Raw genomic sequence first — 72,089 nt, forward strand, 5'->3', positions numbered from 1 at the left:
CAAACGATACGGGTGAGGTAGCAGTGGCAACGGTCTGGGAGGCTCTGAAGGCAGTTGTCAGGGGGGAGCTCATCTCAATTCGATCCCATAGGGAAAAGAGAGAAAGAGCGGAGAGGGAGAGACTGGTGGAGGAGATACTCCGAGTGGACAGGCGATACGTGGAGGCCCCCGAGGCGGGGTGTGGTAAACCACTGTGTTCTGATATTAGGGGTTGTACGGTAGAACCTGCACTACAGGTTCACCTGTGGCCCCTGCATGCTAGCTCCGCCCAGGGGGCGGGTTATAAATATGTGTGGCCTCCAGCTCGCAGCCATTTCGCCAGCTGCTGTGGGAGGCCACACATCTGATACTAATAAAGCCTCAGTTTGGATTCAACTTCGTCTCTAGTCAAATTGATCGTGCCTCAGTTTATTAGTATCAGATTCAGAAGATGGACCTTCAGATTAAACCAGATCGCCTGCAGCTGGATCCACACGCAAGCGACGCCAGAAAGGACTTCCAGCACTGGCGAGCTTGTTTTGAAGCGTATATCAACGCGGCGCCGACCCCTGTTCCAGAGGCTCAGAAGATCCAAATACTGTACTCCAGACTCAGCTCCAAAGTCTTCCCGCTGATCCAGGATGCGCCCAATTACGCTGATGCCATGACTCGACTCAAAGAAAATTATGAACAGAAGACGAACACACTCTTCGCCAGACATGCGCTCGCAATGCGTGCTCAACTACCTGATGAGTCAATCGAGGACTTCTGGAGGGCCCTGATCCCACTAGTTTGGGACTGTGACTGTCAGGACATTACAGCTAAGGAGCACTCAGGTCTCATGCGGGACGCTTTTGTAACAGGGATTGGTTCTGATGTTATCAGGCAGCGGCTCCTAGAAGGGGCCACGCACGACCTCGCAGAGACTAAAACACTAGCGCTCTCCATGACGGTCGCCCTGCGCAATGTCCAGTCCTACGCCCCCAATCGCGTGGCCCACTCCTCCTACGCTTCATGGGCCCCACATGCAGCCGCCCCAGCGGGGGCACTACCCACCCAATACACCTGCACTACTCGCCAGCCAGTGATCTCCGGGGGGCCCCAATGCTATTTTTGCGGCCAGCAAAAACACCCCCGCCAACGCTGCCCGTCCCGCGTTGCACTTTGTAAGGTCTGCGGGAAGAAGGGCCACTTCGCTGCGGTGTGCCAGGCCCACTCAGCGGCCGTGGTCGCCCCCACCCCACCCGGTCACCGACAATGGGCGCCTCCGCAGGCCATGTGCGACCAATGGGCGCCGCCATCTTCTCCGCCGTACAACAGTGCGTTTCATGGGCGCCGCCATCTTGCTCCACCCCCCACAATGTGTGTTCCATGGGCGCCGCCATTTTGTAATCCCCAGGATCTCCGGGCGCCGCCATCTTGTCCACCCCGCGGCACATGGATACCACTGGCTTTCCAGGACCTCAACTCAACGGCCGTCTCACTACCCGACGATCAACCATGGCTCGCATCCATGGCAATCAACCAGTCCCGACCACATAATCTGACCAAAGCATCCACCAGTGTGAAAGTCAACGGCCATGTGACCTCCTGCCTACTGGACTCCGGGAGCACCGAGAGCTTTGTACACCCAAATACGGTAAGGCGCTGCTCCCTTAAGGTACACCCTACCAATCAAAGTATCTCCCTGGCCTCCGGATCCCATCGCGTAGCGATCCGGGGGTACTGCACGGTCACGCTCACAGTCCAAGGCATAGAGTTCCACGGCTTTCGCCTCTATGTCCTACCTAACCTCTGCGCTGCACTTATCCTCGGCCTGGACTTCCAGAGCCTGACCCTTAAATTCGGCGGACCCTCACCACCCTTCGCTGTGTGCGGCCCCGCGACCCTAAAGGTCGATCCTCCTTCCCTCTTTGCCAATCTAACTCCAGATTGCAAACCCGTCGCCACCAGGAGCAGACGGTACAGCACCCAGGATAAGGCCTTCATCAGGTCCGAGGTCCAGCGGTTGCTTCGGGAGGGCGTCATCGAGGCCAGCAACAGCCCCTGGAGAGCTCAAGTGGTAGTGGTTAAATCTGGGGAGAAAAACCAAATGGTCATGGACTACACCCAGACCATCAACAGGTCGACGCGTACCCCCTCCCACGCATATCTGACATGGTTAACCAGATTGCACAGTACCGGGTCTTCTCAACGGTGGACCTGAAATCCGCTTACCACCAGCTCCCCATCCGTAAACCGGACCGGCCATACACCGCCTTCGAGGCAGACGGCCGGCTATACCACTTCCTTAGGGTCCCCTTCGGCGTCACCAATAGGGTTTCGGTCTTCCAAAGGGAGATGGACCGAATGGTCTACTGGTACGGCTTGCGGGCCACGTTTCCGTACCTAGACAATGTGACCATCTGCGGCCATGATCAGCAGGACCACGATGCCAACCTCGCTAAATTTCTCCGAAGTGTGTGTTCCGCACAAACCGCTTAGCCATCCTCGGCTATGTGGTCCAGAACGGAGTTCTGGGGCCTGATCCCGACCGCATGTACCCCCTCATGGAGCTCCCCCTCCCCCACTGCCCCAAGGCCCTCAAACGCTGCCTGGGGTTCTTGTCATATTACGCGCAGTGGGTCCCAAACTATGAGGACAAGGCCCGCCCACTCATACAGTCCACCCATTTCCCCCTGACGGCCGAGGCCCAACAGGCTATCGCCCGGATCAGAGCTGATATTGCCAAAGCTGGAATGCACGCTGTAGACGAAACACTTCCTTTCCAAGTAGAAAACGACACATCGGACGTCGCCCTTACCGCCACCCTCAACCAGGCAGGCAGGCCCGTGGCATTCTTTTCCCGCACCCTCCATGCCTCCGAAATTCGGCACTCATCCGTCGAAAAGGAGGCCCAGGCTATCGTTGAGGCTGTGCGACATTGGAGGCATTACCTGGCCGGCAGGAGATTCACTCTCCTCACTGACCAACGGTCGGTAGCCTTCAAGTTCAACAACACACAGCGGGGCAAGATCAAAAATGATAAAATCTTGCGGTGGAGAATCGAGCTCTCCACCTATAATTACGAGATTAAGTATCGCCCTGGCAAACTCAACGAGCCCCCAGACGCCCTATCCCGAGGTACAAGTGCCAGCGCACAAGTAGACCGACTCCGGACTCTGCACGACAGCCTTTGTCACCCAGGGGTCACTCGGTTATACCATTTCATTAAGGCACAAAATTTGCCCTACTCCAACGAGGAAGTACGGACAATCACCAGGGACTGCCAGGTCTGTGTGGAGTGCAAACCGCACTTCTACCGGCTGGGCTGCACGCATCTGGTGAAGGCCTCTCGCCCCTTTGAACGCCTCAGCGTGGATTTCAAAGGCCCCCTTCCCTCCTCCGATCGACACACATATTTCCTCAGTGTGATCGATGAATACTCCCGGTTTCCCTTCGCCATCCCATGCCCCGACATGACGTCTGCCACCATCATTAAAGCCCTTAATTCTATCTTCATTCTGTTCGGCTTCCCTGCCTACATCCACAGTGACAGGGGCTCCTCATTCATGAGTGATGAGCTACACCAGTTCCTGCTCAGCAGGGGTATCGCCCCCAGCAGAACAACAAACTACAACCCCCGGGGAAATGGACAGGTAGAAAGGGAGAATGGGACGGTATGGAGGGCCGTCCAGCTGGCCCTGCGGTCCAGAAACCTCCCGGCCTCCCGCTGGCAAGAGGTCCTCACTGATGCACTACATTCCATTCGCTCATTACTCTGCACTGCTACTAACAGTACACCACATGAACATCTTTTTGCCTTCATCAGGAAGTCCACATCCGGGGTATCGCTCCCAACTTGGCTCGCAGCTCCAGGAACCGTGCTTCTCCGTTAACATGTGCGGCTCCACAAGGCGAATCCGTTGGTGGAAAGGGTGCACCTGCTCCACGCAAACCCACAGTACGCCTAAATGGCGTTCCCCGACGGCTGCCAGGATATCGTCTCCCTCGGGGACCTGGCACCAGCAGGTTCCACCCCCACACCACCCCCCAGCGCCACCCTCCCCTCCCCCGCCACCTCCATCATCCCCCCTAGGAACGTCCATCCTCTCACTGCCCACCACCGTTGATGAAGAGGATTTCGGCATGCTCCCGGAGTCAACTTCGACCATGACAGCGCCAACATCGCCGTCACCACTTCGTCGATCTCAAAGAACCATCAAGGCACCGGACCGGCTGAACCTCTGACCGGCCCACCGGATGCCAAGAGACATTTTTTTACTGCTCTGTAAATATTAAAAATTGCTAATTGTATATAGTTATCCACCAACCCCGCCGGACTCAATTTTAACAGGGGGTGAATGTGGTAAACCACTGTGTTCTGATATTAGGGGTTGTACGGTAGAAGCTGCACTACAGGTTCACCTGTGGCCCCTGAATGCTAGCTCCACTCACAGCCAGTTCGCCAGCTGCTGTGGGAGGCCACACATCTGATACTAATAAAGCCTCAGTTTGGATTCAACTTCGTCTCCAGTCAAATTGATCGTGCCTCACGGGGCTACTGAGGGAGCGGCAGAGTCTGCAGGTGGAGTTTGAACTGCTGACCACAGGGAAAACGGTAGCACAGCTGAGGAAGGCAAGGGGGGCAGCCTATGAGTACGGGGAGAAACGAGTAGAATGCTGGCACACCAACTGTGAAAGAGGGAGGTGGCCAGGGAAATCGGGGGAGAAAAGAATATGGAGAGTAACATGGTTTTGGACCCAGTTGGGGGGGAACGGAGTCTTTAAGGAGTTCTATAGTAAACTATACGAGTCGGAGGCCCCGACAGGAGCGGAAGTGATGAGGCAACTTTTGGACCAGTTGAGGTTTCCAAAGGTAGAAGAGGACCTGGTGGAGGGGCTGGAGGCCCCGATTGAATTGGAGGAGATTGTCAAGGATATAGAGGGCATGCAATCGGGTAAAGCCCCGGGGCCAGACGGTTCCCAGGTAGAATTGTATAAGGAATTTTCGGAAATATTGAGCCCATTCCTGATGAGGACCTTCAATGAGGCGAGGGAGAAAGGAACCCTCCCCCCAACAATGTCACAGGCCTTGATCTCACTCATTCTTAAACGAGGGACGGACCCGGAACAATGCCGGTCGTACAGGCCGATTTTGCTTTTAAACATGAATGCCAAATTGCTAGCTAAAATTCTGGCCACAAGAATTGAGGATTGCGTCCCAGGGGTGATAGAGGAAGACCAGACTGGGTTTGTTAAAGGCAGACAACTCAATACCAATGTCCGGTTTTGAACATTATTATGATGCCCTCAGAGGGAGTGGAGGCGGAGGTGGTAACAGCGATGGACGCAGAGAAAGCCTTTGACCGGGTGGAGTGGGAGTACCTGTGGGAAACGCTGGGGAGGTTCGGATTTGGTGAGGGCTTTATTGGCTGGGTGAAATTGCTGTACCAGGCGCCTGTAGCAAGTATATGTACAAACCGGCTGAGGTCGGGGTACTTCGAGCTTCACCGGGGAACGAGGCAGGGGTGTCCCCTCTCCACATACTATTTGCCATAGCTATAGAACCGCTAGCTATGGCGCTGAGAGCCTCGAGGAACTGGCGGGGACTGGTTCGGGGGGGGGGGGGGGGGGGGGGCGGGGGGGGGGGGGGGACACATCGGGTCTCACTATACGCGGATGATTTGCTCCGGTACATTTCGGACCCTATGGAGGGGATGGGGGAGGTTCTGCGGATCCTGAGGGATTTTGGTAGTTTTTCAGGGTACCAACTGAACATGGGAAAGAGCGAGTTGTTTGTGATCCAGGCCAAGGGGCAGGAGGAGAGACCGAAAGAGCTGCCGCTCAGGATGGTAGAGAAAGATTTTCGTTATCTGGGTATACAGGTGGCCAGGAAGTGGGATGCCCTGCACAGGCTCAACCTGACCCGGTTGATGGAGCAAATGGAAGGGGACTTTAAAAGGTGAGACATGCTCCCGCTGTCGCTGGCAGGGAGGTGCAGACCGTGAAAATGACTGTCCTTCCCAGATTTTTGTTTGTCTTTCAGTGCCTCCCCATCTTCATCCTTAAGGCCTTTTTTAAGCTGGTGAGTAGGATCATTTTGGGCTTTGTGTGGGCGAATAAGACCCCACGAGTAAGGAGATCGCTGTTGGAGCGCAGTCCGGGGGGGGGGGGGGTTGGCACCGCCAAACTTTTGCAACTACTACTGGGCGGCCAATATAGCTATGATTAGGTAGTGGGCGATGGGGGGGAGCAGCTGGAGGCGGCGTCATGTAAAGGTACTCTTCTGGGAGCTTTGATAACGGCTCCTTTGCCGTTCTCACCGACCCGGTACTCCACAAGTCCGTTGGTGGTGGCGACACTGCGGATCTGGGGACAGTGGAGGAGGTACAAGAAGGTGGAGGGAGCGTCGGTCTGGACCCCGATATGTAACAACCACAGGTTTGTCCCGGGTAGGATGGATGGTGGGTTCCAGAGCTGGCAGAGGGCAGGCATCAGAAGGATGGGAAATCTGTTCATAGACGGAAGCTGTCCCACTTTGAAGGCGCTAGAGGACAAATTTAATCTGCCGCCAGGAAACGCCTTTAAATATCTGCAAGTACGAGCCTTCCTGAAAAAACAGGTAGTAGCCTTTCCGACGCTGCCGCCACTGAGGGTACAGGGCAGGGTGGTCTCCGGCACCTGGGTGGGTGAGGGGAAGGTGTCGGATATCTACCAGGAACTACAGGAGGCGGAGGAAACCCCGGTGGAGGAGCTCCAGGGCAAGTGGGAGGAGGAGCTAGGTGAGGATGGAAGCGGGTCTGTGGGCAGAGGTCCTGGGCAGGGTTAATTCCTCCTCATCATGTGCCAGGCTCAGTCTAATTCAATTTAAGGTGGTCAACCGGGCACACATGACGGCAGCGAGACTGAGCAAGTTTTTTGGGGTAGAAGACAGTTGTATGGGGTGCAAGGGCAGCCCTGCAAACCATGTCCTCATGTTTTGGACATGCCCGGAGCTTAGAGAGTTCTGGCAAGGGTTCGCAAGGGCAATGTACAAGGTGCTTAAGACACGGGTGTGTCAGAAGACCCGAGAGTTCAAGGGGCGAAAGAGGCCGACGTCTTGGCCTTTGCCTCCCTGGTAGCCCGGAGACGGATTTTATTAATGTGGAGGGACTCGAAGCCCCCGAATGTAGAGACTTGGGTTAACGACATGGCTGGGTTTCTCAGCCTCGAGAAAATAAAGTTTGCCTTAAGAGGGTCTACACTAGGGTGCTCTCGGAGGTGGCAGCCGTTCGTCGACTTTCTCGGGGAAAATTAAAATGTCAGCAGCAGCAATCTGTAGGGGGGGGTGTGAGTGCTTCATTGGGATGGTGTGGGAAGACTGAGCCGCGTGGGGTAATGTCTATTTAATTGTTATTGTATATTCTCTTTTTGCACTATGTTAATGTTCACCTTAGTTTGTTTTGTTATTATTGTTACTACTGTTTTATTATGAAAAATTCTGCAAAACCTTAATAAAAATACTTTTTTTTTTAAAAATGCTCTTTCCAGGAATTACTCAACTCTGAAAGAACAAAATTTTGCATTCTGCTCGTTATTTTGCACAAATTAATATTATCCAAAAGTTTCACATCTCACCACCACCCCAGAAAAATCATGCCTATTAAAATCCTGGTGACAGCACTCTGAATTAATGATGCTGTGTGTGGTGACAAAGCAAGAAATGAAAGGAAGTATCCTGATGGTTCAGTGGGTAAAGTAATGTAAGTGTAGAAAGATCTGTGGGACTAGCACTACACAAGAGTTGACAACAATTTGAATATATCAAGGAAAATGTTCAGAACTCATTGATGTATGAACATAATTTGACTTCCTGGTTTCCTGAAATCCTCTGCCAATAACACCATATAGCTCGATTAGACTACACTGCATGTTTCAGCTTCATTGCGTTCCATTCATTCAATCATTTCCAAGTTCTAGATAACCCGTTTCAGCTGAAAGAACCCATCCATGCCCGCCTTACCTCTATATTCTTTCAGCCCTCTCTAACTCTGTTCCTCTGACTCTTTTTTAATGCGTCCATATCTACCTAAAACCCACCATTAGTGGTTGTGCCCTATGCCCTATGAATTCTCACGCTAAACCCTCCTTCCTCTCCACTTACTTCAACAATTTCAATAATATTAATAATCTTTATTATTGTCACAAGTCAGCTTACATTAACACTGAATGAAGTTACTGTGAAAATCCCCTAGTCGCCACACTCCGGCGCTTGTTCGGGTACACTGAGGGAGAATTCAGAATATCCAATTCACCTAACAGCACGTCTTTTGGAACTTGTGGGAAGAAACCGGAGCACCCGGAGGAAACACACGCAGACACGGGGAGAACATGCAGACTCCGCACAGACAGTGACCCAAGCGGGAATTGAACCTGGGACCCTGGCGCTGTGAAGCAACAGTGCTACCCACTGTGCTAACATGTTGCCCCAAACCTTCCTAAAACCCACCTTTTAAATCTTGCTTCTGATTACGCCTTTGAATATCATCATCACTGTGTGCACTTGGGTCTGATTACATTTCTGGATTATAAAGTTGCTGCACACTGTTGATGAACTTTCAACAAATTGTTGAGTAACTTTGTGCTCTGGTTTATATTTCCGATTGTTTAGGCCTTTGCCTTGCCAGCCCAGTCACTTCACCTGCCCCATTCCCAAATCTATATCAGAGCAACACTATGAGAATATGACTAGGATTAGAAGTTAATTTTTACTAATGGATAAACTGACAATGTCAGAAGTTGACCCCACTGCTTTTTCCTCTCCCGAAGGAAACTGATATTGTTGATGTACAAATAAAGCTGGATTCCATTCAGTAACCCATTTCACAATTTCCAGGAGTCAAACATTAAACTGTTAGTGCCAAAAATTAATAAATTATGATCGTGCTCAGCTAAAAATAAAAATTGGATATTGAACTGAAACGTTCCTGTTTTGTGTAGCTCAGTCCTTCGCTGGCTGGTGCATTTACTTACAAAGGCAAAGGAAGTGGATCACTATTATTGTTATAATGTCAACAAGCTATTTGATCTGTTTTCTACTGATTTAACATTTTTCTTTTTCATTCCAGCCATTCCAATGCTTGTTCAAATACAATTGTGCAGTTTTCATGCATTGGACTCATGCCCACGGGGGCCAGATTGAGGACTAGGTCTAAGCCTTGGCCTGCTTCAATGTTCCAGTGAAATCCAACACAGGTTGGAGGAATAGCACAACAACATCTCCTGATTTGCCACTTTACAGCCTTCTGGAAAACATTGAGTTCAACAACTTCGGACTGTAAACTCTGTTCTCCATTTTGAATTTTATTCCCCCCAGTGCTAGCCTGTATCTCATTTTCACGTTTTTTCAGCCAGAAAAAAATCTTCATTCTGCTATTAACACTTAGTTGGCACTAATGCTTTGTGGCCTTAATACTATAATAGGGGCTGGTTTAGCACAGTGGGCTAAACAGCTGGCTTGTAATGCAGAACAAGGCCAGCAGTGTGGGTTCAATTCCCATACCGGCCTCCCCAAACAGGCGCCGGAATGTGGTGACTAGGGGCTTTTCACAGTAACTTCATTGAAGCCTACTTGTGACAATAAGCGATTATTATTATTAATTACCACTCTCTTTGCCTTGTGTTCCATGACATCTTTGTCATTCAATCTCCCCCACCCAACCTAACCCTGATTTTCTCTTTTCCCCCACCTGTCTCCTCCCCTTTTTCAACAACTTAAACCCATCACAAGCGGAAGTCTCTTCAGATCTGAAGCGTTAACTCTGTTTCTCCCCCCCACGGATGCTGTCAGACCTGCTGAGTTTTTCCTGAATTTTGCTTTTATTTTCAAAAAGAGTTCCAGCACCTGCAGTATTTTGCCTTAATTTTAGGAACCAGATTGAGTCTGTTGTTCAGTTCGATTTCCTGTGTTCAATTTAGAACAGCTAATGTCACATGGAGGCCTGGTTTCAGGTAGAGACCCAGAATCTCTGAATACCGTCCGAATGTGTTACCCTTGTCCTGTGAAGGGCAAATAGATTGAAGCACTTGTCGTCCATGTCTCAAGCTTCTGCTTCAAAAGATGTGTCCGGGTGCCAGTGGAGCCGGGAAGCTTGCCTGTTTCATATTGGTGAGTCCAATCAATTGCAGAAGTACAACACATTCCTTTACTTTGAAGTAGTTGTCCAGGAATGGGCACCGGCAAATGAATAACGGTTTTACTCCGCTAGGAGGAAACAAACGTAACTGCCTTCTGTTCTTGCTGCTGGCGGTGGGAATTGGATTCAGCAGCAGCCAACCTCAAAGAATATGTCTCAAATATTAGCTAAGTAGAAATCATCAAAAATAATGGGTGGGATTCTCCGTCTGCAGGACGCCCAGTCTGTGTTCCCTGATGTAACGGAAAATCAGGCATCGGATTGCAAAATCGGGATTGGCGCTGGGTGCCAACCCGAACACCATGCTTCGACCACTCGCTGGCAGCATGAACAAGTTCCATGCTGCATGCCAGCGGAAGCACGGAACTAAATGCAAATAAATAGAAACTTATATAGAAAATAGAAGCAGGAGGAGGCCATTCGGCCCTTCATGCCTGCTCTGTCATTCATTTTGATCATGGCTGCTCAGCAAGTTGAATATCCTGATCCCGCCTTTCTCCCCACCTACCCATATCCCTTTAGCCCCAAGAACTATATCTAATTCCTTTTGAAATTACACAATATTTTCGCCTCAACTACTTATTGTGGTAGCGAATTCCACAGATTCGCCACTCTCTGGGTGAAGAAATTTCTCCTCACTTCAGTCCAAAAAGGTTTACCCCATATCCTCAAACTTTGACCCCCGGTTCTGACTCCCCCACCATCAGGAACATTCTTTCTGAATCTACCTTGTCGTAATGACCCATCTGCATCTATTTAGTGGGCCTGGCGCCCTATTCTCCGCCCTCTAGTGATTCTCCGCTCCCCGCGGCTGGGAATCACCTCGTGGTGGGCCCTGAGGTCCACTAAGCTAAGACTACGATGGTAGACACTATCCAAGCCCATCCCACTCCCCCCAACACCGCACATCAGCAACCCCCCCCCACCCCCGCCACATCGCATAGCAGCCTCCCACCCCCAGTTTGCCCCGGTGACCCCCATCCCCAAGTATGGGGGTGGCCCAGGACCCCTGTAATAAGGGACCCCCTCCAGGACCCCTGTATTAGGGGGACCTTCCCAGAGACCCCTATGAAAGTGCACTCTGCATCCAATCACTCAAACGTGTCATTTCATTGCTCTTTCATCTCTTTGAAGGGGGAATATTTACACCACTTTGGCCATTGAAGCCTGAAGGGTTATGAATGGATCAAAGCTGCAGATGGTTTGTAGTAGCTGTACAACACAGACCGCGAATCAAAATCTATGAATGGCTTGCAGCTAATGGACAGAGGCACAGCTCTCTTTCGAGGAATGGACATGTGGAGCTGCAAGGTAAATATTACAGCTATAGTGCTTCAGACTGCACTTTCTGGACTGCCCTCTAGATTCCAGATAGAGGTCCATTTCTGGAGGGGGGTCTGTGTGTGTGTGTGTGTGGGGTGGAGGGGTCCCTCTATTACAGGGGTCCCTGAGGGTGGTCCCCTACTACAAGGGTCCCTGGGGGAGGGGGGTGGGGTGCAGGTTGGGTCACCCCTGTGCTTGGGGGTAGTGGGGGCACCCAGGCAGTCCGGGGGTGGGGTGCTGCTGTGCGGGGGTGGGGGGTGGGGAAAGAGATTCAGGGCCAATTTGTGGTGCGGTGGGGGATGGCCGGCTGCGGGACCTCGCTATCAGTTTGCCTGCTCGAGATGACGGCCCGATAGCGGGATTCCCTGAGAATCCCTTGTATTCTGCACCATGCATAAATTTGCATGGCGTGGAACACTGAATTGCAGCCGCTTTACAGCCCCAAGGGTATCGTAAAACTGGTGCAATTCAGCTCTGGCGGGAGAACACATTCTCCCATATCTTACAATCTCATCTCTCTCCAGTCACATATCTAGTTGCAACATAGAACCCATTGCATCATTTGCTTCAACGGTGACTGTCCCATTTGGCAGCAATTACTCATATTCTTATTAGCCCTTCATCAATGCTGTTAATCCCCTTTATAGTTTTCAAAACTTGCTTCAGGCAGTCTCTTTTTCAAAGAAAACTGATCAACTTCCTTAACCTTCCCTCATAACTTAAATTCCTGATGACCGGAATCATCATAGTTACCTCCCAAGAAGTAAGGGTTTTCCAATGACTAGATGAATAGAATAGAATCCTAGGAGACAATGAATACAGTCCAGTTATAAATATGGTTCATTTCCCTTCTTCTGCTTCCTATTTTTGATGTACCGATTCCCAATGCGAATTTCCTGGGACAGAGGAAGGCCACTCAAGTTTACCCTGTTTTCTCGAAGGGCAGTCCAGTTAGTAACAGAGCCCTGCTCTTTCCCCATACACCTAGAATTGTTACTTCTTTAAATCCCAATCCAATGATCTTTCGAAGGTTACAATTAAATTTCTATTCACAACCTTATTGAGCAGTGTTTTCCTCATTCAAATTATTATTTTTAAAAATATTTTTATTGGGTTTTTTGGCATACATAACAAAACCAAATTCTGATTATTCACTCTGTAAAAAAAAATTCCCGCATTGCCTCTGCTTCTTTTGCCAATCACTTTACCATTGGAAGCAATTTCTCTTGATTTACTCCATGATTCATGATTGTAAACACGTCGATCAAATTTCCTCTTCGCCTTCTCTCCTCTGAGGAAAACAACCCCAGCTTCTCAGTTTACCGATGTAAATGTAATCTCTCTTTCCTGGAATAATTCTAGGAATTATCTTCTGTACCCTCGCCAAAGCCTTCACGTCTGCCCTAAAGGATCACATAGAACATAGAACATACAGTGCAGAAGGAGGCCATTCGGCCCATCGAGTCTGCACCGACCCACTTAAGTCCTCACTTCCACCCTATCCCCATAACCCAATAACCCCTCCTAACCTTTTTGGTCACTAAGGGCAATTTATCATGGCCAATCCACCTAACATATACTCTATTAACTGCTTTGTTAGCCTTGGTCCTGCATCACCTTCATGATTTGTGCACGCATACTTCCAGATTTTCATGCTTTTGCACCATCATTTAGATTATATATTTTTTCTCATTCCTTCCAAAATGTATAATCTCACTTTTCTGCATTGAATTTCATCCATTTAATTAAAATGTAGGAATTGTTGCGCACACAAAAATCTTTTTTGACTTTCTTACACTTTTTCTCCTTTTAGCTTTCATTGGCTGGCCTCCTGTACAGTGCCCAGAGTAAAGGAACTTTTTGGAAGGCAAACTGCATAGGAAACTGCCAAGGGGCTTCAAAGAATCCCTACAGTGCAGAAGGAGGCCGTTCGGTCCAACGCGTCTGCACTGACCCTCGGAAAGAGCACTGTACCTAGCCCCCCCCCCCCCCCCTCCCCCACTACGTTTACAGTATAACCCCACCTAACCCACACATCTTTGGACACTAAGGGACAATTTAGCATGGCCAATCCACCTAACTTGCACATCTTTAGACGGTGGGAGGAAGCCCACTCAGACACTGGGAGAACGTGAAAGCTCCACACAGACAGTCACGCAAGGCTGGAATCGAACCGTGGTCCCTGGCGCTGAGGCAACAGTGCTAACCACTGTGCCCCCATGCTGTAAAGAGTGTGACTTCAGCGAGGCGAGGGGATAAAGAATGAAACTTGAGCAAGGAGTAAAGACTGAGACTTGAGAGAGGAGAGGGGTATATAGAGTAAGACCTCAGTGAGGAGAGCAGGATATAAAGAGCAAGACTTCAGCGAGGAGAGTGGGTTATGAAGAGCAAAACATCAGTGAGAAGAGAGGGACTGTAAAGAATGAGACTTTATTGAGAAATAACTGACTCAGACGGAACCGGGTGAAGGAGTGGCAGATACACAGACCTGCTTAGGACCTGCAGAGGAGCAACTTCAGCCTCAACCACATGCTGAATTAGAGAAAAAAATTCAAACAGAAAAGACGGAAGTCAATTGGTTGGTGAGACTGCTGTTAGGAAATGTTTTTATGGAGCTGAAATTTTTAAAAATTTAAATATTTAAGTAACCCAAAAAGGACCTACCTTAAAATTAATTTAGAGACACTAACAGAAGTGATGTCAGAATCTAGTGAGTCCAATATTTATTTTATTCTTAAATGATGGCATTTATTGTATTACTAAGGTTTCAATTAATACAGAAAGTAGGGTGAGAGGCAACATTAATGTGAATCAAAATTAATTATGATACAATAAGAATGGCAGGGCAAATGATGTCCTAAGCCTGCAGGATGTGGGAGCTCCTGGATGCCAGTGTGATCCAGGGCAAACATGTCTGCAGTAAGTATCTACGGCATGAGGAGGTTAGGCTCTGATTCATTGAGCTGGAGGCTGAGCTACAGACACCACAGCGTATCAGGGAGGGAGACTATTTTCCTGGACACTTTGTTCCAGGAGGCAGTCACACCCCTTAGGATAGCATTTTCTGCTTTTCTTAGTGGTCAGAGCAGGTTGGTGTGACTGCAAATGAGGTAGGTAAGGGGATCAAGAAGGTAGAAGTGGAGGCACCTCATCCCTGGCAATTGTCCAACAGGTTTGAGGCTCTTGCAACCTGGACAAACGAGAGTGAAGAACTGAGGGATGGATGGGCAAATTGACCATTGCATCATGGAATAGGAAACAATTCAAAGGGGTGGAGCTAATAATGTAATGGTAGTAGGAGAAAGTATAGTGTGGGGGTTACAGGCAGTATAGTCTGTAACCAAGAGCGAGTGTCCTGATGGCTGTGTTACCTGCTTGGTGCCAGGTTTCAGGACATCTACTCTGTGCTGAGAGGAACTTGGTGTGAGAGGGGGAGGATCCAGTGGTCGTGGCATTGGTACCAATGATATACGTCGACCTAGGGAGGAGATTCTGCTCCAAGGGTATGGGCAGCTAGAGGCTAAATTAAAAAGTAGAACCGCAAAGGTATAAATCTCTGGATTCCTGAGGCACTGGCACCAGTACTAAGGAAAGCGGAAGCTGTACCATTAGGATTGTTTTCCCTCAACCATGTTGGAGCAGTGTTTGGGCAAATCATAGAAACAAAGAAAATAGGAGCAGGAGTAGGCCATGTGGCCCCTGTGCCTGCTCCACCATGCAATATGCCCATGGCTGATCCTCTATCTCAACGCCATACTCCCCCTCTCTCCCCATATCCTTTGACACCTTTTGTGTCTAGAAATCTGTTTCCTTCTTAAATATATTCATTGACTTGGCCGCCACAGCCTTCTGTAGTAGAGAATTCTGCAGGTTCACTACCCTCTAAGTGAAGACATTTCTCCTCATCTCAGTCCTAAATGACCCACCCCACATGCTGAGACTGAGCCCCCCTGATCCAGATTCCGCCCTACCCACACACCCCGCCCCGCCCGCCATCCAGAGGAAACAATATCTCTGAATCCAGTGTATCCAGCCCTATCAGAATTTTACTCATTTCAATGAGATCCCTCTGTTTTCTAAACTCCAGTCAATACAGGCCTGGTGAACCCAATCTCTGCTCATACAACCCTGCCATCCCAGGAATGAATTGGTACCTATGTCACGACACTGAATCCTCCCCCTCCCAAGTTCCTCTATGGCAAGTATATTCTTTCTGAACGAGGAAGATCAAAACTCCAGGTGACGTTTCATTAAGGTGCTGCACAGCTGCAATAAGACATCTTGCTCCTGTACTCAAGTCCTCTTGCAATGAAGGCAAACATATTGGCATAGGGGCGGACAGTAGTTAGCACTGCTGTCTCACAGCCTCAGTTGACTCTGTGTGGAGTTTGCACATTCTCCCACATTCTCCCAGTGTCTGCATGGGTTTCCTCCGGGTGCTCTGGCATCTTCCCGCAATCCAAAGATGTGCAGGTTAAGTGGATTAACTATGCTAAATTGCCCCTTAGTGTCCAGATGTTAGGTGAGGTTACGGGGATAGGGCGGGGGATTGGGCCGGTTCTCTTTCGGAGGGTCAGTGCAGACTACATGGGACGATTGGCCTCCTTCTGCACCGCAGTGATTCTATGATACTATCATCCTTCCTAACTGCTTGCTGCACCTGCATGTTATATAACCAAGGCAGCAGAGAGTGGACTTCAAGTTAATTGGTGGGGGAAGGGAAGATGTGATAAACTAAACAGAGGAGAAGCAAAGCGAGCAATAAGGGAAATTGGTAACAATGTGGTAGGAAGGGACAGAGTGTACAAGCATGAAAGCATGCCAGTAGTTAAGGATAGAAATTGTGAAAATAACATAAGAGAATTAAAGGCACTCCATCTGAATGTACAGAGCATTTGCGACAGTAGAAGTAGATAAACAGATATGGCCTAATTGCCAGTAGAGAGACATGGCTGCAGGGCGACCAAGGCTGGGATCTGAAAGTTTAAAGGCATTCGGCAATTAGGAAGGATAGACAGAAACTAAAAGGAGATGGTATCACACTGTTAATATAGGATGGGATCAGTACATTAATGAGAGAAGATCTAGATTAAGAGATTAAGATATAAAATCAACTGAATGTTAACGTGCGACGACTATTAGGGGTGATAATGATGCCCCCAGTGGAGGGGGAGGCAGAGATAGTGGCGGCAATGGACGCAGAGAAGGCATTTGATAGGGTGGAGTGGGAGTATTTATGGGAAGTGTTAAGGAGGTTTGGGTTTGGGAACGGGTTTATTAGCTGGGTTAGACTTCTTTATGGGGCTCCAACGGCAAGCGTAGTTACAGGTCGACATAGATCGGAGTATTTCCGACTATATAGGGGAACAAGACAGGGATGCCCGCTGTCTCCATTGTTGTTCGCGTTGGCAATTGAACCTCTGGCCATGGCGTTGAGAGACTCCAGGAAATGGAGAGGGGTGATTAGAGGGGGAGAAGAACACCGAGTCTCGTTATATGCGGATGACCTATTGTTATACGTGTCGGACCCAGCGGGGGGAATGATAGAGGTTATGCGAATTTTGAGGGGGTTCGGGGATTTCTCGGGGTATAGGCTAAACATGGGAAAGAGTGAATTATTTGTGATACATCCAGGGGACCAGAGTAGAGAGATAGAAGGCTTGCCTCTAAGGAAAGTGGAAAGAAACTTCCGATACCTGGGGATTCAGATCGCTAGGAGCTGGGGAACCTTGCACAGACTTAATCTGACACGGTTGGTAGAACAAATGGAGGAGGACTTCAAGAGGTGGGACATGCAGCCTCTATCGCTGGCGGGCAGGGTGCAAGCAATTAAGATGATGGTCCTCCCGAGGTTCTTATTTGTATTTCAATGTCTCCCTATACTAATCACTAAGACCTTTTTTAATAAAATAGACAGGAGCATCACGAGCTTCGTGTGGGCAGGGAAAGTTCCGAGAGTAAGGAGGGGGTTCCTTCAGCGTAGTAGGGACAGAGGAGGATTGGCACTACCGAACTTGGGCGATTACTATTGGGCCGCCAATGTGGCAATGATACGTAAATGGATGATGGAGGGTGAGGGAGCGGCGTGGGAAAGACTGGAGAGAAAGTCCTGTAAAGGGACGAGTTTAGAGGCGCTGGTGACGGCGCCGCTACCGATCTCACCTAAAAAGTTTACCACGAACCCGGTGGTGGCGGCAACATTGAATATCTGGGGACAGTGGAGGCGACAGAGAGGGGTGCGGGGAGCCCTGGTGGGGTCCCCAATCAGGAACAACCATAGGTTCGCCCCAGGAAGAATGGATGGAGGATTTCAGAGCTGGTTCCAGTTGGGAATTAGGAGGGTGGGAGATTTATTTATAGATGGGACTTTTGCGAGCTTGGGAGCATTGGAGGAAAAGTATAAGTTGCCCCGGGGAAATTTCTTGAGATATATGCAGGTGAGGGCATTTACTAGACAACAGGTGAGGGAATTTCCATTGCTCCCGACACAGGGGATACAGGACAGGGTGCTTTCAGGGGTGTGGGTCGGAGAGGGCAAGGTGTCAGAGATTTACCGAGAGATGAGGGAAGAGGGGGAGGAGTCGGTGGGCGAACTAAAAGGAAAGTGGGAAGAAGAACTAGGGGAGGAGATAGAGGAGGGTATGTGGGCTGATGCCCTAAGCAGGGTAAATTCCTCTTCCTCATGCGCCAGGCTTAGCCTGATTCAATTTAAGGTGCTACATAGAGCACACATAACGGGAGCAAGATTGAGCAGGTTCTTTGGAGTGGAGGACAAATGTGGGAGGTGTGGCGGGAGCCCGGCAAACCACGCACATATGTTTTGGGCATGCCCGGCACTGGAAGGGTATTGGAAGGGAGTGACGGGAGTGATTTCGCGGGTGGTGAAGGCCCGGGTCAAACCAGGCTGGGGGTTAGCTCTATTTGGAGTTGCGGAAGAGCCGGGAGTGCAGGAGGCGAAAGAGGCCGACGTTGTGGCCTTTGCGTCCCTAGTAGCCCGGCGCAGGATCCTACTCATGTGGAAGGAGGCGAAACCCCCCGGACTGGAGGCCTGGGTAAATGATATGGCGGGGTTCATTAAACTGGAGCAGATAAAGTTTGCCCTGAGAGGATCGGCTCAAGGGTTCACCAGGCGGTGGCAGCCATTTCTCGACTACCTAGGGGAACGTTAGAGGGAAGACAGATGACCAGCAGCAGCAACCCAGGGGGAGGGTGGGGGGGGGGGGGTTAGTTTAGGTCAAAGATAAAGGGGTTTTGTTACTTGTGTATTGTTTAAAATTTCTGTATTGTTATTGTTGCGTTTGCTTTGTAAGAGGGGAAAAATTGTTGTTTGGGAAAAAATTTTCAATAAAACATTTATAAAAAAAAAAAAAAAAAAAAAAAAAAAAAGATATAAAATCAAATTACGTGGAGCTAAGAAACAGTCAGCGGCAGCAAATATTGGTAGGAATTGTTTAAGGGCCATCAGATAGTAATGGTAATGTGGGGCATGGTATAAATCAAGAAATTAGAGGTACATGTAACAAGGATAACAGAATAACTACAATCTACATATGGACTGGGTAAACTAATTAGTTCATTGTACATTAATTAATTAGCATTAATTCTGAGGAGAACAGATTCCTGGTATGTATATGCAATGTTTTTCTGGAATAGTATGTTGAGGAATTAACTATGGAATGGACTATTTGTGATAATATTGTGAATGAGGGAGTGCTAATTAACAATCTCATTGTAAATTAACTTTTAGAGAAGAGTGACCATAGTATGATGGAATTTTACATGTAATTTGACAGTGATGTAATTCAATCTGGAACTAGGGTCTTTAATCTAATCAAAGCAAACTAGGAAGGCATGAGGAACAAGTTGGCTGTGGTAGAATGTGGAACTACATTAGGAGCTACAATAGTAGGCAGGTAATGGCTAGCATTTAAAGAATCTATACATGGTTTGCAACAAATTTACATTATTTTAAGACACAAAAAGCCAAAAAGCAAAGTGATCCAACCATGGTTAACTGGAGAACTTAAAGATTCTATCGGAAGAGGCAAAGTTGCAAAAAGTAATACAACTGAGGATTGGGAGCATTTTAAAATTCAGCAAAGGAGAACCAATGAATTGATAAAGAGAAAATAATGAAAGTAAATTAGTGAGGGACATGAAAATGGACTGTAAAAACTTTTATAGGTATGTGCAAAGGAAAAGGCTAATAAAGACATATATGGGCCCATTATAGGCAGATAATGGAGAATTTATAATAGGTAATAAGAAAATAGCAGAGAAACTAAACAAATACTTTGGTCAAGATTTTCTGGGTTCCACCCCTGGCAGGAACCAATGCATGCAGGACCAGAACCTGTGGGCAGCATCATGGAGATACAAAAAAACCTTCCTGAAATATTGGGGACCCAAAGGACTAGTGAGAGCGAGGACCGGAACAAAATTAATATTAGTAAAATATTAGTGCTGAAGAAATTAATGGGACTGAAAGTTGATACTGGATCCAATGATCAACATCTGGGAGTGTTAAAGGGGCGGCAGTAGAGATAGTGGATGTATTGGTGATCATCTTTCAAAATTCTATAGATACTGGAACGGTGCCTGTGGATTGGAAGGTAACAAATGTAACCCCAGACTTCCGGGTGCGGCGATGACCAGCTGAGTCGCACGTTTCGGCAGCTCCCGGTGAAACGGACTTTTGGGCTCTTGATAGGAGCCCCAACGGCAATTTTGACGGCTAAAAACACTGTGCGGTAAACCAGAAGGGAATCCCCCCTGGATACGGATGAAAAAAGGAGGAGAAAGTGGCCGGATTGCAGTGGATCCTTTAGAACAACGGCAAGGAAGGCAAGCAAAAACCAAGATGGCGTCGGAAGGTGGCAGTTTAACATGGGGCCCTGAACAACAAGAGTTCTTGAAATGCTGTGTGGAAGAGCTCAAAAAGGAAATGAAGAAAGAGCTGTTGGCCCCGATACTACAGGCGATCGAAGGGCTAAAGGAGGAACAAAAGACCCAGGAGCGGGAGCTTCGGGTCGTGAAGGCAAAGACAGCCGAGAATGAGGACGACATACAGGGCCTGGTGGTGAAGACGGAGATGCATGAGGCACATCAGAAACGATGTGTGGAAAGGTTGGAGGCACTGGAGAACAACGCGAGGAGGAACAACCTGAGGATTCTTGGTCTTCCTGAAGGTGCGGAGGGAGCGGACGTCGGGGCATATGTGAGCACGATGCTGCACTCGTTAATGGGAGCGGAGGCCCCGGCGGGTCCGTTGGAGGTGGAGGGAGCATACCGAGTGATGGCGCGAGGACCGAGAGCAGGAGAAATTCCCAGAGCCATTGTGGTGAGATTCCTCCGTTTTAAGGATAGAGAAATGGTCCTTAGATGGGCAAAGAAAACTCGGAGCAGTAAATGGGAGAACGCGGTGATCCGCGTTTATCAAGACTGGAGGGCGGAGGTGGCGAGAAGGAGGGCGAGCTTTAATCGGGCCAAGGCGGTGCTTCATAAAAAGAAGATAAAATTTGGAATGCTGCAACCGGCAAGACTGTGGGTCATATATCGAGGAAGGCACCACTACTTTGAGACGGCGGATGAAGCGTGGACTTTTATTGTGGAAGAAAAACTGGAATGAGCGGGTTATTAAAAAGAACGTTTGAACAAAGTGGTGGGGCGAATGTGGGGGGCGAAGAGGGGGGTTAAAAAGGGGGGAAAGAGGAGTTTTATGTACTAATCCTGCGATGTGGTAACTTTTCTCTCTTCCACAGGTGGTGATGGGGGAGGAGGGGAGGTGGAGGAGATGGGGCGTTGGCCATTGGGGGCGGGGCCAAGGGAGAAGCGCGGGCTTGGTTCCCGCGCTATGATAATCATGGCGGGAATAGAGAAGCAGGAAGGAGAGGGCGTCGCACGGTGCGGGCCGAGGTCACGGGGGGAAGCTGAGGTCGGCCAGAGTTTGCTGACTTCTGGGAGCAACATGGGGGGAGTAATTACGCTAGCGGGGGATCTAGCGGGGGGCTGGGAGGGGGGAATTACTGGGTTGCTGCTGCTGGGGAGAGGGGGGAGCTGGTATGGGTGGGGATGGGCGGGGGGGCACCGCCTGGGGGAGATACAGCTGCGTGGGAACCGGGTGAGGAGATGGAAAAAGGGGATGGCTAATCGACAAGGGGGGGGGGTGGGGGTAGGAAGCCCCACAACCCGGCTGATCACGTGGAACGTGAGAGGGCTGAACGGGCCGATAAAGAGGGCACGGTTACTCGCACACCTTAAGAAACTTAAGGCAGATGTGGTTATGTTACAGGAAACGCACCTGAAACTGATAGACCAGGTTAGGCTACGCAAAGGATGGGTGGGGCAGGTGTTCCATTCGGGGCTAGATGCGAAAAACAGGGGGGTGGCTATATTAGTGGGGAAGCGGGTAATGTTCGAGGCAAAGACTATAGTGGCGGATAACGGGGGCAGATACGTGATGGTGAGTGGCAAACTACAGGGGGAGACGGTGGTTTTGGTAAACGTATATGCCCCGAACTGGGATGATGCCAATTTTATGAGGCGGATGCTAGGACGCATTCCGGACCTAGAGATGGGAAAGCTGATAATGGGGGGAGATTTTAATACGGTGTTGGAACCAGGGCTGGATAGGTCGAAGTCCAGGACTGGAAGGAGGCCGGCAGCAGCCAAGGTACTTAAAGATTTTATGGAGCAGATGGGAGGTGTAGACCCGTGGAGATTTAGCAGACCTAGGAGTAAGGAGTTCTCATTTTTCTCCTATATCCATAAAGTCTACTCGCGAATAGACTTTTTTGTGCTGGGAAGAGCGTTGATCCCGAAGGTGAGGGGAACGGAGTATACGGCTATAGCCATTTCGGATCACGCTCCACACTGGGTAGACTTGGAGATAGGGGAGGAAACAGGAGGGCGCCCACCCTGGAGAATGGACATGGGACTAATGGCAGATGAGGGGGTGTGTCTAAGGGTGAGGGGGTGCATTGAAAAGTACTTGGAACTCAATGATAATGGGGAGGTCCAGGTGGGAGTGGTCTGGGAGGCGCTGAAGGCGGTGGTTAGAGGGGAGCTGATATCAATAAGGGCACATAAAGGGAAGCAGGAGAGTAAGGAACGGGAGCAGTTGCTGCAAGAACTTTTGAGGGTGGACAGACAATATGCGGAAGCACCGGAGGAGGGACTGTACAGGGAAAGGCAAAGGCTACATGTAGAATTTGACTTGCTGACTACGGGCACAGCAGAGGCACAATGGAGGAAGGCACAGGGTGTACAGTACGAATATGGGGAGAAGGCGAGCAGGTTGCTGGCACACCAATTGAGGAAAAGGGGAGCAGCGAGGGAAATAGGGGGAGTGAGGGATGAGGAAGGAGAGATGGAGCGGGGAGCGGAGAGAGTGAATGGAGTGTTCAAGACATTTCATAAAAAATTATATGAAGCTCAACCCCCGGATGGGAGGGAAAGAATGATGGGCTTTTTGGATCGGCTGGAATTTCCCAAGGTGGAAGAGCAGGAAAGGGTGGGACTGGGAGCACAGATCGAGGTAGAAGAAGTGGTGAAAGGAATTAGGAGCATGCAGGCGGGAAAGGCCCCGGGACCGGATGGATTCCCAGTCGAATTCTATAGAAAATATGTGGACTTGCTCGCCCCGGTATTGACGAGGACCTTTAATGAGGCAAAGCAAAGGGGACAACTGCCCCCGACTATGTCTGAAGCAACGATATCGCTTCTCTTAAAGAAGGAAAAGGACCCGCTACAATGCGGGTCCTATAGACCTATTTCCCTCCTAAATGTAGATGCCAAGATCCTGGCCAAGGTAATGGCAATGAGAATAGAGGAATGTGTCCCGGGGCTGGTCCACGAGGACCAAACTGGGTTTGTGAAGGGGAGACAGCTGAACACGAATATACGGAGGCTGTTAGGGGTAATGATGATGGCCCCACCAGAGGGAGAAACGGAGATAGTAGTGGCGATGGATGCCGAGAAAGCATTTGATAGAGTGGAGTGGGATTATTTGTGGGAGGTGTTGAGGAGATTTGGTTTTGGAGAGGGGTATGTTAGATGGGTGCAGCTGTTGTATAGGGCCCCGATGTCGAGCGTGGTCACGAATGGACGGGGATCTGCATATTTTCGGCTCCATAGAGGGACAAGGCAGGGATGCCCTCTGTCCCCATTATTGTTTGCACTGGCGATTGAGCCCCTGGCGATAGCGTTGAGGGGTTCCAAGAAGTGGAGGGGAGTACTTAGAGGAGGAGAAGAACACCGGGTATCTTTGTATGCGGACGATTTGTTACTATATGTGGCAGACCCGGTGGAGGGGATGCCAGAAATAATGCGGATACTTGGGGAGTTTGGGGATTTTTCAGAGTATAAATTGAACATGGGGAAAAGTGAGTTGTTTGTGGTGCATCCAGGGGAGCAGAGTAGAGAAATAGAGGACCTACCGTTGAGGAAGGTAACAAGGGACTTTCGTTACCTGGGGATCCAGATAGCCAAGAATTGGGGCACATTGCATAGGTTAAATTTAACGCGGCTGGTGGAACAAATGGAGGAGGATTTCAAGAGATGGGATATGGTATCTGGCAGGGAGGGTGCAGGCGGTTAAGATGGTGGTCCTCCCGAGATTCCTCTTTGTGTTTCAGTGCCTCCCGGTGGTGATCACGAAGGCTTTTTTTAAAAGGATCGAAAAGAGCATCATGGGTTTTGTGTGGGCCGGGAAGACCCCGAGAGTGAGGAAGGGATTCTTACAGCGTAGCAGGGATAGGGGGGGGCTGGCACTACTGAGCCTAATTGAGTATTATTGGACCACTAATATTTCAATGGTGAGTAAGTGGATGGGAGAGGAGGAGGGAGCGGCGTGGAAGAGATTAGAGAGGGCGTCCTGTAGGGGGACTAGCCTACAGGCTATGGTGACAGCCCCATTGCCGTTCTCACCGAGGAACTACACCACAAGCCCGGTGGTGGTGGCTACACTGAAGATTTGGGGACAGTGGAGATGGCATAGGGGAAAGACTGGAGCCTTGGGGGGGTCCCCGATAAGAAACAACCATAGGTTTGCCCCGGGGGGAATGGATGGGGGATATGGAATGTGGCAAAGAGCAGGAATAACGCAACTGAAAGATCTGTTTGTGGATGGGAAGTTCGCGAGTCTGGGAGCGCTGACCGAGAAATATGGGTTGCCCCAAGGGAATGCATTCAGTTTTATGCAACTGAGGGCTTTTGCGAGGCAACAGGTGAGGGAATTCCCGCAGCTCCCGACACAAGAGGTGCAGGACAGAGTGATCTCAAAGACATGGGTGGGGGATGGTAAGGTGTCAGATATATATAGGGAAATGAGGGACGAAGGGGAGACTATGGTAGATGAACTAAAAGGAAAATGGGAGGAAGAGCTGGGGGAGGAGATCGAGGAGGGACTGTGGGCAGATGCCCTAAGCAGGGTAAACTCGTCGTCCTCGTGTGCCAGGCTAAGCCTGATTCAGTTTAAGGTATTACACAGGGCGCATATGACTGGAGCACGGCTCAGTAAATTTTTTGGGGTGGAGGATAGGTGTGCGAGGTGCTCGAGAAGCCCAGCGAATCATACCCATATGTTTTGGTCATGCCCGGCACTACAGGGGTTTTGGATGGGGGTGACAAAGGTGCTTTCAAAAGTAGTGGGGGTCCGGGTCGAACCAAGCTGGGGGTTGGCTATATTTGGGGTTGCACAAGAGCCGGGAGTGCAGGAGGCGAGAGAGGCCGATGTTTTGGCCTTTGCGTCCCTAGTAGCCCGGCGTAGGATATTGCTAATGTGGAAAGAAGTCAAGCCCCCGGGGGTGGAGACCTGGATAAATGACATGGCAGGGTTTATAAAGCTAGAGCGGATTAAGTTCGTCCTAAGGGGGTCGGCTCAAGGGTTCACCAGGCGGTGGCAACCGTTCGTCGAATACCTCGCAGAAAGATAGATGGAATGGAAAAAAGAAGGCAGCAGCAGCAGCCCAGGATCGGGGCGGGGTGGGGGGGGGGCGGGGGGGAACCAGAAGGACTCTCAGGGTTGTTAATATATACTGTATAATATGTATAGGTCGTTGCTACAGATAATTATATATTGGACTGTTAAATTATATTTTTGGAGAGTGTTACTTGTGATATGGCAGTTGCCAATTAGGGTTAGTTTTCATTTTTGTTATTTATTATTTATTCATTTTCTGTTTATAAAATAGGTCATTGTTATTTGTGTTGTTATAATATTGTGTAAAGGATGCACAATGTACTGTGTTGGTTGACCAAAAATTTTCAATAAAATATTTAAAAAAAAAAAAACCAAATGTAACCCCACTATTTAAGAAAGGACGTAGCAAGAAAATAGCGAATTACGGACCTGTTAGCCTGACATCAGTCATGGGGAAAATGCTAGAATCTATTATAAAGGATATAATAACAAAATACTTAGAAAATATACATCTAACCCATCAAATCCTTTTACCTCGATCAAATTGCCAATCACAAGTGAATACAAGGCAAATTTATGTAACTTGCCCTCATATATTAACCTTTTAATCCTGGTGTCATCCTGGTGAATCTGCACCCAAAACCAATATCTCTTTCTTAAGGTATACCGGTATCAAAACTGAACATACTCCAGGTGGCATCAGCAGGATTTGAAGGTTGAGGAACAGTGGGCATCTAAAAACAAAATCGGCTGGATTTCCTCATTAAATTTATATACTGTTTTCATCACTTATGTTTGAATCTGTTCGAGACATGGCTCAGACGTTGAGGTGGCATTTGGACTAATTTGTAAGTATAGAATTTGCTAGATCTGTTTTGTTTTTAAATAAACGCTAAGATCATCTAGTTCAGTATTTTTTTTCTATTGACGTTAAGGGTGTTGGTTAACTTGGTATCCCCACCAAACATTAAGAAACTTCCTCCCAGCAATGACAATTTGCACTGCCTAATCCACAGATCATAGATCATAGAATTTACGGTGCAAAAGGAGGCCATTCGGCCCATCGAGTCTGCACCGGCTCATGGAAATATCACCCTACCTAAGTCCCCACACCTCCACCCTATCCCCATAACCCAGTAACCCCAGCTAACCTTTTTGGACACAAAGGGAAATGTATCATGGCCAATCCACCTAACCTGCACATCTTTGGACTGTGGGAGGAAACCGGTGCACTCGGAGGAAACCCACGCACGCACGGGAAGAACGTGCAGACTCCGCACAGACAGTGACCCAAGCCGGGAATCGAACCTGGGACCCTGGAGCTGTGAAGCAACTGTGCTAACGACAGTGCTACCGTGCCACCCTACTTTGCTTGCTATTTGGATAACATTGAGTTTGGACATGCACACTTACACACATGTACACAATCATTCTAAATGGGGCCAAAATAATGATTAAAGTTTCATTGTTAGTAAGTTGCTGTAAGACATTTGTCACATTATTTTAACTTTTTAAATAATATTTTTTTATTCTCCTTTTTCACATTTTCTCCCAAATTTACACCCATCAATAAACAATAAATGAAATGAAAATCGCTTATTGTCACAAGTAGGCTTCAAATGAAGTTACTGTGAAAAGTCCCTAGTCACCACATTCCGGCGCCTGTTCGGGGAGGCTGTTACGCGAATCGAACCGTGCTGCTGGCCTGCTCGTGGTTTGCTTTCAAAGCCAGCGATTTAGCCCTGTGCTAGATCCCATCCTCCCGCCAAACCCCAGACATTGGCCCGCATGCTAACATAAACAAATGACAAAAAGGAATCAGGAATCACCCATAGTCACCATTAACACATACAGTCCCCCTGCTCCCAGCCCTCCCAGCCTGGTCTCTGTACCATCCCCTTCTCAGTACCATATCCACCCAATGCAGAGCATGATCTGATATTGCAATTGCCGAGTATTCCGACCCATTTACCCCAGCCAGCAGTGCCTTCCCCACCATGAAAAAGTCAATCCGCGAGTACACCTTATGGACCGCTGAGAAAAACGAGTACTCCTGCTCCCTCGGGTGCAGAAACCTCCAAGGGTCCACCCCTCGCATTTCCACCATTAGCCCAGCCAGCGCCTTCGCCCCTCACTGACACGGCCAGCGAGCGCGGTCGTGACCTGTCAAATTTTGGCTCCAGTCCCCCCCACTATCAGTTTGTGTGTGTCCAAGTCAGGGATGGCCCCACACACCTTCTTCGCGAATCCCACATCGTCCCAATTGGAACCGTATACACTTACCAGCGCCACTAGCCTCCCCTCCAGCGCCCCTGTCACAATCACATATCTACCCCACTGATCTGCAACCACCTTCTCCATCTGGAACCGTACCCTATTGCTGACCATTACCGCTACCCCTCGAGCTCTTCCGTCAAATCCAGAATGAAACACCTGACTAACCCAGCCCTTTTTAAGTCTCACTTGGTCCTTCATCCTCAGGTGAACTTCCTGCAGCATTGCCACATCTGCCTTCAAACTTTTAAGATGCGCAAGCACCCTTAACCTCTTGGCTGGGCCTCCTAACCCTCTCACGTTCCACGTGACTATCCTAACTGGGGGTCTCTCAGCCCCCCACCCTTCTTATCCACCATCGTCATACCACCGGGCCCTGTCCCATGAGCCTGACCCGTCCCTTTCCATTATTAACATTGAACCCCCTCCCCACATCCTCCCCTGCACTTGCCCTCGTGAAAATCTCCCCCAGTATCGATCCTCCCCGCCCCACCAGCTCGCCTCGTAGGCCCATCGAAACCTGATAACCAGGCTCCAATGTCCGCAGCCCTCCTCTCTCCTCACCTCCGTTCACTAGCCGACTTTAGTTAGCTAGCGCGGGTAGTCCCCCTCTCCCCAAAAAAAGCATACTGTCCCCTCCCACCCAGTCCCAGAGGAAAAAGAAAAACAATCTACCCCATGCAATTCAATTAAATAACATATAGCCGTTGCAACAAAAAGAAAAGGAGCAAAAATGCCAATCAAACCAAACAAAAACTTAAACTCTTGATGCGCAATCAATTGCACAAAGACGCAGATTGGGTACAACTGTGACTTTATTGCAGTCAGATGCGTGGCCTCCTGCTGTAGCTGGCGAAATGGCAGGGCAATGGAGGTCACGCATATTTATACAGTTCATAGTGGGTGGAGCCAGCCGGCAGGGACTACCGGCGAACCTGTAGTGCAGGTCCTACCTTACATCCCATAATACAGTGGTTCACCACACTCACCCCCTGTTAAAAATGAGTGCGGCGGGGGTGATGTGAAACTATATACATATAGTGCAATTGTGTACAGTGTTAAGAATGGGGAAAACAAGGAAGAAAAAAAGAAAAGTCCATGTTGACGGTCCGGAGTCCGTCAAAGGTTCAGCAGATCAGGTGCTTTGGTGCTTCGTTGGGAGCGGCGTAACGGTGGTGGCGAAGTCGGTGCTGGCGGTGGTGGAGGTGGCACCGGTGGCGGTGCTGTTGCTGGCCAGTCATCGGGGAACTCCGGGAGCGTGCCGAAATCCTCTTCGTCCTCTTGTGCGGGAAGGGGGGGAGGGATTGGTCTGGTGGGGTCAATGTTGGCGGCGCGGTGGGAGGGGGGGGGGGCATGGGTGGGGGAGTATGTTGGGGTGGAACTTGATGGTGCCAGGTCCCTGAGTGAGACAGTATCTTGGCGGCCGTCGGGGAACTCCACGTAGGCATATTCAGGGTTGGCGTGGAGCAGGTGAACCCTGTCCACCAAGGGGTCCGCCTTGTGGAGTCGGACGTGCCTACGGAGAAGGACCAGTCCTGGAACTGCGAGCCAAGTCGGGAGCGACACCCCGGATGTGGACTTCCTGGGGAAGGTAAAAACATGTTCATGGGTGTGTTATTAGTGGCGGTGCACAATAGTGACCAGATGGAGTGTAGAGCGTCAGGGAGGACCTCCTGCCAGCGAGAGGCTGGGAGGTTCCTGGACTGTAGGGCCAGCTGGACGGCCCTCCAAACCATCCCATTCTCCCATTCTACTTGCCCGTTTCCCCGGGGGTTGTAGCTGGTCGTCCTGCTGGAGGCGATACATCTGCTGAGCAGGAACTGACGCAGCTCATCGCTCATGAATGAGGATCCCCTGTTGTTGTGGATGTAGGCGGGGAAACCGAACAGAGCGAAGATGGTGCTGAGGGCCTTGATGACGGTGGCAGACATTATATCGGGGCATGGGATGGTGAAGGGGAATCTGGAGTACTCATCGACCACACTGAGAATGTACGTGTTACAGTCGGGGGAGGGGCCCTTTGAAATCCACGCTGAGGCGTTCAAAGGGGCGGGAAGCCTTCACCAGGCGCGCACGGTCCGGCCGGTAGAAGTGCGGCTTGCACTCAGCACAGACCTGGCAGTCCCTGGTGACTGTCCTTACTTCCTCGACGGAGTAGGGCAGATTGCGAGCTTTGACCAGATGGTACAATCGAGTGACCCCCGGGTGACAAAGGCTGTCGTGTAGGGCCCGGAGTTGGTCTACCTGTGCGCTGGCACATGTACCTCAGGAGCGGGCATCTGGGGGCTCATTGAGTTTACCGGGGCGATACAAAATCTCCTAATTATAGGTGGAGAGCTCGATTCTCCACCGCAAGATTTTATTGATGTGTTGGGTGCTCTGGAGCGGAGTAGAGATAGGGGGGGACTGGTGCTGCCCAACCTCTGTGGATATTACTGGGCCGCCAATGCGACGATGGTGCGCAAGTGGGTGATGGAGGGATAGGGGGCTGCATGGAAGAGGCTGGAGACAGCATCTTGTGTGGGTACGAGTCTGGGGGCGCTGGCAACGGCACCACTGCCGCTCCCTCCAAGGAGGTATACCATGAGCCCGGTGGTGGTGGCTGCCCTCAAAATTTGGGGGCAGTGGAGGCGGCACAGGGGGGAAGTGGGGGCCTCGGCGGGGACCCCATTACGGGGGAACCACCGGTTCACCCCGGGAAGAACAGGTGGAGGGTTTGCGGGGTGGCACAGGGCAGGGATACAAAAGTTGGGGGACCTGTTTGTGGATGGGAAGTTTGCGAGCCTGGGTGAGCTGGAGGAGAAGTACAGGCACCTTCAGGTACTTACAGGTAAGGGCGTTTGCCAGACGGCAGGTGGTGGAATTCCCGCGGCTACGGCCACACACAGTACAGGACAGGGTGCTCTCAGGGGGGTCGGTGGGAGTGGGGAAGATCTCGGAAACTTACCAGGTGATGCAGGAGGAGGAGGAGGCCTCGGTGGTGGAGGTAAAAGGTAAGTGGGAGGAGGAGTTGGGAGAGGAAATTGAGGAAGGGATGTGGGCAGATGCCCTGGGGAGGGTGAACTCTTCCTCATCGTGCGCGAGGCTCAGCCTCATACAGTTTAAGGTGCTGCACAGGGCACACATGACCGGGACAAGGATGTGTCAGTTTTTTGGGGGTGAGGTCAGGTGTGTTAGGTGCTCAGGGAGCCAAGCAAACCACACCCATATGTTCTGGGCATGCCCAGCGCTGGAGGAATTTTGGAAGGGCGTAGCGAGGACGGTGTCGAGGGTGGTAGGATCCAGGGTCAAACCGGGCTGGGGGCTCGCAATATTTGGGGTGGCAGAGGAGCCGGGAGTGCAGGAGACGAAAGAGGCCGGAATTCTGGCCTTTGCATCCCTGGTAGCCCAGCGAAGGATTCTTCTTCAGTGGAAGGATGCGAGGCCCCCAAGCCTGGAATCCTGGATCAACGATATGGCGGGGTTTATTAAATTGGAGAGGGTGAAATTCGCCTTGAGAGGGTCGGTACAAGGGTTCTTTAGGCGGTGGCAACCATTCTTAGACTTCCTGGCAGAGCGGTCGACATTGGTCAATGGCAGCAGCAGCTTGGGCGGGGTGGGGGGGGGGGGGGGTTTACTTTGTTATTGTTTTTGTTATTTACACTGAAGGGTCTGAGGGGGTGTATACACCTGTTGTGTTAAGTCGGGGTGTTAATGTTAATTTATTATTTATGTACAGCGGGGAAGGGGGGTATGGAGGGTTGCTTTTCTGGACTGTGTTTTGTACTTAACCCTGTCGGGTTTCTTTTTCATTTTGTTATTGATATTTTATGAAAACCTTTATTAAAAATTATTTTTTAAAAAAAGAAACTGTTGAACATACTTTCACTGTAGGTTAACATGATGTTAGATTAAACTAAAGACCTATGCCTGTCCTAACCAGTCTATGCACTCAGCACATGGTGAGGATCTGTGCTGTAAGCTGTAAGCTCTGTCCTTCTGAGAGGCTGCATCCCGAATGAGCGGGAACTCTGATGCCCTCTGTCTATATAGTGAGTGTGCTCTAACTGGTGATTGGCTGCAGTGTTGTGTGTGTTGATTGGTCTTGCTGTGTGCCCATCAGTTTGTGTGTCTGCACCATGATATACTGGTGTATATTATGACATCCCCCCTTTTATAAAAAATGTATGTGTGTGGCAATAAATAATGTGTGGTGAGATTGTTCCTAACTACGTGTGGGGTGCGAAGACATATTTACAGGACTACGTACATGAGAACTAAGCTATTTACATGGGAAGTTGCCTGGTGCAGAAAAGCAGTATGCAACAAGAGTAACGAGATCAACACTATATACAAACCAGGGAAACAATCAAACAAAGCAACAAAACAATTCAGAGAGTCCATAAATTCGAAAAGTTCATAAATTTAGTCTCTGAGGTGGGCGACAAATTCTGGTTGACACCACTCATCGTCCGGATCGATGCTGTATAGAGGCTGGATTCTTTGCTTCGGCGACACCCTGTTTTTTGTAATGAGACCGACTCGAAAAGGCGCCTTCGGGTCCTCGGTGTCAGTATCGGGTAGCAGGTCCGAATCGGGCTCGGTGACCGTGGGTTGAATGGCCCGGACATTCCTACGAGGCTCGCTGGAGCGACGAGAGTTGGCAGGCTGATCTGATCTGCATAAAGCAGCATAGTGGCCAAGTTTGCCACATCGCAGGTATCGTCGGGATTTGGTAGGACATTGCCCCTTTAAGTGGGCGGAGCCACAGTTGCCGCACGTTGTAGCGTCAGTACGTTCGCTGCGCCACTGCGCATGCGCGGTGCGGTCGTACGTGGTGCGGCCTGCGCAGTGCGTTCGTCGACGCCGCCGTCCCCTCGTTCGGTGCGCACAAGCGCGGGAGTCCACGAAAAGCGCGCGAAATGGCCGCCCTTATCCAGGCTGAGGCCCTGGAGTTGCTCGATTGCTTGGACCTGTTCTGCCTCGTGGGGACCTTGCCGCACCGTTTCAGCCGCATGGATGTGGGAATAGCGACTAGTGGCGTGTTCATGTAGCACGCAGGTCTCGATGGCAATCGCTAGGTGAGCTGCTTTACCCCGAGGAGCTGCTGGCGTAGGGGGTCCGACAAAACACCGAAAACGATCTGGTCGCGTATCATGGAGTCGGAGGTGGGCCCGTAATTACAAGACTGCGCAAGGATGCGGAGGTGGGTGAGAAAGGACTGGAAAGGTTCATCCTTACCCTGCAAACGCTGTTGGAATACATAGTGCTCGAAACTTTCATTCACCTCGATGTCGCAGTGACTGTCAAACTTAAGGAGGACCGTCTTGAATTTTGATTTATCTTTACCATCAGCAAAGGTGAGAGAATTGAAAATGTGGATGGCATGTTCCCCGGCCGTGGATAGGAAGAGAGCGATCTTCCTGGTGTCTGAGGCAGCTTCCCTGTCTGTGGCTTCAAGGTAGAGCTGGAAGCGTTGTATGAATATCTTCCAGTTGGCCCCTAGGTTACCGGTGATGCGGAGCGGCGGCGGCGGGCGGACGCTGTCCATCTTGCAGGATGGCTATATGCTGTATGCTGGTGGAAGGCAGATCACTTGCAGGTAGGTCTAAGAAGTTCTAACATCTTTCAACTACTGGTACCATGATGTGTTGTGTGCTCAGAATCCGTGGAACACATCCAGGCCACCAACACTTAAAATAGTACAACACTATTTTATTAAGTTAGAAACTATTGAACATACTTTCACTGTGGGTTAACACAATGTTAAATTAAACTAAAGACCTATGCCTGTCCTAACCAGTCTGTGCACTCAGCACATGGTGAAGATCTGTGCTGTAAGCTGTAAGCTCTGTCCTTCTGAGAGGCTGCATCCCGAATGAGCGGGAACTCTGATGCCCTCTGTCTATATAGTGAGTGTGCTCTAACTGGTGATTGGCTGCGGTGTTGTATGTGTTGATTGGTCTTGCTGTGTGTCCATCAGTTTGTGTGTCTGCACCATGATATACTGGTGTATATTATGACATTTATCATTTTTGATCTTGCCCCGCTGTGTGTTATTGAACATGAAGGCTACCGACCGTTGGTCAGTGAGAAGAGTGAATCTCTTACCAGCCAGGTAATGCCTCCAATGCCGCACAGCTTCAACGATAGCTTGGGCCTCCTTCTCGACGGATGAGTGTCGAATTTCAGAGGCATGAAGGGTGCGGGAAAAGAATGCCATGGGTCTGTCTGCCTGGTTTAGAGTGGCGGCAAGGCGACGTCTGAAGCGTCGCTTTCTACTTGAAAAGGCAGTGACTCGTCCACTGCACGTATCCCGGCCTTGGCGATGTCTGCTCTGATGCGGGCGAAAGCGTGTTGTGCCTCGGCCGCGAGAGGGAATTGGGTGGACTGACTGAGTGGGCGGGCCTTGTCCGCATAGTTTGGGACCCACTGGGTGTAGTAGGAAAAGAACCCCAGGCAGCGTTTGAGGGCCTTGGGGCAGAGGGGGAGGGGAAGCTCCATGAGGGGGCGCATGCGTTCGGGGTCGGGCCCGAGAAGTCCGTTTTGGACTATATAGCCGAGAATGGCTAATCGGGTCGTGCGGAACACACACTTCTCTTTGTTATAGGTCAGGTTGAGAAGAGTGGCAGTGCGGAGGAATTTATCGAGATTGGCATCGTGGTCCTGCTGGTCATGGCCGCAGATGGTGACATTATCTAAGTACGGAAAGGTGGCCCGCAGACCGTACTGGTCGACCATTCGGTTAATTTCCCTTTGGAAGACTGGGACCACGTTTGTGACGCCGAAAGGGACCCTAAGGAAGTAATAGAGCCGACCGTCCACCTCGAAGGCAGTGTATGGACAGTCCGACTTTCGGATGGGGAGCTGGTGGTAGGCGGATTTCAGGTCAATTGTTGAGAAGACCCGGTACTGCGCAATCTGATTGACCATATCAGATATGCGTGGGAGGGGGTACGCATCGAGCTGCGTGTACCGATTGATGGTCTGGCTGTAGTCCACAACCATCCTGTGTTTCTCCCCAGTTTTAACCACTACCGCTTGGGCTCTCCAGGGGCTGTTGCTGGCCTCGATAATACCCTCCTTAAGCAGCCGCTGGACTTCGGACCTGATGAAGGTCTTGTCCTGGGTGCAGTACCGTCTGCTCCTGGTGGCAATGGGCTTGCAACCCGCAGTTAGATTGGCAAAGAGGGAGGGGGGGTCGACCTTGAGGGTCGCGACGCCGCAAACGGTAAGGGGGGTAGGGGCCCGCCAAATTTGTGGGTGAGGCTCTGGAGATTGCACTGGAAGTCCAGGCCCAACAAGAGTGCAGCGCAGAGAGTAGGAAGGACATAGAGGCGGAAGTTACTAAATTCTACGCCTTGGACAGTGAGGGTGACTGTACAGAAGCCTCGGATCGGGACGGAGTGGGATCTGGAGGCTAGGGAGATCCTTTGATTGTTAGGATGGACCGCGAGGGAGCAGCGCCTTACCGTATCTGGGTGTACGAAGCTTTCGGTGCTCCCGGAGTCCAGCAGGCACAAGGTCACGTGATTTTCACCATCATCGTTGCGGTGGCCAGGTTGTGCGGGCGAGATTGGTCGAGCGTCATCGAAGCGAGCTGCGGGAAGTCGTTGGATGCTTCGGATGGCGAGCGTGTGCGGTCCCGATCTCGGGATGTCCGGAGACTTTGTGGGGAACAAAATAGCGGCGCCCATGGTGTGCACATTGCGGGGTCAGGACAAGATGGCGGCGCCCATGGGGCACACGTGGCCGAAGGGGGACAAGATGGCAGCGCCCATTGGTCGCACATGACCCCGGAAGAGAAGATGGCAGCTCCCATTGTGCGTTTGGCGTGGGGGAGGGGGCGATAGTGGGCGCAATCGCAGCGACTGCGCGGGCCTGGCACACAGCCGCGAAGTGGCCCTTCTTACTGCAGGATTTACAAACGGCAGTGCGGGCCGGGCAGTGTTGGCGGGGGTGCTTCTGCTGACCGCAGAACCCCCGGGGTGTGCGGATCGGCGTGAGGCGCAGGCGTATTGGGAAGGCAGGGCCCCAGCTGAGAAGGTCGTCGGCGGGGTCCAGGAGGGGTAAAGTCTTTTCTGGCGTCGGGCGAGTGCGGATCCAGCTGCAGGCGATCGGGTTTGATTCTGATATCCATTCTGTGGAAAAATCTGACTGCAATAAATTGATGCGCAATCAATTGCACAAAGACGCAGATTGGGTACAACTGTGGCTTTATTGCAGTCAGATGCGTGGCCTCCTGCTGCAGCTGGCGAAATAGATTATCATCATAGAATTTACAGTGCAGAAGGAGACCATTCGGCCCATTGAGTCTGTACCGGCTCTTGGAAAGAGCACCCTACCCAAGGTCAACACCTCCACCCTATCCCCACAACCCAGCAACCCCACCCAACACAAAGGGCAATTTTGGACACTAAGGGCAATTTATCATGGCCAACCCACCTAAACTGCACATCTTTGGACTGTGGGAGGAAACCGGAGCACCCAGAGGAAACCCAGGCACACATGGAGAGGATGTGCAGACTCCGCACAGACAGTGACCCAAGCCGGAATCGAACCTGGGACCCTGGAGCTGTGAAGCAATTGTGCTAAACACAATGCTACCATGCTGCAATGCAATGCATATTTATACATGATGTGGAGATGCCGGCGTTGGACTGGGGTGAGCACAGTACGAAGTCTTACAACACCAGGTTAAAGTCCAACAGATTTGTTTCGATGTCACTAGCTTTCGGAGCGCTGCTCCTTCCTCAGGTGAATGAAGAGGTCTGTTCCAGAAACACATACATAGACAAATTCAAAGATGCCAAACAATGCTTGGAATGCGAGCATTAGCAGGTGATTAAATCTTTACAGATCCAGAGATGGGGTAACCCCAGGTTAAAGAGGTGTGAATTGTATCAAGCCAGGACAGTTGATAGGATTTCGCAGGCCAGATGGTACATTGGCGAGACCATGCAGACGCTGCGACAACGAATGAACGGACATCGCGCAACAATCACCAGGCAGGAATGTTCCCTTCCAGTCGGGGAACACTTCAGCAGTCAAGGGCATTCAGCCTCTGATCTCCGGGTAAGCGTTCTCCAAGGCGGCCTTCAGGACACGCGACAACGCAGAATCGCCGAGCAGAAACTTATAGCCAAGTTCCGCACACATGAGTGCGGCCTCAACCGGGACCTGGGATTCATGTCGCATTACATTCATCCCCCACCATCTGGCCTGCGAAATCCTACCAACTGTCCTGGCTTGATACATTTCACACCTCTTTAACCTGGGGTTACCCCATCTCTGGATCTGTAAAGATTTAATCACCTGCTAATGCTCGCATTCCAAGCATTGTTTGGCATCTTTGAATTTGTCTATATATGTGTTTCTGGAACAGACCTCTTCATTCACCTGAGGAAGGAGCAGCGCTCCGAAAGCTAGTGACATCGAAACAAACCTGTTGGACTTTAACCTGGTGTTGTAAGACTTCGTACCATATTTATACAGATCTTAGTGGGCGGAGCCAGCCGGCAGGGGCTACCGGTGAACCTGTAGTGCAGGTCCTACCTTACATCCCATAATACAATGGTTCACCACAACTCTACAACAATGTGAAGTCAAGTAAGTTACAATACAGGTCAGTGAAAAGAAACATTTATACATTTTCCAGCTCCCCAATCACAGTCCACAATCTCTCTTCCAGCTCCACTCCTCACTTCTGTCCCAAGCCTTCTGCCTTCATGAACGCCTCAGCTGCCCCCACCGTTTCAAAATAAAAATCTTTGGCGTTGTCCGTCACCCTCAACTTTGCCGGGTATACCATCCCAAATCGCAGTCCCTTGTTGTACAGCGTCGCCTTCACTCGGCTGAACGCCGCTCGGCTCTTTGCCAACTCCACTGTCAAGGCTTGGTAAATCTGAACTCTAGCACCATCCCACTGCACCTCCCGCTTCCGCTTCGCCCAGTTTAACACCTTCTCCTTCATGTGGTATTTATGGAAGCAGATAATTACTGCTCTTGGCGGCTCGTTTACTTTGAGTTTCAGTCTTATCGACGGATGAGCTCGGTCCAGTTCATACCCCCGGGAAGGGTGTTCACCCTCCCCCATCAACTCCGCCAGCCTCTTAGCAAAGTACTCAGTTGGCCTTGAGCCCTCTGCCCCTTCTGGTAAGCCCACAATTCTCAGATTTTGCCGCCTCGAGCGGTTCTCCAAGTCCTCGAGCTTTGCTCGGAGTCCTCTGTTGACTTCCACCACCCTCTGTAGTTCGTCTCCCATCAAGGTGAGCTGGTCGCTGTGCTCCGACATGGCCTCCTCCACTTCCTTCATCTTTTCACCCTGTTCACTCACCTCGGCCGATGTCTTTGCCACATCCACCCTCACCGGGGCGATTGCCTCCTCCACCAATGATCTCAGTGCGACCGCCATCTCCTTCCGCAACGCCTCCATGTGCCTCGCCAACTGCTTCTCCAGCTCCACAGCCATCACCTCAGTCATCCTTTCCACTGTAAGTAGTGCGGCCCCACCACGCGGTCCGGCATCTGCCATCTTGTCAGCGCTTTTACTGGTTCTCTCCTTTGGCGGCGAGCCCGCGTTTCCTCCCTTCTTCACAGCTGTTTTTGGCATTCCTTAACCACTTAATATTTTTCTTCTCCTTTCTTCAATCTCAAGATGAATAATAAAATAATATTTTTCTTTTCTTCTTTCTTCAATCTCGAGATAGATACTAAAATAATAAAATTTTAAAAATGTAAATTAAATAATTTAAAAATTATTTAAATTTTTAAAATTTGAAATTAAAAAAAACACTTTTTTATAAAATAAAATAAAAAATTTTAATTCCAAAAATCAAAGTTCAAAACATCTCCTTTCCTGGGAACGGACTTCAAACTTCCCAAACATGCATTTTCAGCGGGGGGCCACCCGGTGTGCGCTGCTCCCCTTCTACATTCGCGCTGGATTCAGGCCTCACCTCAGGCCACATTATTTTAACTTGCCCAACATTCAGTGCCAAGCTAAAACAAAACTCTAACCTTTGCCATTTTTTCTCTTATTTTTCTGTATCCTGACTGACTGCGCAAGAACATGAGGCTTGCCTCCCAACACACTCGAGCTTAATAAATACTGACCAAACGATGCATCATGTAAGAAGGAGTCAAACTAAATCAGTCCATTTCGGTGGCATTATTTTACTGTTAATAAATCTTCTTTGAATCATAATTCAAATGCATTTTTGTAATTTTTGTTTTATCTTCCTCATGTTTGACACAGAGGTGTCTGAGCAGGCGATATAAGTGGCCTCCAAGTTGCTTGAGTAACAGATGTATCTTCACTGAAAGTGGCCATTGCAAGCAACTCACCGGGTTCTGAGAATTTAAAACAATTTAGAACGCTTGCTTATTTTATCCCAGTGTTTCTGGTTTACAGCCATTTAGAACTCTTATAAATAATCACACTCTTAGCAGTCCCATGTTTCACTCTAAAGATTATTTGGTCTCAGGCAAAAGGGAAGTTGAATTTCTTTGAGATATCCCCTGCTGTAACTTCATCAAAAATCCTGTTTTTGCACTTAAATGGATTTTTTGCCAAGTTTTCACCAAGGTTACTGTATTGGTGAATGATACGACAAGGGAATTTCTAAGCTGTCGGGGTCGTGGAAGATTAAGGCCATGCATTTCCTCAAAGGGAGAGAAGGAAATATCTGAAGATGGTCGTCTTGGAGGATGCTGGTTAGATGGAAGCGCTACCAAAGACTTGAGCGGAGATTTTCGAATCATGTTTTCGACCAGAGATGGTATGTGACATAAGAAGACATTGAAGGATAAAGGCCTTAACAGCATGAGACATTAGAATGGTGTGGGTTTAAAAACATCAATGCAGTGAGCACCAGTGATGGATCAGTGAGTACATACATTGTCCAACATGGCACGTAACCGAACTGACCACGATGGTGCCAGGTTGTAACTATAATCGATTAACTGACCTCATCCAGGGCAATAGCAGAAGCACTGCAATTGACCTGTGTGCTCCTGAGTTAGAATGCAGAAACGTATCGGCCAAGTTTGCCTTTTGTGATCACTTGTATGATCAATACCCTACTGCAACACCAGTGGCCGTGGGATCATGGGCCAAAATGAATTAGCATCTTCGACAATAACAAAAAATAACTTGCACTTGCATAATAACTTATAACATACACCATTTACACACTTGTGTAAAACATTCAGGAACTGATTTTCCTCTTGTGTTTGGGACTTGGAGGAAACCTGAGATGGAGGATCATAGACTTGTTTGGAGCCTGCCCAGATTTACACTACATACCGTGCCCAGAAATACCTGTCATGATATTCAGGTAAACATCATAGCACATACATACTGATGGACAGATCAACGGACCAATCAACACACACACAACACCACAGCCAACCACAGGCAAGAGCATACACAGTACAAAACAGGGAATACGGCACTTCCTGAGCATTCCAGCAGGAGACAGCTCAGGGCACAGAGCTCATAGCAAGCCACTCAGACATCCACCATGTGCTGAGTGCCAGTACAAGATAGTATTTGGAATAGGTCCACAGATTCTAGGGTTATGATCGAACCTCAGTAACCAGTTTACCACTGTAAATAAATGTTACCAATAAAACTGAGTTGTACCATTTGTAACCGTGTTGGTTCGTCTGTGTAGCAGAGTACCCAACACACCGTAGTACCAGGAGTGACTGTAGGACCTACCTACGGATCCTCCAGAATCTGCCATCCTGCGCCATGGACACCGTCAGCACACCGCAGCTGCTACAAGTCGCTGGAAACCTCGGCGTTAATTGGAAGCTGTTCAAACAGCGCTTCCAGCTCTTCCTGGAAGCCAACGAAAAGGAGAGCTCTTCGGACACCAGAAAGATCGCCATCCTCCTCGCCACGGCAGGTCAACACGCCATCCATGTTTACAACTCCCTGGTGTTCGCGGAAGGTGAGGACAAGACCAAGTACAAGATGGTCCTTCTCAAACTCGACCAACACTTCAACGTCGAGATCAACGAGAGACTCGAGAGGTATCTCTTCCAGCAGCGCCTGCAGGGTAAGGATGAGCCCTTTCAGTCCCTTCTTACGCATCTCCGTATCCTCGCGCAGTCCTGCGGTTACGACACCACCTCCGATTCCATGATTCGGGAACAGATCGTTTTTGGGGTCACCTCGGGCATCCTACGCCAGCAGCTCTGAAAAATAAAAGGCCTCACCCTAGCCTCCGCAATCAAAGCCTGTGTCCTCCATGAAAATGCGACTAGCCGCTACTCCCAATTTCAGGCGGCCAAATCGGCGTGGCAGGGGTCCTACGCGGCCGGATCGGCGCGGCAGGCGTCCTACGAGGCCGAACGGGTCCAGGCGATCGAGTTCCTCCCGGCCCGGGGCCCGGACGAGGGCGGCCATTTTGCGCGCTTTTCGAGGCCTCACATGTTTGTGCGTGCCAAAAACGAAGTTGACACAGAGGGACGTGATGCGCAGGCGCGCTCGACGCAAGACCGAACTGCACATGCGCGGTGGCGCAACGAACGCCATGACGTCACGACGTGCAGCAACTGCGGAGCCGCACATTTAAAGCGGCAATGTCCCGCAAGAAACCGACTGCCTCCGCAGTGGCAAGATTGGCCACTATGCTGCCTGCTGTCGAGCAGCTCAACCTGCCAATGTTCCCCAATTCCGACAACCTCGCAGGGACGTGCGGACCATTCAGCCTCCTTACTACGAGTCGTGCCCAGACGATATCCAGACCAGTGACACAGACGACCGGGACGCCTTCCGTGTTGCGGTCATTGATGGGAACCGGATGTCTCCAGCCAGGACCCACCAGCCGTTGCAAGTGAACACTGTCAATCCGGGTGATGAATGGTGTGCCACCCTAACGGTCAACCCAAATTCGTCACCCACCTATTAGACTGGACTTATGAGCCTGTTTGTACATTGAACTCATAATACCGCTGTGTTAATATGTTTCTGTTCTTCCTTGTCGTTACAGGAGTTTGTTTTTGTCGTTCAACATTTCCCCGTTCTTTGTTTATAGATCATCATAGATTATCATCATAGAATTTACAGTGCAGAAGGAGGCCATTCGGCCCATCGAGTTTGCACCGGCTCTTGGAAAGAGCACCCTACCCAAGGTCAACACCTCCACCCTATCCCCATAACCCAGTAACCCCACCCAACACTAAGGGCAATTTTGGACACTAAGGGCAATTTTTGGACTTTATGGTACAACCTTGTTGTTATGTCCCACCCGACATCGCCCCTTGTATATAGTTTAGCCCCATGTACATGCTGTAGATATTGCACACGCACACACATTCAGCTGCACTCAGTAAACATCTCTATTTATAACCACCTAGGCACATGTTCTTGTACAAAAGGGGGGATGTCATGATATTCAGGTAAACATCATAGCACATACATACTGATGGACAGATCAACGGACCAATCAACACACACACAACACCACAGCCAATCACAGGCAAAAGCATACACAGTACAAAACAGGGAACATGACACTTCCTGAGCATTCCAGCAGGAGACAGCTCAGGGCACAGAGCTCATAGCAAGCCACTCAGACATCCACCATGTGCTGAGTGCCACTACAAGACAGTATTAGGAATAGGTCCACAGATTCTAGGGTTATGATCGAACCTCAGTAACCAGTTTACCACTGTAAATAAATGTTCGCAATAAAACTGAGTTGTACCATTCACAACCGTGTTGGTTCGTCTGTGTAGCAAAGTACCCAACACATCAATACTGAGCCCGAGCGCAGACAAACTCCTAATGTCCAGCTGCAAGGAAAAGGAATTCCTCAAACCTTTGTTTTACTTTGAGAACATTGAATGATTGTCAATGAGTTTTAATTAATTTCCTGGCAAACTTTTTTTCTAGTTTCCTTTATGGTTAAATTCATATATTACCCCTTAAGAAATATTAATGCAAGATACAGGACAGGGTGTGATGCGGTTTAGACTTGCAGAATTGTTTTGCATGACATTCCTGATCATTCTGCATAGGTTGCCATAGAGATCTGCTTGCTGAAACAAGTAAGCGATAACCAGGAATGACATAAAGTTGGATGATAATGACAGCAGGGCAAGCATGATGCATGCTATTGCACTTGTTCACTCGAATGGCCACGCACGTAAAGGTTTATTGGTCTATTTCCTATGATATATATTGTTGTATTATCTGTAAATAGCTAGGAACTACTTAGCTAGGAACTAATGTGTTATGTGTAAGTGTTCCAGGGGGCCACATTTTCCAGCTACACTAGATACTGAAGTGCTACTGTACATGATCAGTTTAATCTGGTTTTTCTTTTGAACCAACCAGCATAGTAAAATTTAACATAAAAGAGTTTCTGACCTTTACAAACGAAAAGTTTGATTATTAACAACACCTGGGATCTAAAATATAAAAAGAACACATAGCACCCTACCTTCTCTGCAGGGATTTAAATATACATTTTTGTCCAAACAGCAATTATTCTCCTAAATGGTGAAAATTCGCCCCTTACGTTGTGGACTCAGGGTGTAAAATTGCCATGCAAGCATGCCTTCAATCAGAATAAGGTTTGCCAGAGTTAGTTTACTTCTATAAGCAAACAGCGAGCAGTTCAAGGCCACCTTCTCAAGGGCAATTTGGGATGATCAATGATGCGACCATCAATTCATATGAGACGGAGAGTTGAAGTGAACAGTGGTTTTAATCAGCTAGAACTGTGCCTGCCTGCGACTGTTCTGTACTGAGTGCCGCCTACAGGCTGCAGATCTATATACCTCCCCCGAGGGGGCGGAGCCATAGGCGGAGCCCACAAGGGCACCAACATAATACAATGTAATGTAATGTAATACAATGTGGGCCACAGGCGGAGCCCACAAGGGCATCAACATAATACAATAATGTAATGTAATACAAAGGTGAATGGTAGCAGTAATACATTCACCACATTCACCCCCTGTTAAAAATTGAAGTACAGCGGGGGTGAAGTGGGCTCACAGGTTGAGTCTGTCCGGTGCCTTGATTGTTCGCTGCGATCGCCTGAGCTCTGGTTTTGATGCGGGCACGGGTGTTGAACTTGTCGCTGCGGGCACGGGTGTTGAACTCGTCGTTGCAGGCACAGGTGTTGACTCCGAGAGCGTGTCTTCTTGAACTTCATCCCTGTAGATCGGCGATGGGGGAGGGGGGGTGTAGGCCATGTAGGGGTGGGGGCGGTGTTCGGTGTAGGGTGGGGGGGGGGTAGGTGATGGTCGCAGGGGAACCGGTGGGACAGGGCATCTGGGGGCTTGTTGAGCTTCCCTGGATGATACACAATATCGTAGTTATAGGTGGAGAGTTTGATCCTCCACCTCAAGATTTTATCATTCTTGATCTTGCCCCACTGTGTATTATTGAACATGAAGGCTACCAACCGTTGGTCGGTGACGAGGGTGAACCTCCTACCAGCCAGGTAGTGCCTCCAATGCCGCACAGCTTCCACAATGGCTTGAGCTTCTTTTTCGACTGACGAGTGTCGAATCTCGGAGGCATTGAGGGTGCGGGAAAAAAAGGCTACAGGCCTGCCTGCCTGGTTAAGGGTAGCGGGAAGGGTGACATCTGACGCGTCGCTCTCCACCTGGAAGGGGATAGACTCGTCCACCGCGCGCATCGCGGCTTTGGTAACTGCCTTGATGCGGCTGAAGGCCTGGCGGGCCTCAGTCGTCAGGGGGAAGATGGTGGCTTTGATAAGTGGGCGGGCTTTGTCCGCATAGTTGGGGACACACGGGGCATAATACGAAAAGAACCCGAGGCATCTTTTCAGGGCCTTGAGGCAGTGGGGGAGGAGAAGTTGCAGGAGGGGGCGCATGCAGTGGGGTCGGGCCCTAGGACTCTATTTTCCACAACATAGCTGAGGATGGCCAGTCGGGTTGTGCAGAAAAAGCATTTCTCCTTGTTATAGGTGAGATTGAGGGCTTGGGCGGTTTGGAGAAACTTCTGAAGGTTGGCGTCGTGGTCCTGCTGATCATGGCCGCAGATGGTGACGTTGTCCAAGTACGGAAATGTGGCCCGCAGCCTGTACTGGTCCACCATTCAGTCCATTGTTCTTTGGAAGACCGAGACCCCGTTGGTGACGCCGAAGGGGACCCGGAGGAAGTGGAAGAGGCGGCCGTCTGCCTCAAAGGCCGTATAGTGGCGATCTTCCGGGTGGATTGGAAGCTGGTGGTGTGCGGACTTCAGATCTACCGTGGAGAAAACCCGGTAGTGTGCAATCCGATTCACCATGTCTGCTATCCGGGGAAGGGGGTACGCATCGAGTTGCGTGTACCGGTTTATGGTTTGGCTGTAGTCTACAACCATCCGGTTCTCTTCCCCGGTCCTGACGACCACCACTTGAGCTCTCCAGGGGCTATTACTGGCCTCGATGACCCCCTCCCTCAAGAGCCGCTGGACATCTGACTTGATAAAAGTTCTGTCCTGGACATTGTACCGCCTGCTCCTGGTGGCGACGGGTTTACAGTCGGCGGTGAGGTTCGCGAAGAGCAGGGGAGGGTCGCGAGGCTACATACAGTGAGAGGGGGTAGGGGCCCGCTGAACTTCAGGGTCAGGCTCCTGAGGTTGCACTGGAAGTCTAGTCCCAACAGGAGAGGAGCGCAGAGGTCGGGGAGGACATATAGTTTGAAATTGGCGTACTCGGCGCCCTGTATCGCGAGGTTCACGACGCAGTACCCCCGGATCTACACCGAATGTGATCCGGGACGTGAGGGAGATTTTTTGGAATGCGGGGGGGATTTGGAGAGAACAGCGCCTTACCGTGTCTGGATGTATGAAGCCCCCCGTGCTCCCAGAGTCAAACAGGCAGGGCGTTTCGTGCCCATTGACCCGGAGTGTCCTTTTTTGCCGCAGTCTCTACAGGTCGCGTTCCGAGGCGGGCAACGCTGCCTGAGTTGCTGGTTCTGGCCTCAGAAATAGCAGGGCAGCCCCCTGGGTTGGGCGGGCAGCCGCGCTGCACAGGCCTGGGACACCCTCTGGGCGGGTGTCCATGAGGGGATTGCGTGGTCGGAGGGGAAAGCATTGAGGCTCTGAAACGCTACTTCTAAGGAGGTGGACAGTTTTACCGTCTCTTCCACGTCGAGGGCGCCCTTTTCGAGCAAGCGCTGTCTGACGAAATTGGACCGGACTCCAGCCACATAGGTGTCCCGGATGGCGAGTTCCATATGCTGCGAGGCCGTGATGTCCTTATAATTGCAGTTTTGAGCAAGTACCTTCAGGTCGCGTAGGTGTTCCTCCAGCGATTCCCCGGGGTGTTGACGACGAGTGGTGAGGAGATGCCGCGCGAACACTTCGTTCACCGGCCTCACGTACTGCCTTTTCAGGATCGCGTCCGCGTCTGCATACGTGGTCGCTTCCTCGATCTGCACAGAGATTCTGTGGCTCACCCGGGCGTGGAGGAGACTCCGTTTCTGTTCGTCGGTGATAGTGGGCGAGGAGGAGTCGGCGAGGTAGGCCTCAAAACAGCGGAGCCAGTGCGAAAAAATTCCTTTGGCTTCTGCTGCCTGAGGGTCGCGTTCCAGTCGATCAGGTTTGAGGGCTGCTTCCATAGCGATATTGCAGCTGATTAAATTGATGCGACCATTAATTCACACGAGACGGAGAGTTGAAGTGAACAGTGGTTTTAATCAGCTAGAACTGTGCCTGATTGCGACTGATCTGTACTGAGTGCCGCCTACAGGCTGCAGATCTATATACCTCCCCTGAAGGGGCAGAGCCATGGGCGGAGCCCACAAGGGCACCAATATAATACAATGTAATGTAATGTAATACAATGGTGAATGGTAGCAGTAATGCATTCACCACAATCAACAAATTCTGGCCATGCCAGCAACCCTCACATCCGAGCAATGAATAATAATTAAAAGGTTGTCCTGGAGAATCCACGACTGCAGATATAGGAACGATATACACACATGCTCACCCACACACAAGCAGCTGAATTAGTGCTGGTGAGACTAAAGCAAAATACTATGCTTGTTGATGAGCTGCAATAAAAGCCGAAAATACTGGACGTACTCAACAGATCATGCACATCTGTGGAGAGGGAAACAGTTAACATTTCAGGTTGATGATCTTTTGTTGGAACGTTTTTCAGTCCTGGCGAAAGGTCATCGACCTGAAACTTTAACACTATTTCTCCTTCCAAAAGTGTTGTCTGACCTGTTGAGTATTTCCAGAACTTGCTGTTTTTATTTTAGTACTTGATAATGAGTAATGAGGAAAAGCTGTCTGAGAATGACTTTGTGACTCCAAATGTAAGGGACGTGATTTAATTGGGAAAAAAAATCTATGTCCAGTTTCGGGCGCATTTAGCAGGGTGCTTCTCGCTATTTAATGACGCTTTGCCTTTTTTTTGGGCCTCGGGGAGTTTCTCTCCGCCAAGGCCACACTTCGAGTAATTTCCTGCTGGCGAGCTGAAACTCACAAGCAGTAAAGGCTGCTCGCAGATCGGGGCACCATTTTGTCCGGCTGCCCAATTCAGGTAAGGAGACCAAAACTGAACACAATACTCCAGATGCGGCCTCACCAACGCCCTATACAATTGCAGCATAACCTCACTAGTCTTGAACTCCATCCCTCTAGCAATGAAAGACAAAACTCGATTAGCCTTCTTAATCACCTGTTGCACCTGCACACCAACCTTTTGCGACTCGTGCACCAGCACACCCAGGTCCCTCTGCACAGCAGCATGTTTTAACATCTTAACGTTTAAATAATAATCCATTCTGCTGTTATTCCTCCCAAAATGGATCGCCTCACGCTTGGCAACATTGAATTCCATCTGCCAGACCCTAGCCCATTCACCTAACCTATCCAAATCCTTCTGCAGACTTCCGGTACCCTCTGCCCTTTTTGCTTTACCACTCATCTTAGTGTCGTCTGCAAACTTTGACACATTGCACTTGGTCCCCAACTCCAAATCGTCTATGTAAATTGTGAATAACTGCGGGCCCAACACTGATCCTTGAGGGACCCCACTAGTTACAGGTTGCCAACCAGAGAAACACCCATTTATCCCCACTCTCTGCTTTCTGTTAGTTAACCAATCCGCTACCCATGCTACCACTTTACCCTCAATGCCATGCATCTTTAGTTTATGCAGCAACCTTTTGTGTGGCACCTTGTCAAAAGCTTTCTGGAAATCCAGATATACCACATCCATTGGCTCCCCGTTATCTACTGCGCTGGTAACGTCCTCAAACAATTCTACCAAATTAGTCAGACACGACCTACCCTTTGTGAACCCATGCTGCGTCTGCCCAATGGGACAATTTCCCTCCAGGTGCCCCGCTATTTCCTCCTTAATGATAGATTCCAGCATTTTCCCTACAACCGAAGTTAAGCTTACCGGCCTATAATTACCCGCTTTCTGCCGACCTCCTTTTTTAAACAGTGGTGTCACGTTTGCTACTTTCCAATCCTCTGGGACCACCCCAGGGTCTAGTGAATTTTGATAAATTATCACTAGTGCGTTTACAATTTCCCTAGCCATCTATTTTAACACTCTGGGATGCATCCCATCAGGGCCAGGAGACTTGTCTACCTTTAGCCCCATTAGCTTGCCCAATACTGCCTCCTTAGTGATTACAATCATCTCAAGGTCCTCACCTATCATATCCTTATTTCCATCAGTCACTGGCATATTATTTGTGTCCTCCACTGTGAAGACTGACCCAAAAAACCTGTTCAGCTCCTCAGCCATTTCCCCGTCTCCTATTATTAAATCTCCCTTCTCATCTTCCAAAGGACCAATATTTACCTTAGCCACTCTTTTTTGTCTTATATATTTGTAGAAGCTTTTACTATCTGCTTTTATGTTCTGAGCCAATTTACTTTCATAGTCTACCTTACTCTTCTTTATTGCTTTTTTAGTAGCTTTCTGTTGTCCCCTAAAGACTTCCTAGTCCTCTAGTCTCCCACTAATTTTTGCCACTTTGTATGTTTTTTCCTTCAATTTGATACTCTCCCTCACCTCCTTAGATATCCACGGTCGATTTTTCCCCTTTCTACCGTCTTTCTTTTTTGTCGGTATGAACCTTTTCTGAACACTGTGAAAGATCGCTCGGAAGGTTCTCCACTGTTCCTCAACTGCTTCACCATGAAGTCTTTGCTCCCAGTCTACCTTAGCTAGTTCTTCTCTCATCCCATTGTAATCGCCTTTGTTTAGATACAAAACACTAGTGTTTGATTTTACCTTGTCATTCTCCAACTGTATTTTAAATTCCACCATATTGTGGTCGCTCCTTCCAGGAGGATCCCGAACTATGAGATCATTAATCAATCCTGCCTCATTACACAGGAACAGATCTAGGACCGCTTGTTCCCTTGTACATGGTGATCTCAGGCAGCCTTCTGCTCAACAGCATCCACCTGGTCTGACTTTTGTAACTCTGAAATGGCCTCCACATTCTGAACTGCTCTGCCTGGTAGCTAACGAGCAGTCCAGTGAAGAATCAATGCAGGAACATTTTCCCTTTCCTAACATCTCCCTCAAGCATATGCCTTTAAAACTGCACCTTTTTGAAATGTAAGATGTTTCCCGGTGAGCCCGCCACACTTGAAAAGGCTCCAGATCCCCTGAGATCCTTCGAAATGCTAAACATTTTAAAGCAATACCTTTCACTAGCCTGTAATTGACAGCTTACTGGTTCAGACATGACTGCTGCGGGTTTGTTTATTCATCTTTCCCTTAATGCTTGAATGCATACTTGGGGCAAAGGGGATCAAAGGATATGGAGGGAAGGCAGGATTAGCTTATTGAGTTGGATAATCAGCCATGATCATAATTAATGCGGTAGTACAGTCGTTAGCATTGTTACTTCACAGCGCCAGGGACCCAGGTTCTATTCCTGGTTTGGGCCACTGTCTGTGCGGAGTCTTCACGTTCTTCCCATGTCTGCGTGGGTTTCCTCCGGGTGCTCCGGTTTCCTCCCAATACTCTCAAAACACGTGCCTGTTAGGTGAATTGGACATTCTGAATTCTCCCTCTGTGTACCCGAACTGCGCCGGAGTGTGGCGACAAGGGGATTTTCACAGTAACTTCTTTGCATTCTTAATATAAGCCTACTTGTGACACAAATAAAGATTATTATTATTATAATGGCAGAGCACGCTCGAAGGGCTGAATGGCCTCCCCCTACTCCTATTTTCTATGTTTCTAAGTGCCCTGCTTTGCTGCTAACCACAATGTTTTCAGTTGAAAGCACTTGGATGCCTTGATGTGGTCAGGAACTGGCAATCATAACAAGATTGTTTATAAACATTGGGCAGGATTCTCAGGTGGCACTGCCAGTTGGCATGGGCACTGCCAGGGTGCCTAGTTGGCACTGCCAATGTGCCAAGCTGGCATTTTTTGCCACACATGCAATCAGGCTGGGGGTGCTCAGTGTGGATTTTGTGGGGCTGAGGAAGCGGGGGGGGGGGGGGGGGGTAGGCTCCCGTAGTGTGTTCGGGCTGGGGGGGGGAAGGTTGGGTATTGTTTTGGGGGCCTTGGAGATCAGGACACCATTTTTAAATGGCGTCCCGATCTCTCGCTACACCGGGGAGTTCCTGGCGAGCGGAGCTCCTCACTGTACAAAACGGGACTATGTGCAGCCTCAGCCACACATTCCCCATTCAGGCCCCTTATCCAACACGTTGAATAGCCATTAGTTTCTCGGCACTGCAACTCGCTGGGTGACTTTGTTCCCTTTTGGGAGAATTGTGCCCACTGTTCTCTCTTCCTTAATAGTATTCTTCCGGGATTTGCAAAGTAATCATCCTGAGAAGAGAAATCTACTGCAAACTGAGATATTTTGGGAATCAGATGTGGAATCTGCCCGATACAAATACACCCAGGAAGAGAATGAACAAAATGGCCGCAGTGTGAAATCACCACATCAAGACCAGCTAAAGGACAGTAAACTGTTCCCCCATTTTGTTTTATCTACTCCATGAATTGAAGAACAAACACTAAATAAATCCTCTTATTATACCATCTGTACTAGTGTGTGTGTGAACCCAGGGAATGTGAATGGTGGTTGCGATCCACCTACTTTTTTTTTAATTCAGAAAATGTGTTCAATAAACTTGTTTTGTTCTTTGTTTAACCCCAGAAAACCTGCCTGATTAATTCTGAAAGTGTATTGATAGGGACTCCTGCAGTATTGACAAAGCACATCCTCTCAATTCACAGGAAAAAAATACCCATTACAGTCAAGTGGTCGTGTAGGCGAGTCATTTACACTGTGTTGGTTTCTTAGTGACAGCATTAACCTATAGACATTATATTGGTTAGTGCTGCCAATGTTCAGTTCTTCAGTGGAAATGTCAGTTTCCTCAGTCTGCTAAGGTGTTCAGCCAATATATTCATTATCTTCTCCCTCCTTTCCTTCATTTCTGTTTCACCTTCAGAGAAGTTAGGATAATTATCTGCAAGTTCAGGAACATGATTGCCAGTCCCAGTCGAAGAGGCAGGTATCAGTTGAAGTTTAAAAAAAAAAAATTTTACAGTACCCAATTATTTTTTTTCCAACTAAGGGGCAATTTAGCGTCACCAATCCACCTACCCTGCACATCTTTGGGTTGTGGGAGTGAGACCCACGCAGACATGGGGAGAATGTGCAAACTCCACACTGACAGCACGGTAGCATTGTGGATAGCACAATTACTTCACAGCTCCAGGGTCCCAGGTTCGATTCTGGCTTGGGTCACTGTCTGTGCGGAGTCTGCACATCCTCCCCATGTGTGTGTGGGTTTCCTCCGGGTGCTCCGGTTTCCTCCCACAGTCCAAAGATGTGCAGGTTAGGTGGATTGGCCATGATAAATTGCCCTTAGTGTCCAAAATTGTCCTTAGTGTTGGGTGGGGTTACTGGGTTATGGGCATAGGGTGGAGATGTTGACCTTGGGTAGGGTGCTCTTTCCAAGAGCCGTTGCAGACTCGATGGGCCGAATGGCCTCCTTCTGCACTGTAAATTCTATGTAAATTCTATGACAGTGACCCGGGGCCGGGATTGAACCTGGGTCCTCGGCGCCGTGAAGCAGCAATGCTAACCACTGTGCCACCGTGCTGCCCTGGTACCAGTTGAAGTTAAACATTGTTGATGATGATTCACTGGGCTAGTATTGGTGATCTATTAACCAATGCTAGTAATTAAGGATTTGCAACAATGTTCAATTGAATTAGTCAATCATTTTCTCTGAAATGCGAGCTTTAAAGCACACAGCTCAAAACGGGTCACAAATTGAACCTCAAATATGTGCTGAGCTATCTGACCTCAGCCAGGATAGCAATGGCAATGCTAAGGTTTATCTCGTTGTTGTGCTAAGGATGGTGAAGAAATAAACATGTTCCCATGTCTGATTAATCTCATCCTCATTTTCCAATCCCTACATGTCCTGTTCCTCTCTGCCTCCATAATCTCCCCCAGCCCTACAACCCCTCCAAGATCTCTGCATTCCTCCCAATTCCTGGCCTCTTACATATCCCTGATTATTATCGTTTTAACATTAGCCATCGTGAGTTCAAGGGCGTGGCCCTAAGAAAATTACTTTCTTAAACCTCTCTGCCTCTTGATCTTTTTCTGCTCCTTAAAGTTTAGCTCTTTGATCAAGCTTTTGGTTATCTGTCCTAGTGCCTCCTCGCATGACTCGCCATCAAATTTTGTTTGATAATGTTCCTGTGAAGCTCCGTACCACATTATTGATGTTCTATAAAAGCAAGCTGTTGATGGTGATTGCTATTCACTGATCCCCCTCCAATTCCGTGAATGTGGGGTGTCAAGTTCAGCTGCGATGTCTTGATGCTTAAGTGGCTGATTGACGTTCATTCATTGTCCAATGTTGTACACAAAGAACAATTCACTGGGTGACTCACTGGAGGGCTGCACATAGATTTCCACAATGCAACAATTCCTTTACAAATCAGCATCAAATCTATGACCTCCTTGACTAAGAGTGTGGAAGAAAAAATTAAATATAATAATTGGGTAATGAGTGAAGCTGCGTTTGCTCAACAATCGTCAATTCAGTCATCAGTTCAAGGGACATTTTCATATCTGCCACGTGGTGGCAGGAGTTTAAACATGGCTGAGATTTAATTATCCTGAACACATCGAAACTTTAAATGCAAAAACTACTTTTCAATTTTTAATTTATTTTTGCTTCATTTGCACCATAATTAAAATCTCAGTTGCATTTTTTAACAGTTGATTTAACATTGGAATATCTATTTGCTTTGTTTCCACAATTTCAGTTACAACAGTGGCTACTCTTCATAAAGCAATTAATTGTGAAGCTTTTTAAGACATACTGACATACTGGGTGTTATTGAATGCTCCAATTCAACAAAAAAAAAAAATGACATTTTCAAATGGACTCTGTTCATTGCAAGGTGAGGACCTGGATTGCCTCTTGTCATTTTGAGTACGTGATATTAGTGGCAAATGACAATGTCCAGCTTTGTCTCAGGTTATATATTTTGTTTTATCTGCAGGTAGCCCCAAAGGTGCTGGTGTGAAAGTCATTAGGGCCCAACAGGTTGCTGAAGATAAAGTAGTGATGAAGAGGCCTGAACTTTCCTGCTTTCCAGGCCCCAGGGAAACAGGTTTGGAGACTGTGGTTGCCGGGGAGAGTTGGTGCAGTAAAGTAACATCGGGATGACTCCCCAATGCATTCCCACCTCAGGGACTTTTCCCAGGGGCAGCCTGGAATTGGGTTGACTGCTGTCTCCACAGAGGTAGGCAGCCAATTCGGGTATTTAAGGCACCATTTTCTGATGCCATCAGTATATTCCTGCTGTCAGAGGAGCCCCCTGCCATGTGCAGAGTCTGCCAACTCAATCAAGGCAACCTTCTGATGACAAAGCCATGGGGATGAAAGACTGCAACTGCATCCGTAAATAGTTCTGCAGAGGATTTCCCCCTGCACCTTGATGGGCTTATTGGTTTCAGGTCTCCAATTTCGGTCTCCATGCATGCAACTAGGGCCCCCCTCCCTGCTGAGGACCCTTGAGCCTGCCTGTTTAGCTGTCTCAGCAGGGCCCTCTTCTCCCATCTGGGGACGCCACCTGACATCCCAGTGAGCCCAGTCTTAGCAACCTGTTTCCTCATTCTTAGTAGAATGGAAGGATCTGCCACTCCAGTCCAGTGATATTGAATCAATCCTGGTGCATGAGCATCTCTATGCCAATTCGGTCTCTTGTACAATTAGGTTGAGCAAAGTCATAATTAGTCACTAGTGCAGCTCCTTCAGTGAGATACATACATAGATACATAGAAGAAAGGAGCGGGAGGAGGCCTTTTGGCCCTTCGAGCCTGCTCCACCATTCATCACCATCATGGCACAAAAATGATGCTGATCTTGATAGTGATGCCTCATTTCAAAACTGATTTTACTTTTAAACATCATGCAATGAGTTGAAGATCTCTGTCACAGACTGCAGCATATTTGGCATACAATAGACCATTTTGTCATTCCTCACACATCAAACTCAGACTCCAGGGGAGAGATTCTCCGTTTCCCGACACTGATTTCACAATCGTCGATCGGGTGGAGAATCACCTTTTACGATGGAATCAGGGGCGGTGCCTGTTTTCACATGCTCCGCCCCATCCCAAACGGCATCACCACAGCACGCGCTGCAGCGCTGGGACGGCCTCAGGACGTCACCTGAAGGCCCTCCCCCGATGCTCCACCCCCGTTGGGCTGAGTTCCCGACGGCGCGGGGGACGTGTAGACCCAGCTGTGTGGGAACCTGGCGTGGCGGCTGCGGACTGTGTTAAGGAAACCAAAACAGCAAAGAGCTAAAATAGGGGACAGGAGCTCCTCAGCCGAAACCCCTAGTATGCTGTACAAGCCCGATGCAGTGTTGCACTAAGTGTAGCCAAGTATAGCTCAAACTTGATACATGTGCAATTGATTTGTGAAATGACCTTACTTGAACCAGAATTTGTGTAAACTGCAACTACGTTTTCGAAAATCTAATTTGTAAACCAAGGTATGAGCAATTCAGCCTAATTTGGCAGGAAATACTCTAGAATATTCCTCACACTAAAAGGCCAAGTATCCCTGGAACGTGTTCACATCCATACTGAATGTTAATAATTAAATAATTGGGGCACATCTCATTATTACATCTGGAATTGTTATACATTGGAATGCATGAATGAGGGTGCTATATCAGAATGCCATGTTTGGGTTTGGTCGTAGCCAATTATATCAAGTGCAAGAATCTAGACAAATCGCACTGCAGTTTGAAAAGGTTTGAATGCTCCAATTTTAAGCAAAAAAGAACATTATCAGGTTGAAGAACTGGTTTGCCTTTTGCCATTTTAAGTGTACGATATTGGAAGCAAATGAAAACATCCCCCAAGTAAAACTAGAGACGCTTTCGAAAGAAAGTTCCACTTCTGATTTTGAACTTTTGGACTCTTCCCGCTTGAAAGTGCCGAATCATTCTGGATACAATTGCACAGACTCCTGTTACCATTCATTAACTTGAGTAAATTTCATACTTGTTCTTGGCAGATAATAAGGAGCAGAGCCTGGCTAAGTGCTGAATCACAGAAATGTTAAGAAATCTGCACTGCAACACCCCATAAGGTTCCATTCCGACTGTAGCAAGTTGTTGGCATTGATGTTGCATTCTGTTTGAATCTTCTGAATGACTCAGATAGGTTACTCATTTACTAAAATTCCTTGGAAGGTTTGTCCGTGAATAATGTTTTTGTATTAGAACAGTATTGGGCAACCTACAGCCCAAGGGCCATAAGCGGCCTATCTCAGTTCTGAGTGCAGCCTATGAGACATTTTGTTGATCCTTTCTCATGCGCATAGTTGTTTTCAGAAACCAAGAGAAGTGCCTGGAGATGGTCACGCAAAGTTACTATTCAGTAAAATGGGAAAATGCAAAATGATGGAAGTTGGGAACAATTGTGGAGCGGTTACTATTAGGAGTGTTTTTGTAGAGTGTGTGATGAGTATAAAGGGGAATGTTCCTTTCTGTAGTTTAAGGTATAAGTTGCCGGGAAAAAAAATCAAAATCGTGTTTTTCAGTCATTTGTTACAGTAAAAGTTTTAAAATGTGAAATCTTGTCATAAGTTCAGATCTACATATTTCACTCAACAGGCAAAGGACTGAAAGGTCACAGTGGAGAACTAAATTGTCGGTGGCCGGAAGCTCCGTGTGCTTGTGACTGAACCAAAGTGTTCTGCAATGCAGTCATTCAGACTGCGGGGATGATCTTGAGCCCATCTAGCCGTCAGTGAACGGGGAGACAATCAGAAAACGCAATTCCATCCGGCTTGATCAGGAATTCCGATTTTCAATCTCAAGTCATGGCGTGGGAGTTTGGGAACCTCGTTTTATGCATTAGCAGATCAGTGAGCACTCATTCCAGACCCCCCCCCCCCTCACTGAATATTCAGCGGGCACAGACGTGGCATCATGCCAGTGCCACTTATAACCAATTTACATAAACTTCAACCTGGCGGCCTCACCTCTGAGGGAGGTATCGCAGGTGAACGCTCAGGTAGCCATGAGTCTCCAGGGTGTTCAATGCTCAGGGTGTACCGGAGAGGACACAAGTAAGTCCAATTCGAGGCCAGGGCTGGGGTTCAGTCTCAATTCCGGGGGGAGGGGGTCACGAGCAGGCTTTACCTTCCCTTCATTCCGGGGCGCCCCTTGCTTTAAAGGGTTCTGGAGGCAGGGATGCAGCATTGCTTCCTGTGCCCTCCTCGGTGGACTTGTGCTCAAACTGTTGCTGAGGGAGTGCCCATCCTTAGTGGGAGCTGGAAGGTGGGTGGGGGAGGAGGTGATAACAGAGGGTCAGCAGTGGGTTCTTGGATCTTTCATAGAATTTACAGTGCAGAAGGAGGCCATTCAGCCCATTGAGTCTGCACCGGCTCTTGGAAAGAGCACCCTACCCAAGGTCAACACCGCCACCCTATCCCCATAACCCAGTAACCCCACCCAACACTAAGGGCAATTTTGGACACTAAGGGCAATTTATCATGGCCAATCCACCTAACCCGCACATCTTTGGACTGTGGGAGGAAACCGGAGCACCCGGAGGAAACCCACGCACACACTGGGAGGATGTGCAGACTCTGCACAGACAGTGACCCAAGCCAGAATCGAACCTGGGACCCTGGAGCTGTGAAGCAATTGTGCTATCCACAAGGCTACCGTGCTGCCCTGATGAGGTTTCAAGAGAGGCCTGGCTGCATGGGCAGAGCGGGAGACTCAGGAATGGGCTACATCCCTGCCTCATGAAGAACCTCTCACTTGGGGAGCATGACTGCATTATGAGTAGAACCCCACACACAGGCAGCACTGTGAGGACAAAGAGGTTAAGCTGTTTGAAATTGCAAATCCACTTGTCAGGGAAGTTTGACTGTCAAGAACTAGTGTGTTGGTCTGTGAACTGGGAGAATGAATGTGCCCTGATGACATATGCTTGTTATGATAATTGCAAGCTTTACTGTAATCCGCCTCAAGTGCCAAAAGAGGCAGTAATTTTTCTGATATGCTATCTCACCCTTCATTGGTTAATCAATTATGTCAATGAAATCTGCAGAGCTACACATCACTGCCACTGATGATGCCTCTACATTGAGCCCCATCCTAGATGCTGTGCTCGGGAGCGGTATTGTTATCGCTGCATGGTGCATGGCCTGAACTATGAAGTGCAACTCCTGTTCATAGACCTGAGGGGTCTTTATAACTCCCTGCAAGCATTTGGCAGGACCTGCCCAAAGCCTGGAACATGGTTTCCCTCATGCCACAGCTCTCCCCTGACTGGAGTAGCAGCTGCCGTGAGGGAACCGCTGCTCAGGAATCCGCACCTCCACCATTTTGGGTAGCTGGGGGGGGAGATGGGGTGACCAGTACCGGAGGAGTGGGCTGAATGACACCCTGCAAGTTGGCATGTTGCATGGCGGTGGATGTCCATCTTACAGCCAATGCCATCCGTGACTTCAAAATGGTCATGTTCGGACCCAAAGGCACTTGTGGTCTTAAGATGCTGCAGGGGCGTGGTGGACTTCCGCTTGAGTGGACCCCTGCTTGGCCGAAATTTGATATTGGTCCCATGGCATAAAACGCCACCGTTCCTAAGCTGGCGTGAGGACATAGCCTCAGAATCAGAGAATCCAGACCCAGGTCTCCGGGCACAAACTGCCAGACTAGCCGATGCTGAGCAGGGCCATGCCCCTGCCATTCCTGGCTTTAGCATACCTTCTTTCCAATGTCCAGAAAAACAATGCTGAGGTGGGTATGAAGTCTGTGCCCTTTAGGAATTCCGCTGGAGCTACCCCAGTCACCGCATGTGGAGTGGTCCTATAATAAACAAAAAATGAGCCGGTCTGGTGTCCGGAAGACTGTTTCTTGAGGTCCTACTTTAATGTCTGCATTAAAGTAGGAAGCCTGGTGGTGCGGTGTGAATATGTTGCATATTGTTCATCTTCCTGAAACCCGCAAGCTCCTTACTTGTGAAAGGAGTGCCATTGTCAGTGACGAGCACCTCGGGGAGCTTGCGCGTGCTAAAAGACAAACGCATCTTCTCTATGGTCACATGGGTCATTGTGCCCGCCATCCTATGTACCTCGAGCCACATCAACCAATAAGAGGAACATGGATCCTTGAAAAGGGTCAGCAAAATCGGCATGTATTTGCGCCTAAGGCCAGCCCATTCCCAGTGATGCAGGGGTGTGGCTGGCAGAAGCTTCTGATGCTCTTGGAAAATGGAGCAGCGTTGGGCCATCTTCTCAATGACGGTGCCGAGGCCTGGCCACCAGACATAACTCTGCGCCAATATTTTCATTTTGGTCATGCTGCGATGACCATTTTGGAGCTCCTGCCCTTTATCTGGGATGACCACACACGCCCCCCAAAACAGGATACCATCTCCAACTCTGAATTCGGACAGCTTGGATGAAAATGCGATTCAGCAGGGAGCTGTCTATGCTGCCCACTGTATAAGACTATGTGTCAAACCTTCGATAAGACTGGGTCCGTCTCGGTCCACTCACAGATCTGCGATACCGTGACAGGCAATGAGTCCATAAAATTCAGGGTCGCGACCACTCCTCCCGTGATGGGGGTTAACAAAGGGCTGGTCGACAAAGGCAACCCGCTCAGTACATTGGCATTCGTAATCTGGGTCCCATGGCTTATGTTCCAAAGAAGACCTGTAGGCAGCGAGCAGCAAAGTCCAGCGCTGGATCCGCACGGATGCAACGGGTGGAATTGGCTTATTCTCTCTGAGTAGTCCGAGCAGAGGCTTAGGATTGGTCACGATAGTGAAGTGGCGGCCATAAACATATTGGTGGAAACGTTTCACCGCATAGACAACCACCAGGCACTCCTTTCCAATCTGCACGTAGTTTTCCGCTGCAGTCAACCTGCGGGAGGCAAAAACCATCGGCCACTCACCTCTGTTTTCCATCTTGTGGGATAGGATGCCATATGGGGAGGTATCACATGTGATGAGCAAAGGCTTGCAGACCCCGCCGGGTCGGAGAATAGCCGTTGGCCGCCGTGAATCCTGCCCCCGCCCCCGCCGAAGTCTCCGGTACCGGAGATTGGGCGGGGGCGGGAATCGGGCCACGTCGGTTGGCGGGACCCCCCGCTCAATTCTCCGGCCCGGATGGGCCGAAGTCCCGCCCAGAAATTGCCTGTCCCGCCGGCGTAAATCAAAGCTGGTATTTACCGGCGGGACCAGGCGGCATGGGCGGGCTCCGGGGTCCTGGGGCGCAGGGCGATCTGACCCCGGGGGGGTGCCCCCACAGTGGCCTGGCCCGCGATCGGGGCCCACCGATCCGTGGGCGGGCCTGTGCCGTGGGGACACTCTTTCCCTTCCGCCTCCGCCACGGCCTCCACCATGGCGGAGGCGGAAGAGACTCTCCCCACTGCGCATGCGTGGGAAACTGTCGGCGGCCGCTGACGCTCCCGCGCATGCGCCGCATTTCCGCGCCAGCTGGCGGGGCAACAAACGCCATTTCTGCCAGCTGGCGGGGCAACAAACGCCATTTCCGCCACCTGGCGGGGTGGAAATCCCTCCGGCGCCGGCCTAGCCCCTCAATGTTGGGGCTTGGCCCCCAAAGATGCGGAGCATTCCGCACCTTTCGGCTCTTGCGATGCCCGTCTGATTGGCGCCGTTTTTGGCACCAGTCGGCGGACATCGCGCCGTTTGGGGAGAATTTCGCCCATGATTCCTCTTCAACGGACGACGTAAGAAGAACAGTTTGATCGGCAGATTGGGGGGAAACTTCCCGTAGAAATTTATGAGGCCGAGAAAAGAACAAGAACCAAAGCGTAGGTCGGGGCGGGGGGCCTATTGGATTGCGCACGCCTTCTCCGCGACAGGGTGCTAACCTTCACGGTTTACCCGATAACCAAGGTAGGTCCTTTGTCTGAAAGGTGCACTTTGCGCAACATAAAAGGATTCTTACATCTGAGAAGCGTTTAAGCATAGCCTCCAAATTATCCAAATGCTCTTGCTCCGAAACTCCCATAATCACGACGTTGTTTAAATAAACAGCGACACGTGGCAACCCTCAAAATGCTCTCCATGACGCGTTCAAAAATAGCACAGGCAGAGGACACTCCAAAAGGCAACTGTGCATACTCATACAGGCCTCTGTGCGTATTGATAGTAACATATGGTCGGAAAACCGGGTCCAGCTCCAGCTGCAGATAGACGTGACTCATATCCAAGTTCGTGAACGATAGTCCACCTGCGAGCTTCACGTAGAGATCCTCTATGCGGATATGGGGTATTGGTCCAGCCGGGAGGCTGTGTTCACTGTTAGTTCCAGCACAAGCAGACCGTGGTATCTGGCTTCATTACTGGTGTGACCGGTGCCGCCCAGTCGGCGAATCCCTCGGCCTGATAGTTCCCAGGGACTCCAAACGAGTGAGCTCCGCTTCTACTTTCTCGAGGAAGGTGTAAGGTGCCGGGCGTGCCCAGAAATACCATGGCATGGCTTCCGGGTCAACTTGAATACAGGCTACAGTCCCTTTTATCTTCTCCAAACCGGGCATCTTCCAAGTACCGCAGTCAAACCACCAGAACGCATTTGAAGAACATGCTGCCATTGCAGCCGCAAACCGCCCCAGCAGTTCCACCCCAACAGGCACCCTACTTGGCGTCTGTAAGCGACAGGGGTCATCGTTGTCCCAGCAATTTTCAATGGTTCTCCTGTATAGGTGGCAAACCTGGCCTGTGTATCAGTCAACTCAAGGGTCTGTATATCCCGCCTGATGCGATCAAAGGTCTTATCTCCAATCACGGAGATCGCTGCGCCAGTGCCCAACTCCATCACAAGCAAGTGACCATTTACTCATACCATCACCATAATGGGAGTATCTCGAGGGGGGGGCTGCTACGCATAGCAGCTGCAGGCAGTTGTCCTCCATCCCTTCATCCTCGGGTGCATCACCCTTGGCTTCATCCAAATGGAAGGTACAGGCCCTGGGTTGGCCCCAGTTCCTGCCGGACCGACTGGCCCTCTGCCACTGCCAGGACCATCGTACGCGGCGGGATCGGCGCCCACAAGTCCTACACAAACACGGCTCCTCATCCGTGGGTTCTGGAGAAGGTTCTCTTCAGGAAGGAACAGCAGGTGTACGGGGAGATGCTTTTGGACGGAAGGGAGCGTGCCCCAAGACATGCACCTCCATTCCCTGCTCTGCGCTCTCTCGGGACAACGCTATTTGGGTGGCTCGTTGAAAAATCAATGTCAGCTCGGCTAACAGAATACTCTGGGCGGCCGCATTGTTGATGCCGCAAACCAAACGGTCTCGTAACATCTCCGACAAAGTCTCACCATATTCGCAGTGCTCCGCAATCCTGCGAGGTCTGGATAAGAACTCGGCAAGGGATTCTCCAGGGGTCCTCTCTGCGGTGTTAAACTGGTAACATCGGACTATCCTGGACGGGGTTGGGTTAAAATGTTGCCCAATCAAAGTCACAAGCTCATCAAGCGGGTTACTGCCGGGTGCAGAGTGCTGGATTCCTGAGAACACCAGTTAATGATGCAGAACCTTCCTACTAGTTAGTCCCACTGAGGTTTGAGTATCTGCGCTGGTGGAGGGTGTGGGTGACAGTGGTGACGCCTCTTCAATGGCGATGTCTGAAAATTCTCCCTCGGAGCTGGGCCAGTGGTGCCCGAGGATGGTCCGGCCTGTTCGACTGATTCCCCTGCAAGGGAGCTGGCATTAGTACATCATCGGGAATAAATGAGGTGAGATGTTTACTCACGTACGGCTTGTGGAAAGTCTGGGTACCCTGAGGGTTCTCACTTTCTCTCGCTGCCCCCACTTCACCCTCCAAATGGCCAATCATATATGTGTCCAGGACTGGCAGACGCAGAGAGGAAATACCCCCAGATTGAAAAAGAGGGATTGGCCGTGATATTTGCAGTAAAGAAGTTTTGCCAATATGTCTACGAACAACACTTTACCATCATCACGGACAACAATCCTCTTTTGGGCCTCTTTAAGGAGGACAAGGCAATTCCTCCAATTGCCTCAGCCCAGATCCAACGCTTATTATTATTTTAAAACATTTTTTAATTAAACTTTTTATTCTAAACACAATAATATGAAACAGATAATTCAAGTTACAATGCAGGAAGAACACAATAAATAATCAAGAAGAACCCAAACAACATTAACCCCCAACCCACAGTAACAAGCCCCCAATGGGCACAATTATATGCGGCATTGTATTTCAAGCCACGTCCAGGAACACGAATAGCAAACGCAGATGCCCTGAGTCGCCCACCACTGCCCACGAGCCCCACCCCCCCCCCACCCCCATACCCGCCCCCCACCAGTAATGGGCGAAGTGATTCTGACTCTAAATTTCATGGATGCCCTATCTGCCAACATGTCCAGACATGGACTCAAAAGGGCCCTACGCTGTCAAAGCAACACCACATCATCCCTGAGTGGTGGAGTATAAGATCCCCCGACAGAGGACTTTAAAACCCTTCCTCACAAAACACCAGGTACTAAGTATAGAAGACATCGTTATCCATCCTGAGTGATCGTCCCGATATTACAGAAGCTACATAGCGACCATCCAGGAGTCTCAAAGGTGAAGATGCTTACAAGGAGCTACAGCTGGTAATTGGGACTCGACATGGATATTGAGAATATGATAAGCCAGTGCCTGCCCTGCCCCCAAAAAAATCAGAAGATCGCGTTATAGGCCCTGCTGGACCAAGCGGAGTGGCCAGGGAGACCATGGATACAGGTGCACGCACACCATTCATGGGTTCTATGTTTCTAATGTTAATTGACACCCATTCCAAATGGGTGGGTGTGTATCTTATGGCCTCCACTACTTCCAGCATCACCGTAGAGCGACTCCGGCAGTCATTTAGCACCCACGGAATACTGGAGGTCCTCATAATGGACAAGTGGACCCCGTTCACCAGTGGGGAATTCCAGGCGTTTATGAAGACTAATGGAGTGAAGCTTCACAGCGCCAGAGTCCCAGGTTCGATTCCCGCTTGGGCCACTGTCTGTGCGGAGTCTGCACGTTCTCCCCGTGTCTGTGTGGGTTTCCTCCGGGTGCTCCAGTTTCCTCCCACAAGTCCCAAAAGATGTGCTGTTAGGTAATTTGGACATTCTGAATTCTCCCTCCGTGTACCCGAACAGGCGCCGGAATGTGGCGACGAGGGGCTTTTCACGGTAACTTCATTGCAGTGTTAATGTAAGCCTACTTGTGACAATAAAGATTATTATTATTATCTGTATGGCACCATATCACCCATCCTCAAACGGCCAAGCCGAATGAGTGGTCCAAACATTTAAGAGTGGCATGCAAGTGCAAACCATAGACTCGCTTAAGACAAAGCTAGTACGGTTCTTTTTAATTATAGGACTATGCCACATGCAACTTCAGGAGTGGCGCCAGCAGAGCTATTAATGGATCGGCGCCTCAGAACCAGACTCAGCTTAATTTTCCCCAACTTAAGTGGGAAGTTAGAGTCTAAGCAAGAGGTCCAGAAGAAAAGCCACGACAGCCGGAAACCAGACAGGATCTTTAGGCCTGGAGACACCATTAATGTCTGTACCTTCGGAGAAGGCGGCCCTTGGATCTCGGGAGTCGTAATGGAAAAACTGGGTCCTTGTCATATAAGATCAAAACCAGAGGGAAGACTTTAAGAAAACATGTAGACAACTTCAGAAGCAGGGAATCCTTCACTGAGGGAACTACCCTCAAAGTTCTTCATACCAGCCCCACAGGGGGCGCAACACATAATGGACTCGGAGTCAGTCTCTGACGACGCGGCCTCAGGCTCCGAAATGGAAGTAGAGTTGACAGAGCCCAGGCCCGACATCGCCGTCAAAGAAGAGCCCCCAGCAGGAGCCCTTCAACACTCATTGAACAATAACTGGTCCCTCATCCGCTATATGCCTCCTGGCCTGACCCCACTGCTGGTAGACACAGCCACATATAAAAGGCCAGAGAAGGCCCCATCGTCAAGAGAGTGAGGGGGAAGATTCGGACTTTTGGGGGGGTGTAGGAAAGGATGTGATAACCCCCACGAGGATCATGGGTGATCAATATCAGATCTGCCTGTGCGGCCCGTGGAATACAAGTTTCCCTGGTAATGGGCAGAGGCCTGCCCAGCTGGGACTGGTTAAATCAGCCCTTTAAATGCCGGCCCAAACCTGGACCGGCAATTCTGGTTATCCCGGCTGGGGCTCTATTGTACTCCACGGTGGCAGCTTTACGTTTGAGTTATATATAAAAGAAGTTAACTTTCCAGGACGTGTCTCTTGGATGACCACAATCCCCTCAACTATAAAGGCACAGGTTCCTCTCGCTTCCCCCTACATCCAGTGTGAACCGGCTTTTATGCGCTCGGAATAATTCCCTAATCTTTCCGCATTGGTGGCAGCTCCCCTCAGTTAAATCATGTGGAATGCAAGGAGGGGAAAGATGTGTTTGGTTGTGGCATCGTGTGAGAAGTGGCAAAAATGGTGGAGGATGATCCACTGAATTTGACGGCTGATGGGATGAAAAGTGAGGACAATGGGAATCCCATCATGATTCTGGGAAGGTGGGGAAGGGTTGGGAATATAAGTGCATGAAATAGAACTGAGGCAGCCAAGAGCCCGCCAAGGGGCAGTGGGGTTGAGGGTCTAAGGTTGAAGAAAAGGGAAGATATATCAGACAGTATAGGAGGTTGCATTGTTCATAGGGCGTTTGAACATGGGAAGAAGAGCATTACTCCAGAATCCTGATATTGGATAGCTCACTTTTGTCAGATACATGAAACTTGGGTCAGGATTTCCAAACACTTCAGATTTAAACTCCAAATCTTTCTGTGTAAACGTTGTACTCTGATGTAGAGTTCGGCAATGTGTTTAAGAATGGAATGCAATTTTCTGTTTAAAAACAAATTTTATTGAAGCTTTTTAAAATACATACACTTTACCATACAATGGAGGCCTTAAGATACCTCCAGGCACAAATGATCTTAAATGATGGAAAACAATCTAATCAGTAACAATCATAATTTAGAATGACTGAGTAGAATGTAAATCAGAAGCTGATTTATTTCAAAAGCATGCCTGTCTCCTGGACACTGTTGCAACTGACCCCGATATTGAACAGTATGTGTGGGAAGAAAGGAGAATAAAGAAATAAAATCTCTCCGTCCAATGCCTCTAAATTGCTCCACTTTCTCCTGGAGGATTTGCATAAAGTCAGTATACTAAACCATGTAACACTTCTGCCTTCATCCCAGTCAATTGGCTGCATGGATCAACAGGTTACAGGCCTAGTTTTTGTTCCTTTTCGCAATCTTCCATAAATCCACACAGTTAGCTTGAATAACTAACTACATTACGGGTGGCACAGTGGTTAGCACAAGTTCAATTCTGAACTCGGATGACTGTCTGTGTGAATTTGCAATTTCTCCCCTTGTCTGCGTGGGTTTCCTCCGGATGCTTCCCAGTCCAAGGATGTGCAGGTTAGGTGGATTGGCTGTGCTAAATTGTCCTAGTGTCCAACAGTTAGGTGTGGTTACGGGGATTGGGCCTAGGTAGGGTCCTCTTCCAGAGGGTCGGTGCAGACTCGATGGGCTGAATAGCCTCCTCTTGCACTAAAGGCATTCTTTGATTCTTCTATGATTACCCTCTTTACCTCACAATTTTGCTGATGTATTATGGAGTGAAGCATGTATGGATTCATATAGCATGTCAAAAAATACAGCAATATCACCATAATCCAAAAAGCAGATGACTGATACCAATGCTTGTCTGGAATCTCCCATAGTCAATCCCTTAGTTTCTCCCTATAAAGCTGCCCAACTGGTCCTGAAATACAGTCAGTTCCGTTCTGTGGAATTTTCTCTGCTGGGATCCGGATTAAAACAGTTGAAAACATTACCATACCAAGGGGGGTAGGAGGATATAACTGGAAATGTAAAGATCCAAGCAAGAAGAGGTCTCCATGCAGAAAAAAACTCTGATGAGGAGAATTGCCCGATGTTTCGTTTCAATTGCTTTTTATTATCTTGTTTTTTTAAGAGAAAGTAGGCAGTACTGGAGGAAATCAGCCCACAATAGTGGTCGGTAAATTTCCTTTTAGTGATGACAAATGCAACCAGCCCAGTTATTTGATCTGCTTGATGCTTCTGCAACACTAAAAGTATCATCACAATGATTAGATGTGAAGTTATTTACACCATTTTTCAAGAGCCTTTTAAAACTAGAGGGGAAAAGTTATGGCTTTTCTGTGACTGTGAATTAGGCACGAGTCAGGTCATCTTTCAGGCATCCCCTTTGGCTGCTGAAAGCAGGTCCCTACGCAGGTCAAATGGGAACTTAATGCCTGTTTTAAGATGCCTGTGATAAATTGGATAGCGCAGTGTGGAGCACAAGCTGTTGTCCTGGAGACAGGAGTGCTTCCACTGATTCCAAGGTACTCACAATCAACACATCCCATTGCTGCTGCAGCTCCACCACACCACGGGATTAAACCTTCGGGCTGGTGGTAGCAGCTCAGCCTGCAACAATGTAAAATGGGTGGACATGCCGGAGAGGGATGAACAGTGCCAGCAGCAATGCAAATAATGTAAAATTAGACCCAATTTCAGACGATAGCCATCAACACACCGCCACTGGCTAGGTGCATGAAAATGGACCACAATTGACTTTTGGATCATGTCGTCACAGCCAGCTGACTAAAGAGCCGCAAAGGCTCTTCAACAGGCTGTGGATTTGTAAACAGTGGTGTTGTTGGGTAAGCACACCATGAGACTGGCAAACCACGTCTAAAGGAAGTGAGACTTTGGATTGCTCCAGTCATTCATCAGCGGCCTGCAATCAAGATCTGCCAGGCCATGGGAAAGGGGGCGCATTAAGATGGGAGTCATCTGGGGGAGGGAGGGGGTGTGATGGGGAAAGGAAAACTACCTAATAACAGCTAAATCCGGTGAATAAAATACTTTAAAAAAAGTTTTTTTTCTAAGTTAATCAAAAGAACACTTAAAAGACAAGTACTTTTAAGTCAATGTTTCCTTTATTTCAGATTTTTTTTTTTGTTTTATAAAGTCGTTTGGAACTGTTCTGGATAATATACAAGGAAGAACACTTTTGGAGAGAGACACATCTTTGCTGAAGTAAAATAAATGAACCTTTGGTAAGCTTTTTGTGTGTGTTGCTCTATGGTAACGATGGTGGGAAAAAGACAGAAAACTAGGACCAAGTGGGATCTGATTTGATTGCAAATGGTTTATAAACACAGTTCAGTCTCTCTTCACAGGCACTTCTTATGGCTAATCATTTTACATAATTTCAGACAATACAAAAAAGTATATTTAACATTTAAAGGCCTCTTAGGAAAGCTGTAATTATGTAGCACAGTGTATTTTTTTGCATATTAAAACCCCCTGATCATAACTACAAATACAACTTTTTTTTACAATTTCCAAAAAAAACCTTTTAATAATTGAAAACTGCAGCTTATGTTTTAAAGGGTTGATGATGAGTTGGGAGAAGGGAATATTTCAAATTGCCTGCCATAAGCCAAAAAAAAAAAAAATCAGTAGTTCGATAGTAAAGTGGGGAATCCTGTAAAGTGAATCCAATAGTATAAAATACTGCAATTTCTTTTCCACAATTCTGCTGCTTTTAACAAAAATAGGTAAAAATGCTAATTTAGCCATTAATATGTGAAGCACAAATTGATGTTATTGGTGATAATTGTGACGCTGAGATGCTTCAAGTGATAAAAGCCTGGATACATCATATACACATTTTTCAGTACTTACAAAAAAAAACCGAGGAAGTAACAGGTTGGTTATTAATTATTAATATTTAAGAACCTGGATGCAGTAGTTGGTTAGTAGCACCATGAGAAAAAATTGCTTTCAAAAACAAACAAAAATAAAATTAAGATGTAAGCAGTCTTGTTGTTGTAATGTTTTCAGTGCATTGCTCTTAAATTGACAGAAAGTGACATTTCGGGGTCACCTCTTCTCACTAATGAAACAGAAGAACAAGGAGGCACCACTGTTACTTGTCCCACAACGCTGCCGTTTCTTGCTTGTTACTTTCCAAAATGCACTGATTACTCTTTACATGAGGTACGTACAAACGGATATTATGTATGAACAGTTTTTTTTTGTTTTTCTGTTTGTTTTTGCTTCGCACAGTAGCACCATTGTAAATGGAAGACAGAGCGCCCTACAGTTTTTTTTTATTTATTGAGCTGGATTTCTTCTTCTCAGCCGATTTCGGTTGTTGTCTCAATGTCGGTAGCCAATGCATTACGTCCTTTTCATACACACTTGACAGCGGCTCACCCGTGTTCGGAGTTCTCCAGCTTTCAGAGTCTCGGACTGCGGTTTACTGTTGTACAAAAGGAACAAGTGAGAAAATAAAAACCGAACTAATTTTATAACACAAGTAAAGCCACCCATTCTCTCCCCCAGCACTACCCCACCTCTCCTGAAGGTACTGGCATACATTGGAAGACAGTAGAGCCAGATCGGATCATCACGTGATATCCATGCATGCATTTCCAGCAGGGCATGTAAGATAATGGTCTGAATTGAGGAATTTACCTTGATTTCCTCCCCCCAGTTCAGAAATACACAAGACCAGCTGTAGCGATTATTGTTAATTCATTACAGGTCTAGATCTTTATTTTTCAATACCACATCACACAGTACACTAATTATTATTCCAAATTTCTGGCAGTCACCCTCACCAGATGGGATTCTCTGCCCCTCTGCCCCCCCCCCCCCACACCAGGGGCAGAATTCTCCGACCCGCGTGGCGCAAATCGCCCCACGCCGGGTCACAATTCTCCGCAATGCGGAGAATCGGCACCAGCGTGGTCGGCGTGGCGCCGGACGGGGTATGCGCCCACTCTCCGGGCTGGCATGGCCGGCGCGCCGATTCTCTCGGCTGGATGGCCGAGCGGCCGTCAACAAAAAGCCGATCCCGCCGGCGCCGTTCTAACCTGCTGTGGGCCGGCGGGACCTCGGCGTTGAAGGGTCCAGGTGCGGCCTGTGGTGGTAGTGGGGGGGTGGGGACCCTGACCCCGGGGGGGGGTGGCCTCCGTAGTGGCCTGGCCCACGATCCGGACCCACCAATCGGTGGGCCAGCCTCTCTGCCCCCCGGCCTCCTTTCCTCCGCGCTGGCTCCTGTAGGCCTGCGCCATTTGGCGTCGGGGCCGCTGCGGGGAAGAAGGCCACTGCGCATGCCCCGCGGCGCCGGGTTCAGGCCGGGATCGGCAGCCGGGGCAGCGGAGGCCGCTCCAGCGCCGTCCTAGTCCCCTGTGGGCCGCAGAATGGGGTCCCGGAACAGGTGCCGTCGCTGGAGGAAAACGCTCCCGTTTTTACTCCGGCGCCGGCACTTAGCCGCCCGTTGGGAGAATGCCGCCCCATTTTTCTGGTGCGGCGCGCGCCCCTGCCGGCAGCGGTATTCTCGGTCCTGCCAGCCGACCAATGGGATTTCCCATTGTGGACAGCCCCACGCCGTTGGGAAATCCCCGGGCGTGGTGCGTTGCCGGCGCAACGGAGAATCCCGCCAGCGGAGAATCCAGAGCATCTTTTTAAAAATGACTGAATCACTTTCTACCCATCAGAGCTTGGGGAAGAGACATCTGGATATTTTGGCGTAAATAATAATTGAGCCAGGGCAGATCCAGTGGTTCCATCCTACATTGCTCTAGATCCCGTTACAACCTTGCTTCAAACATGGACAAAATAACTAAATTGAAGAGATGAGGTGACAGTAACTGCCCCTGACATCAAGGCAGCATGTGGCATCGGGCCCTAGCAAAATTGAAGTCAATGGGAACTGGGGAAAACTCTCCACTGGTTGGAGTCATATCTACCCACAAAGGAAGATGGTTGTGGTTTTTGGAGGGCAATCATTTCAGTTCCAGGGCATTGCAGGAGTTCCTCAGGATAGTGTTCTCGGCCCAACCGTCTCCAGCTGCTCCATGAATGACCACCGCTCCATCATAAGGTCAGAAGTGAGGATGTTTGCTGATGATCGCACAACGTTCAGTACCGTTTACACCTTCTCAGATACTGAAGCAGTCCGGGTCCACATGCAGCAAGACCTGGACATCATTTAAGCTTGGGCTGACAAGCAGCAAGTAAACATTTGTGTCACACAAATGCCAGGCAATGACCATTTCCAATTCAGCAACAGCTGATGGAGATCCCTTCTCCTCCAAGTTTGAAAATCTCTGCTGAGAACCCATCCATTCCTGCAGCCTGCCCATTCTTCCTGTGTTTAACAGCAACTTTGACTTCATCCACGCTTGGTTGGAGTTTAAAATCATCTCTGATTGGGAGTTGGGGGATTTCCTCAAACACATCCTCATCTATGGTTTCATCATGGTTTAGGAGTTCTTTTGTTGAGGTGTCCTCCATCAAAAGCTGATGCTTTCCCTGTCTCTCAAGAAGGTTCCATCCTTACCCTTGACTGGATTGAGGCCGAGGGTATTGGGTCCATATGTTGTCTTGGTGGCATTGACAAAGCCCCGGATGTCATGCCTGTCAGTGAGGATTTGCAGCTCCTCAGCTTTCTCAGTTCACCATTGGTCTTTGATTTCCTCAGTTCTTCTTTGTACCTCTGCCTTGGCTAATTGATTAGCTCTCATCTTTGCCTGGCTGGTCATCTAATTTAGCCAGGTGCGGAGAGTGGCACGGTAGCACAGTGGTTAGCACTGTTGCTTCACAGCTCCAGGGTCCCAGGTTCGATTCCCGGCTTGGGTCACTGTCTGTGTGCAGTCTGCACGTTGTCCCCGTGTCTGCGTGGGTTTCCTCCGGGTGCTCCGGTTTCCTCCCACAGTCCAAAGATGTGCAGGTTAGGTGGATTGGCCATACTAAATTACCCTTAGTGTCCAAAAAGGTTAGGTGGGGTTACATGGATTAAGGGGATAGGGTAGAGGTGTGAGCTCTTTCCAAGGATCAGTGCAGACTCGATGGGCCGAATGGCTTCCTTCTGCACTGTAAATTTGATGATTCTCTTCTTGTCGATGAGGTCTTGGATTGTTTGAGCATTCTTCTCGAACCAGTCTCAGTGTTTCTTGGGTCTTGTAGCCGATGGATCCTTCACAGCTTGAGATGATGGCTGTCTTCAGCAATGGACACTTTTGAGGTTTGAAGAAGATATTGTTGGAGGTTCACTAGCATGCTTGGCTCTTGAAGCCGTTCAATGTTGATCATTTTTCTGAGTGGTTTCTTCATCTTCTGGTGGAGTTGGATGGACAGAGGAGTGGGTGAATCAGTGGCCTGTCCAGCCGTGACCTGCACTGGTCGTCACTCTGGTGAGGGCATCTTTTTGGTCGCGGGATCGGATGATGACAAAGTCGATCATGTGCCAGTGCTTTGACTGTGGAAGCCATTTTAATATTTGCATCTGCCTGATTGAACGAGTAGTGTCCTCGCAGCGATGTCCAGGGTCAGTTTAATTTTATTGATGCCAGTGAGATTTTAGTATCAAGATTACTTGTGATGGAAATTTGGTGGGAAATCTAATACAGCTTCACATTTGCTGTTGAGATTTATAAAGAAAGAATGATCACTTGGGTGAGTACCAGAGGATTCCTGGTGATGGAGCAACATGACTCAACAAAGGGTTTAGCTTTGTTTATGAAAACTTAACATAAGCAGGAGCAGCCATTTGTTTAACGGTTGTACCATTAGCTGAAACCAAATAAGAGGGCATTTGCACTCAAAGATGCACGCACTTGTTTGCTACAATTTTGGCTTTTTCTTACCTGAACATCTCCGCTACCTCAACTGTGGCTAGCCAGAAGCTATATGAGTTGGCATAATAGTTGCAAGTGCCCCGGCCATGGCATTCGATGAATGGTGCAGATCGGAACTCTTCCAGACAGGAGCCAGGGGAAGCTAAAGCTTGGCCAGATCC

The 72,089-nt window shown here is 49.2% G+C and overlaps 1 protein-coding gene and 1 long non-coding RNA gene across 2 annotated transcripts in view; one reads left to right on the forward strand and one right to left on the reverse strand.

The window, feature by feature from the left end:
* The first annotated feature begins 8,966 nt into the window (after positions 1–8,966).
* LOC140422802 (uncharacterized) lies at positions 8,967–26,285 on the forward strand. The gene is made up of 3 exons (XR_011947615.1): positions 8,967–10,108; positions 11,271–11,447; positions 26,042–26,285. It is a non-coding gene; the product is annotated as an uncharacterized lncRNA (long non-coding RNA).
* A 40,908-nt stretch (positions 26,286–67,193) lies between these two features.
* The window catches only part of col4a5 (collagen, type IV, alpha 5 (Alport syndrome)), a 314,324-nt gene continuing 309,428 nt past the window's right edge, over positions 67,194–72,089 (reverse strand). Inside the window, exons 51-52 of the mRNA XM_072505790.1 lie at positions 71,938–72,089; positions 67,194–68,543 (exon numbers count right to left, since the gene is read on the reverse strand). The exon at positions 71,938–72,089 is cut by the window's right edge and continues 21 nt beyond it. Of these exons, the coding sequence (XP_072361891.1) occupies positions 68,462–68,543; positions 71,938–72,089 (234 nt within the window). The 3' untranslated portion in view covers positions 67,194–68,461. The remainder of the gene's footprint in view (positions 68,544–71,937) is intronic.

The sequence above is a fragment of the Scyliorhinus torazame genome, chromosome 5, assembly GCF_047496885.1.
Source record: "Scyliorhinus torazame isolate Kashiwa2021f chromosome 5, sScyTor2.1, whole genome shotgun sequence".
Classification (NCBI taxonomy): Eukaryota; Metazoa; Chordata; class Chondrichthyes; order Carcharhiniformes; family Scyliorhinidae; genus Scyliorhinus; species Scyliorhinus torazame.